The following is a 72,089-nucleotide window of genomic DNA, read 5'->3' as shown; positions in this document are numbered from 1 at the left end:
ATAAAGAGACCAATTGTAAAGGTGAGAGAGGGTTTAGGGAAGTAAGAGCACATCACCTTAGGACTAGCAACAGCAAGGAGCCATTACTGTTCCTAGATCTGAAGGGGCACAGAGAGAGTAATTCACATAATCTGGGAGTAAGAGCTGTAGGAAGAACATGCCAAAAAGGATCTGGAGTCTTTTTTAAAAGGAATACAACCAACCCTTGGCCATTTAATGTAAAATAAATACCCTCTTGCTCTCCTCCCACTCTCTACCTTCTAGTTACCAAATCTAACTGGAAACCAGAAAGCAAGCGATCCCATTGATACAGTACATGCTCCCTGGCCTCCTGAGGCACAAAGCAGAGTGAGGAAGGGAGAACAGATATGGAGGCAGATGAAAATACCCAGGAGAACACCTCACAAATGTACCGAGCCCAACCCCTCTGATGGCTCTCCAGCCTATCGTTCTTCTAATCCAAACTATACCTGAAATCCTATCTTCCATTTCAAGCTTTCAACAGAAAAAGAATTATTACATATGACCTTAATCCTTTCTGAGATCCACATTCAAACCAGTCTCTCTACAATTTGCACATAACCTTGTGCTACTCTGTATTACACATCTCTTGTTCGCCTTTATTCCTACCTACACTATGTAAGTGTTTTAGAATTAACAAACTTTAGAAATAAAATGAAGATAACATTAGATTAGGGATGCCAGCTATCTTCATTCCATAAATAATTACTGAGCTTGGATTTTGTCATCCATGCCAACTCTAAGTGATTGGCAGGGGCTCCCTGGAGCACTGTGTTGACAGAAATCAAAAGCCAGACCCCAACACAACAGGGAATGTGTCTCTTCCAGCTGATGGAGGGAGGGTGACAGCACATATACCTGAAATTAATTTATCTTGTTAACACAAATACAAGCTGACCAGTTAAATTTCAACTAAAGATAAACAATGTATCATTTTAGCTACAAATATGTCCCACTCTGTAGTATTCACTGTTTATCTGAAACTCAAATTAAACTGGGAACCCAGCATTTTTATTTGCCAAATTTGCCAATTCTGACCCTGAACCTGGATGAAATTCTTCACTAAATTTGACATTTGGTAGATGGGGCATCTGAGGCCCATTATTATCAAGAAACTTCCCAATGTTACATGGCCAGTTAAAATAGAATCAGTACTGGAAGAAAAACTTCTACTGTCCCATGCTTTTCATCACTGTCTTACATCATAAACTTCATGAAGATTTAAACGTGTGTAAGCCACCTAGCAAACCATCCCAAGCCACCTAAGTCCCTAATGAGCTCTTTTATATTGAATGAAAATATGACCTGGAAAATGTCATAATGACATTTCATGATAGTGTTGTGTTAGTTTGTAATGTACAGTATATTATACAAATTCATCAAATCCTTATAGAATTAATGGCACCATGCTACCATTCTTATTCAAATTTTAATGGGCGTGAGCATCTGTATTTATACTCAGGAGTTCCAAATCAAGCAGCTATTTGGTTTTCTATAAAGACAGAAAATCAGTGACAATCCAAAAACCTATTACAGCTAAAAAGTGACTTAAAATGTGAAATGAAAATTTTTACCTTTTCAATCACTGAAACTGCTTCTAAAGCTACAATATATTTAAAAGGACAAATATTTTGCTGGAATGTTTCTGATATATAAACAAATCAGTTATCCTTCAAATATGTTCAGGGTTGAAAACATAGAAGAACAACAAGGTTATTGCCTATGACCCCATCTCTCTGAATCACTCCTTCTCGACACATTTATTTGGCCCCAGTAGTCAAGAGAATTCTCTCTCTAGTGTATAGCTACAGCTCCAAAGACAAAAGATAACTCAGGTATGTAAATTTTTTTTTTTTTAATTTTTTTTTTCAACGTTTATTTATTTTCGGGACAGAGAGAGACAGAGCATGAACGGGGGAGGGGCAGAGAGAGAGGGAGACACAGAATCGGAAACAGGCTCCAGGCTCTGAGCCATCAGCCCAGAGCCCGACGCGGGGCTCGAACTCACGGACCGCGAGATCGTGACCTGGCTGAAGTCGGACACTTAACCGACTGCGCCACCCAGGCGCCCCTCAGGTATGTAAATTTTAAAAGTATTACATCATATTGTTCACGAGAATAATGTGCTGAAGGTTTATTTATCATTTATCACTCACTTGTGGTAGGCAGAATAATGGTTCCCAGAATTATGTCCACACCCTAATCCTCAGAAACTGTGAATGTGCTATGTTACCTAGCAAAAGATAACTAAAACTGTAGAAGGAATTAAGGTGGCTAAACAGATGACCTTATGATACAGAGATTATTCCAGATTATTGGGTGTGGACCCAATGTAATCACAAGGGTCCTTGAAAGTGGAAGGGGGAGGCTGAAGAACTAGTGAGAGGTATAATGTTAGAAAGACTAGACCAACTGTTTCTGGCTTTGAAGATGGACTAAGAAACGTGGGCAGCCTCCAGACACTGGAAAAGGCAAGAAAATGGATTCTCCCCTAGACTTTCCGGAATAGAATGATTTTAGCCCAGGGAGAGCCATTTTTGACTTCTGACTTCCAGAACTCTTCAGATAATAAATCTGGAGGCACTTGGGTGGCTCAGTTGGTTAAGCCTCCAACTTCAGCTCAGTTCATGATCTCACTGTTTCTGAGTTCAAGTCAGGGTCTATGCTGACAGCTCACAGCCTGGGGCCTGCTTTAGATTCTGTGTCTCCCTCTCTCTACCCCTCCCCCATTTGCATTCATATTCATTCTCTCTCTCTCTCTCCCCCCCCCTCAAAAATAAATATTTTTTAAAAAATTTTTAAAAGATAATAAATCTGCTTTGCTTTAAGCTGCCGTGTTTGTGATAATTTGCTACAGCAGCCATTGAAGAGTAATGCAACACTTTTCTAGAATTATCAACAATTATGTATTAATAAACTGGATCAAACCAGTTAGATTATAATGTCACTCTCAATCATAAGAATTATACAAAGTAAGTTGATGACACAATCAAAAGAAACAAGAATACTACACTGCTGTCTGCAACCAATCCAAATGGAAAAGGAGAGGAGAACATATGGTTAAGAAACTCACAGGCTGTTGATTAGCCCAAATTCTATACTGACAAAAACTGGGTAAAAGAACAAAATGGTGCAAAATGGAATGGGGCCTTGCTGAAGAGATTCCTGCTGACTACAGTGGAAATGGAAGCCGTCAGAGATCAGGCTTCATGAGAATTGAGATACAACCAATAACAAGTGACGAGTCCCCTTCTGATGATGAATCAGAAAGTAGAGGTAGGTTCTGGCAAGAGGAAAGACAGTGAACAAAGGAAGAGCCAGCAGTGTCCATGAATAAGTACTGGGAGGATTTGCAAATGCTTCATGTGCTGTGGAGGCATCTGAATAAAGCTTTAGTGGCATTTAGCTATACTGATCTTGTACAAAAACTCAACTTCTCAAAGATACATGACTCTGAAAAGGCAAGTCACCTAAATAACAGAGTCTTGATAGCTAGTGGAAACCTCAGTATGTATATACAGCAGATATATCACAGTATAATGGCAGCAACAATGAGAATAATGGAAGCGAATTATTTCCACAGCATAGCCATAAAAAAAAAAATGAACAGGGTGGGGATGTAAATCTCCCAGGGAAAGCCAAGAGAATGAGAAAACCTCAAAGATCAGCAAATATCAGTTTTGCTCAATTCAAGAACACTCAGAGCAGTAAGTGATCGGTACTGATTCCACAATCAAGTTATTTAAATAATTAACCCACATGTACTAATCAGCCAAGTGAACGGAAATGGCCTGAACCAATTGACAGACATACGTATATATTCACACACACACACACACACACACACACACACACACACACACACACACGTAGAAACAGTCAGTAGATATTCAGGACCATCAGAAGCAAGAGTTGGATATATCAAAACCATTTTAGAAAAACCAACAAGTGGGGCGCCTGGGTGGCGCAGTCGGTTAAGCGCCCGACTTCAGCCAGGTCACGATCTCGCGGTCCGGGAGTTCGAGCCCCGCGTCGGGCTCTGGGCTGATGGCTCAGAGCCTGGCGCCTGTTTCCGATTCTGTGTCTCCCTCTCTCTCTGCCCCTCGCCCGTTCATGCTCTGTCTCTCTCTGTCCCAAAAATAAATAAACGTTGAAAAAAAAAATTAAAAAAAAAAAAAAAAGAAAAGAAAAACCAACAAGAAATTAATAAATATTTTCCTGAATAATCAATCTCTAAAAGCCTCCAGGGAGGCTGTGTGTCTCAGTCAGTTAAGTGTCCAACTCTTGGTTTCCGCCCAGGTCATGATCTCACAGGTCATGGGATCGAGCCCTGGCTTTGCACTGACAGAGAGGAGCCTGCTTGGGATTCTCTCTCTGCTCCTCCCCTGCTTGTGTGTCCACAGGCACACGCTCTTTCTCTCTCAAGATAAATAAATAAACTAAAAAAAACCATGCTGCCAACATGAAGAGACCTGGCACTTAGGTGCCATAATTTTCAGGAAAAATGCTTACCAGGAACATAAGCTCATACAGTTAAAACTGTAGAAAGTTACACATACAGGGTTACTCTAGATATATCATGCTCATGCCCTCACAACGGAAGGATGTAGTGAGCTGCTCCAAAGACCACTGTAGTTACCTTCACAAGAAGAAAATGTGAAACTCAGCTTTGTCACTTTGACTCTTGGCAAATTATTTGCAACCATGTTCCCTCTTTTGTAAAATGGAGATAGTAAGGCAAAAATGTATGTGAAGGTTCTTTGCAAATGAGGCATGATTATACACACTATTATTATTTTACCACAAGACACAGTTTATGCTATTTTTTAATTTTAAGACTTAAAAGCCATGCAACAAAGATCACTTTGGGCTTCAAGTGGAATAATTCTCTACTATAAATGTAAATCTAATAATTTGTTTGAAAATGACCACAGCAGGAACACTTGCCTTGAGTCATGGTAGCAAGTGAGAAAATGTTGGTCAAATAACATTAGGTATTTCACAATTTGACAAGATGACTAATGCAAAAGAATCCATTAGACACAATTTCATCATGTAAAATATCATTGAAATGACAGCAAAATGATTCAGTATATTACTTGCCTTATAAACACTGAAGATTAACTTACCCATCTTAGAAACTTATATGACCCCCCATATACTAGTTTGAAATTTTTTGAAGGAAAGAACCTATCAAATTTGGTATCTGTTCAGAAGGCTGTGCTTTTAGATACTTCAGATGTTATTTAGGACATTTAACAGTATATAACTTATTAACATATTTGATAGTATATTATTATTAGGCCCTATGGCTATCATTTAATGGCATCTTCACTTGAACTGTTTAAAAAAAACCCTACTAATGACAATAATGATCTTTACCACAATGGTATCTCCCACTCCTCTCTAGTGTCCAGCTCTGGTAGATTCTTCAAATTCTTAAAAGTGGAAAGTACAGTTGAAAATGTCACATGCAGTAAAAACCTAGGTAGAACACACCGGGGTGGGTGGGGAGGAATGCATTACAGATCCTAGGAGTCGCTTTGTTTCTAAATGGCAACTTCAAGTAAGGAGGACTTTCACAGAGTTAACTGGTGAGGTTTCTACACTTGACTCTGACAACTAGGCATAGGCAGGGACACAAGGCATAAAGAGTGTAATTTGGTGAAAATAAAGAGCCCATCTGGAATATGTCTCCATGTTTATTAGAAGTTTCCTTGCCATCAACAGAAGACAAGGGTTGCAAGGGTCAGAGTTGAAAAGTTCTACTTCCTAAACACCTGCCCACATCATACGACATGGATGAACAGTAGAAATGCTGAGCTGAGTCATCAACAGGCAAAGCAACCTAATGGAAGAAGTTCTACCTTCTGGCACAACTTTCCAGCCAGCTCAGCCTGTAACCCTTGTAGGTTAACAAACATCACTATCACTAACAGCAAACATGTACAGTTATTTAATGAAAGTACAATTATTTAATGAATGTTTATAGAGCATCTACTATGTGCCAGGCATTGTTGTAAGTGCTGGAAATACAACAGGTAACAGAAGAAACTGAAACAAAAGTCAAACCAAAAAAAAAAAAAAAAAAAAAAGCAGAAACAAAAACCTTTCCCTCAGGGAGCTTGCTTTCTGGCAAAGGTGAGACAGACAATACTGCTTAACATGATAAGGACACTGAGCTATGCCCCACCAAAGAGTGGTTCTTGCATGAGCAGGTAAAGAAGGAAGGAAGAAAAGCAATGTGTGCAAATAAATGAGAAAGGACTCCTGATCTCCCCAGCGTCCATGTACAAATAAAAATCACATTAAAAATGCTATTGAGATAGAAGCTTTGGTGAGTCATCCATTTCTACAATTTTCCATGATCTGCCACATGTCCAGAAGTTGACTCACATACTTTCAGGAACAAATGCACTTCTGGTTTTTTCCGTCCATCCTCTCATCAGGGTCTACTGCCACCCTCACTTGAGGGGGCCTGGCCACCATCAAATGCCACAATGATCTTTATAAGAACACATCTACCTCGGTGCTCTGCAGTTGAATGCAAGACAGAGGGAGTTCAAGTCTCCCATGATGGCCACCCTGAGTCCTCCAGTACCAGAGGTCTAGAGCTGGAGTTGAGTGTATTTTTCATGAGTTAATAACATGCGTAATCCTGATCAAGAGGGTGGATTGAAGTAAATTAAATTATTGGTCACAATTTTCACTTCTCTGTTGCAGCAATCTACATCCACACTTTTGCCATGGTCTCGTAGAGGCAGAGTAGATTTTTCCCATCCCACTGATAGTGGGCTAAGCTATATGGTCTGTTTAAGCAATGGGATGCTATCATGTGTAATGCCAGCAAGGGTTTAAAGTGTGCTTCAAAGAACACAGAGAACTTCACAGGTGACTTAAAGAGCTGCAACATGAAGCCACACCCAGAGGGAAAAGCCATGTCATCTGACCCCCACACACATAAAGGACAATAAATGATTCTTTTAAGCCACAGAGTTTTGGGGTGGTTTGTTACACAGCATGTTATAGCAGTAGTTAACTGATACATCAGATGTATCAAACTTCATCACCGCGTCATAATTTGTGCCCCAAGTGCCCTACTGAAATCAGCTTCATCGGCTTCTGTTCTCATTCTTCTCAGGGCTGAGCAGGGAAGAAACCATCTTACTTGACAAACCCCTTCTCTTTCCCCACCCCCATGCCTGTGCTCATCTGTTACCTTGTACACAACCTTCCTTTCTACTCTTAGCCAAGAAAAACTCTTTACCACAAATCAGCTCATGCGAACTCCCTTGGGAAACTGATGATCTCATCTACCCCCCTTCCATTTGGTTCAAAGAGGACCAATTTAGTAAACAGACAAGGCAGACTTAACATTTAGCCTGCCACAATATGACACCACTCTGCCTTTCCCATCATATTTACTACTATTTCATTTCCTTATCCTGAAGTTTCAGGCAATAATAATTACATCGTGTTTCCTGTATACTCCCTAAAGAATCACCATTTTCCTGCTGGGAGGGTTCTTCTCCCTACACTGGAAACTCTTTATCTCCTCTGTCTCTTCTACATTACCAAATGCTACCCATCCTTCAAAGTACAGTTCCAACATCACCTCCTCTATGCTCGACTTAATCCCACCATAAACTTCCTCTGGGTCCCCAGTTATCCAGCAGTATCACTAGGCTCCCTCTGTTTTAATTACATGAATTTATATTGCTGCATTTCATTCTACATCAGTTTATAAAACGTTGGCTATTCATTCCCAATAAAGGTATGTTTACTTCATTTATAAGTTACATATATGCATATATATAACCTAATGTAGCAATATCATTTATATAAAAGAACTTACACAAAACAGACATGTTTCAGAAACAGGGTTCCTAACATTTTCTTTGTATGTCCTCAGTGGATTGCATTGTGTATCCCTTGATATAGGTAACTGTGCTTTGGAGATGGTCATCTTTGAAGCTAGAATCTATGCATGATCCATATTTCAACTCCTCCCCCAACACAGCTGCTGAATCTAACACAGTGCCATATCATCATAAGAGACAATAATTATTTATTGAATGAGAGGACACATCATTCTCTCCTCCTTGCAAGGCAGGACACTGTCACAAAGAAGACAAAGGACTGTGACTCAGGTGCCTGGCTCAGCCCCCAGCTAGCTGTGTGACCTACAGCCATTCACTTGTTATTTCTGGGCTTTGGTTTTCTCACTGTGAAAAATACAAGCAGATGATAGGGTCTCTAACACCCCTTTAGACTCAAATGCGTTAGGATGCTAAGAGACTGGGATGCTAACACCTCAGCGTGATGGGAAGATTACAGAGAACTCAATTTATAAAGTCCTCCAAGGAAAGACAAGGGCAAATATGCAAGCACTTTGAGAATCATGACTAACATAGCCATAGCCTTGCTTCGTCTGCACGGGTCAGGCAGGGCCAGAATTTACCCTGGAAGGTTGCACATGGTGTTGCAGGATCCTCCCCTTCAGGAAGAAACCTGAGGGGCGTTCCCTGACAGCTGGCACCAGGGTCCTTCCCAGCCCAGGTCCCACAGCACAGCTGGTCAGATAAACCAAAAATCCACATGAAGAGGGTGTGGGGCCTATTTAAAGCAATTGCCAGGAGAAACTTTTTCTCATTTACCTTGCTCCAGCATGTCTGGAGAAACACTGCGCGGGGCTTTAACCTTCCTCTGAGGCCTCATGCATGGGCCACGGCCAAAGGCAGATTTCCGGACCTATCAGACCAATTATTTCACAGGACATAATAAGTCCTTAGTCTGATGTTCCTTTTATTTCCATTACTATCTCATTCGATCAGCTTCTGAGTGTAGTGACAGGACTTGGCTTCCTTCCCTTGAGAGCTCTGCCCACTGTCCAGTCCTTAGAGCCTAAAAGAATTTTTTTTTTTTAACTAATGGCTACAATACTTTTTCTTTCTTAGCTTTGGGCCACAACTCCTAGTCCTGACATCCCAGAAAATGGTGACTAATCCCTTTCTCTCATTTATATGGTTACCTTGAAGGTATTTATAGACTGCGGTCAGTTCCTCCATAGAAGCCTTTCTTTCGGGGAGGATATAAATTACTTCTTCAGTCAGACCACTCAAGTTTGCTCTTCCAACATTCTATCATTTTTGTGGCCTTTCTTTGATTTCCTCTACATTTTCTTTCCTTCTTAAAACTGTGGGGATGTGAACCACAGCTGACTTTCCAGATGTGGTTAGAATCTTTTCGGGTGAGCTGGAACAATGCATTTGCCCACCTGGATCCCCTTGTCATACTCCCTGCGTGTGAAAAGAGAATTGGTGTCGCCATGCAAAACCTTACTTAGTTGGTGATTAACTCTTCGTCTTAGGTGTTTTTCAGACACAGCAGCTCTGCAGTTAAGGAGTCTTGCTCTCATTTAGATCATGGCTGTTTGCATCCCTGTGAGTGGGAAACCTTGTATTTATAACAACTGCTTCTCATCCTTCCTGGGCAGCTCCTATTTCTAATTGGTGTAGGTCACCTGGCCTTTTGGTTCTCACCTTTAGGGGTGTATGTGTTTCTAAGTTAAGCAGTCTGGCTAAGGTAAAAAAAAAAAAAATCTAAGAGTTGCTAACTATCAGACACTGTTCTTAGAAATTAGAAAGGTCTTGATTTTGGAGGATCTTAAGGCATAATGAAAAAGAGGCCTCATTTTACACCCTGTCACTATCTGTGGTGATCTCAGGGCATTTTTTTTTTTCTCAAATCAGAAGCACTTAGTTTTGGTCTCAGCTTCAGCACCTGGCTATATCATGCTATCCAAGACAAAGGATTCTGAGTCCCCAGACCTACACTGATCAATGTGGTAACTATTAGCCACATGTGGCTATTTAAAGTTAATTACATTAATCAAATATGTTAACTGAAATAAAAGTAACTAAAATCAAATAACATTTAAAACCCAGCTTCCTGAGTTTCACTAACCTCCAAGGGCTCAATCCACAGTGGCTAATAGCTAGTGGACAACACAAATATGCAACATTTTTTTCATTGAAGAAAGTTCTAGAGGACAGAGCTGCTGTAGACAGTTGGGTCCCAATGCTTCCCTTTCTTTATGTTCTGTTGACCTCACCACCAGGCAGTAATTTTTTCTTTCTCTTGTGCCACATTTTCAGTTCTCCTCAAAGTCTTTCTGTGTCAAGGAAGACAGAGGACAGCTGGTCCCCACCTTCACTCATCCGACTAGCACTCACTGGCCCCTGGATATGGGCAGGCTCTGCGCCTGGATTTTGGGATAAACAATGGATGAGGCAAAGTCCCTGTTAGGAAGTGGTTTCCATTCTAGCGGATGATGATACAACACATAAAGCAAACAATATACCCTCAACAAACAAGTATATGTATAATAATGTGCCACTGGAAAGCTGTAAAGGGAAGAAAGGGGTAGAGCATGCAGGGAGAGGGCCATCAGGGAAGGATTCTCTCAGAAGAAGGTATGTGAGCAGAAACTTGAACAAGAGAGGGAGTGAACCGTGTGACGCTTTAGAAGAAGGGTGAGGGCAAAGGCCACAAGGTAGGAAGAAGCTTGGCATGTGTGAAATGGTAAAGCAGGCTAATAAGACTGGAGAGAAGAAATAAAGAGGGAGAGGGTTACAAGAGGTCAAAACAGATTCCGTGGGGCTTAAATCTTAGGCAGTTTTGGGGACCCTCTATGACAAAGAAACTGCTTAGGGACCCTCCCAAATTTTGGGAAGGGTCTATGCAAGTGAAAGCCCATGAAACTTAAACTTCACTCACTTGAAACTAAAGCCGTTTCTGGTCAAAGAAGACGTCAAAGAGACGGGGGTGGGGGGAAGGCAGAGACTAGATCTTGTACGGTCTTAGACACCATGGTAAGGTGGGTAGCCATAGGATGGGGCTTTGAGGGGAGAAGAACTAGGATCTGATTTACACTGTAAATCATTTTTGATTTCTACTTCCTCTGGCTTCCAAGTAGAAACTGACACAGCAAACAGGACAAAGGTAGAAGGAAGGAGATCAATGAAGCAGGAGGCAAGAGTGCACTTACTCCAGGGTCAAGGGTGTGTAAGCTGGAGGTAGTAAGCAGTGGGTGGGAGGGCATTTTGAGGACAGAACCAGCAGAACGGCTGGCGGCTTTGACGTGGAGGGTAAGAGGACCCTGTGTTTGCAGCTGAAGGAATAGTGGGAAGTTACCAGGATGGTTAAGCACCGACTTTGGGAAAGAAAATCAGGAGTTCAATGTGCCCATGTTTAGTTTAAACTGCTTCTTATGCATTTAAGTAGAAATGCTGAACAGCCACTTGATAATACACATCCAGAACTCAGAAGAAAGAAGGGGCTTAACGTATAAATTTGAGTATTACCTGCCCATGGATTGTATTTAAAGTTATGGCAGTGGATGAAAACACCTAGGGAACCAATGTAGATGGAGAAGAGGGTTTAGAGCTAAGTTCTAGGACACTCTAACGTTCCATGGTACAACCTTCCTAAAAAATGGAAAAGAAACTAAGCTTTAGCTCTCACTTTGATCCTTTATTCTTCATTCCATGGGCCAAAAACTCTGCAAATCCAGTGATGTAACAAGAAAGAGTGGACACTGTGTCTATGTCACTCACTATAAAACCCCACAGCCTTGCACGGGGCTGGCATAAACTCACCAAATATTTAGTGAAATGTGAGCTTGTCCCTCACGCGATTTCCATGCTGCCCTCATCGTCCAAGCTGGCTTTGCAACAGTCACTCCCATGATCTTCCAGTATTCCTGAGTTGGTGGCCCAGAGGTATTCTAACAAAGACCCATACGCTCCGTTCTTCCTAAGCGTAAACATCTGGCTCACCCCATACCGAATCTTCTATCACTCTGTCCACTGTTGATGCTGATTCTAAGCAATGAAGATGCCGTTCTACACATGTCCTCTGGGAAGCAACAGGCACACACTACTGATTTCCACAGTACTGACTGTACAAGGAACACTTGGGAAACATCACCAAGTCACAGATGGTAACTCAGTTCTACTTTAGCGTATCAGAGCCGGGCCCAGGTGCTTTTCTCAGCAGGAATGGCTTTTAGATTTTGTAGCATTTGGAACTCTAAGCAAGAAGTCTGTGTGAGTGGATACAGTGGCTCCAGGATGTCGTTTTCTTGACTTCCTTGTATTCATTGTTCCTCACCATATTCAAAGTCTAAGTAGATCTTGTCGGCTTTGCCTCCAAAATATATCTCATATCCATTTACTTCTCTCTACCTCCACCTTGGTCTAAGTCCAGAGAGCATCTGAAGTGGAATTCTCTGCTAGCCCTATAAACGCACCCCCTCCAGAGACTTCCCTGCTTGCTCTCGTCCCCCATTCCTGTTCTTTGAGTATAGACACAGCCTGGGGACAAACAAGATTTAAAACACCAGATTTCTAAAAGTTCATTTTAAAGGTACTTCTATGGGAAAGGGCAGTTGAATATATCCTTCTCGAGTTTCGCACGGTCCCTTAAGTTAAGCACCTTCAGCCCTGCTTTGCCTGCAAAGAGTTCTTTAAGGATGCTCGAGTGAATCGCCCGCTTTTCCTTCTTCCTATTAAAAATGGCTCTTGGATGCTTTTATTCTTAGGGATGCTATTCTATTGTAGCACCAATACAGTTACATAAGCGCATCGTTTCATGCTCTATTCACCTTCTGAATCTTTTAACCTGACCTCTCTCAGCTGAGAAAAGAAATACTATGGGTTTAAATCTACCGGCTATCAGCCTCAGTAGGGTAATTCTTACCCTAGGGCCCCAAACCCTCATTTCAGATGGACTAATCCAAACCTCTTTTGGTGGCAGTGCTATTTCCTTCACTACCTGGTTTGGCTGTGTGCTGAGCCCCAGTTATATTTAGGCATTGGAGGGGAAAAATAGGGATATTAACCTCTAACACTGATGAAAATAATAGCCACAATAAAATCGGGATGAAAAACGCAGGGGTAGTAATTATTCTCCTCTTACCTTACCCCAGAGGAAATAGTTTTCAGATAGAGCCTTAGGAATTTGTAAAAGGTCCCTCTGTTTGGGGTTTTATAAGGCAGGTGGAGGGGCTATCTGGAGGCAGGGGGGAGTCTGCCAGAGCTGCAGACAATGTGGCATTAAGTGATGGGGCCCGCAGTAGAATCCCGCTCCTCTCCCTCAATTCTTCAAACGTTGAAAAATCTGAGGATGCGGCTCTTGGAACCACTTCCCTCCTCTGTTCTATCTGGCAGCAGCCTAGTGTGGAAAATATACTAGGCTATATTTCAAATAACCTAAACCAACTGGCAAAAAGTACTAAATTCTTGCTTTTGTGTCTGGCTCTTAAATTCCTGCAGACCTGACTTAACAGACAAGAGAGGGCCATAAAACTGACCCTGTGAAACAAAAATAGACCTTTCGGGACTTCTCATACGCACACAGCAGGGGTGCCAAAATCGCTTTCATTTTTTTCATGTTTCCAATTGTGTTGTGCTTCCTGCACATGCTTGTGTGTTTGAGCAGGCAGCTGGGAGTCGGCATCCTTCTAGGCACGGTGTGTCTAGCACTGAAGTACGAGGGACCGTGAGGGTTTCAACTCTTAGGGTCCCATCTTTATGTAAAACAACTCCACCCTGATACAACCTCTCTATCTCCATAATTAATTTCAGGGACCTAAGACAGCACATATTTGGTTCTGTCTGCTCCTCTAAGTGCCGTGGTTTAAAAAGGCTTTATGCTTTGCGGTTTTCTCGTTCAGAAATCAAATAATTTAAATCTGAAACACACACACACACACACACACACACACACACACACACACACGTGCCTCTTGGCTACCGATGACAGAGAGTAGCAATAATAAAAAATGATAATAGTAGAAATATGCAACCACGCTAATGCCAGGGACCTAGGGATGCAATAGACAGAAATGAAATTAGAGGGGAAATCACGATATTGCTGAAGTGCTGGAGTGCCGCTCTCACACTAAGACCAGGGGGATTGGGATAAGGTAAAGTTAATTGCATTTCCAGATGACAAACCTCTCACCTCTGAACTGAATGGCTCTTTATAAAAGCTATCAGTAATAAACTGTAAATCTCAGCCATGATTGCAAATAAAGGTCATCCCTTTCATGCTGCCACTTTCCTGGGCCTTATTACATTCCCGCCTGCACCGTGCTCACTTCTTTAGGTGCGCCAGCTGTCCATAGAAGCAATCAGCGTGGCTCGCTTGCTTTATTTATTTTTTTTTTTAAAGCATGACATTATCGGATTTACATCCTTGCACATTGTGCAACTGAATTGGGCCAATCCCCTTCTCCTGGAAAGGAAGGCAGCATCCGGGGGCAGGATTACTCTTCATCTTTTCCCATGAATGTAAAGGAGGTCCTGCATTGCCAAGATTTGTAAGAAGCAACACATCCCACCAAACCTATCGGTTTTAACTGCTATAGCCCTGCCCCACTTCGCCTTTCTCTTCGTGCACGGCGAGGATTCCTGGATCACTGGGCCTTCTTTAGAAAGCTGAGTTAAGTTTAATGTAATGCAACTAAGGAAAGATTCATCAACGTCTACTCTGCTGATGACATTGTCTCCAAATCCCTTGTTGTCAGCGCATATCTCCAATTCTATCAACAAGAACAACAGCAAATATTTGCTGAGCACTTGCTGTGTGTCGGAGCCAAGCATGTAACTTTAAGTCCCCTCATTCTATCACTTGCTATGGCTCGTGCCATTTCATCTCCATTTTGCAGATACGAAAACTGAGGCTCAAGGAGGTTACTGCCTCAGGTTTCCCACCAGGGCAAGTGACAGAAATGGGATTTTTTTTTTTCTTTAGCTGAAGGGACCCTAAACCATCCTGGAAAAGACTGAGAAAGATTAAATGATACAAAATGGGCAAGCCAACTGCTGCATGCCAAAGTGACCTCAGGAGCTCTCTCCCAGGAAATAGAGCAGATGCTGAAAGTAACCTCTGCTGGGGAAGAAAAACAGGTGCACCAAACACTCCTACCCGACTCTGTTCTAAGAGACAGTGCAATAACCACCACCCTTACCACTGAAAGGAGTAAAGCATTGCCTTCAACTCAAGATCAAACGGTTCCATCTCTGATTCTATACTGACGCCATTTGTCCATTCACCCATTCATTCATTCAACCATCACGTGACAGGCAATATAAGCACTTAGTGAGATTTTAGTTTCTTTGTTAATTTACCTTCCCTGGTCTACAAAAGTTATGTTAAATGAGTGGTGAAAATACTTCTCAAAATAATAAGTACTCTTCAAATGCACATTTAAAGCCTCCATAATCCCCTAAATGGTAGCAGCAATATATATGCTCCTGTTTTAAGCTGGGTTGTAACTGTTTTCAAGAATCAAACAGGGAAAAATCTTAGTACGTGAGAACAATCACTGATGTACCCACTTATTACCTACTCAGAGCTACAATAATCTCCCATGTGTGTACCTTTGCACCATACTAAATGCCACAAGATTTACAAAGACCCACAACACCTTGTCCTTGACTTCCAAGGGCTTAAGTTTCATCTAACTAATGAAAATCAAATGGTAAAGTGCCAATGCAGGATTTAATCAATGGTTCAAAATAAAACTAAGAAACCATGTCAGTACAAAAAATAATGACCAGCCACTTGTACCTGAGCTCAAGGAAAGTCAAGGTCACTTCATACTGAGAACTTCATGGGAAGGAGATCCTTTAGCTCTTCAACAGGAAAAGAGCCTTGATTAACGAACAGAGAACATTCTCATATCAATTAAGTTAAACGCAGTGTACATGGTAAGAAAATCTCTGAAGGAGGGATTCTTCTTCTGTGGAATAGTAATCATGTTTTTTAAATGGAAAATTCACAGATGAATTATAACAGGAAAATAAACAAAGCTGCTAGAAAATTCTGTGGAGATAAGCTAGAGCTTAGTGTTTTCTCTGGACACCATGGAACTCATCTTGTCTGGGCCCCAGAGTAGGGGTCTAGCAGGAGTCACCAGGAGACAGCTAACAGAGGAGGATGCAGTAACCTGTGTCTCCCATTGTGTAGAGAGAAATGGGCACGTAACTGTGGCATTCCCAAGTCTCCCAACATTTGCCAAAGTTTATCTTGGGAATTATGGGGGTCACTTCTTTTCTTTACTGCCTGAGCTCAAATCCATACATTCAAAGACCATGGGAGTAAAATCAGTGAGTCCCCTAATGCCACTTGGAATGACACACGATTCAATTATAGTGACTGTCCAGAAGCTAATTTTTAAGTTAATGATGTGTATGATTCATGTGGAAAGAAGATAACAATGAAGGAAGAGGAAGCGGAGGAGGAAGAGGAAAAAGGCAGGAGTGCTTCATTCGGGGATGTGATTGAAAAGAAAATCCAAAGAATGAGGTTGATTTTACTGGGTCCTAAAACTACACACTGTTCATTCATTCATTTGCTCATTTACTCTGCCATGTCTGCCAAGTGGAAGATGAGAAAACTTAGGTCCTATAAAGATAAATAAGACTCTGGTCTATGAGGATCTGAAGCCAAAATACGGAGGGAAATTGTACAGCAACAAAGGTCACCTCTGAGGAGACAACAGTCCCAAGACTTCCTAAAATGTTACTCTCTTCACCCAACCTAGACCTCCAGGTCATGACTGGGGCCAACAAGGCTCATTTCTGTTGAATTCTGATGTGACTCAACTTCCTCTGTTAATTGCTTTCAATTGTGAATAACTTCTTATTTTGAAAAGTGTATATATGTGCAGACTGCCTCTCCTGAAAGAACAACATAACAGCTAAGTGTTATTACTATTCAAAGGCGGCTTTTTTCCATGCCTATTTGCTATTTACAAGGAAGTCCCTGGGTCCACATGAAAGGTAACATCAGTTACTCACTAACAATAACGAAGACGATGTGTATAAAAGCAACAGCTTTCACCTCTTCCATATTAAAAGCTTTGCCGGTACTTAGAAACAAAACGGAAAGGGATAACTTGCTTGGGAAAATGAGGAGATTAACATCATTTGGGGGCTTTAAAGGAGGCAGAGGTGTTGACCCTTTACAGAAGATTTGCTGACTTCGTCTACAGATTATAACCAGAGCCATAAAAACTTAAGGCTGGAAGGAACCGTCACTAAGTGGATCACCTATTAAACGCATGCAGGAACCTGCCCGTGAAGTCAGAAAAGCTCAGCCTGGGGCCTGGGCGGGCCCCCATAGGCCAATGCAGCGTCCTGGTCACTAAACAAAGACCCCTGTTGGTCAGAAAATGTGCTTCAGGCACTTAGTGTGCGGCTGGCTCAGGGAAAAGGCAAGCCCACATGCTACTCCTGTCTCTGGTTTTCAAATCTCTATCTTGACACCTGTGGAAAGGCACAGCCTAAGCCTCTATTTTGTTGGGTAAGTGAAACCAAGGAGTGACACGGTAAGTAGTGACCTAGTAGCATAATGAATTCTAACCCTTTTGGAGTCACACACTCCTTCAGGAATCTGCTAAAAGTTGTGGACTTTGTACCCCAAGAACAAGTGTAACACATGTAAAATGTTTCAAGCAACATGAAGGGGTTCATTCATTCCCTGGAGCCCACTAATGAGTAGCAATTTAAGGACCCTGATATAGGGTAGGATTAGAGGTAACCATCCAAACCTACTTCCTTTTCTTCTGGTGGCCCATACTCATCTGTTATCATTCTTCTTTAAGAAAGTGAGTATCAGGGCGCCTGGGTGGCGCAGTCGGTTAAGCGTCCGACTTCAGCCAGGTCACGATCTCGCGGTCCGTGAGTTTGAGCCCCGCGTCGGGCTCTGGGCTGATGGCTCAGAGCCTGGAGCCTGTTTCCGATTCTGTGTCTCCCTCTCTCTCTGCCCCTCCCCCGTTCATGCTCTGTCTCTCTCTGTCCCAAAAATAAATAAACGTTGAAAAAAAAAAAAAAAAAAAAAGAAAGAAAGTGAGTATCTCTGAGTGAAGCAGAAGCTTCAGCTGCTCCCTGCATATCAGTGGCTCCTCCACATTTTCCAGCTTTCATGCAGTTAGAGCCAAAAGACTAGGTCTAGGAATTGGTCTTTAAGCAGGAGTGACGTGGACATTTAGAAGCATTAAAAACTGACATGTGACAGTCTGGTTCCCTCCTCAGCAACAAAGGAACCTCTGTGTTTCAGGTTCTAGGTGAACTGCTTCAAGATGATGCACATGAGAGCCTAGGTCTCTCGCCCCACCCCCACCCCCATTCACCACTCAACAAAGTTTAATATGCTAAATATGCCTTGCAAATTAGGAAAAAACCTTTGTCATGTTAAGGCCCCTATAAGTTAGGACTTAATCTGTTACCACAGCAGAACATAACATTTCTGAAATACAGAAGGTAAAAATCTTTAGAATACATAAATCTATAGGACTACCTTCTTCCACAACTTTCAATGCTGAGGCAGCATAAAAATGCTACTTGCCAGAGAGAGAGGCACTGAAATGAAGGCGGTGATGAGTAGCACAGCTCCTACCATCTGTCTGAGATACTTCTGCAGCTGCCAGGAGAGCTGGCTATTGAGGGCTCACAGCTGCATCTCTGGCCGAACAGCAATACTCCAAACCCAGCTCAAGGTATGACTTCAAATGGGGGTGCAAAACCCCAACCCCCTTTCTCTGACTTGAGACAACTCAGATCCTATGCCCCCCCCCCCCATGAAATCAACATCATGATTCCATTCCTTCCTTTGCCCAACCCTGCTTCCTTCCCAAGACCCTTACCAGGGTTGCTCTCAAATGTACTTCCCCCAAATCTCTAGAACACAAATTCCCCTCTTAGATTAGGATAACTCAACCTAAGACTGCCACTTAGGAAAGGAAAGAAATGGGGGCTGAGGGTAACAGGAGACATTCTTTGTTGTTTTATTAACCTGAAGGAAACCCAGTGGGAAAGAAGTTTGTGGCCTACAACATCAAGGACAGTTTCGTGTTTTATTTTAGAAGACTGCTGAATTATTCATTTAGAACCACAAACTTTCTGTCAATTGTTAATCAAGTGTAAACCAGTTCAAAGTATTTATTGCAAATAGTAATAAGAGCTAACACTAACCATGTGCCAGTCCTAGTTTAAGGACTTTACGTGTATTAATTCATTTAATCTTTGCAACAATCCAAAAAAGTCAATACTATTATTATCCCATTTTTCAGACAAGGAAAGTTAGTAAAGTTAGATGATCTTCTCAAGGTCGTGTAGCTAGTAAGAAGTAAGACTATAAATAGGCAGTCCTAGGTACTCTGTTCCACTCTGTCCTGGCCCTCACCTATTCAGCTGGAAGCCTCCCCAACAGGTCAGTGCTGTTCCTCAGAAGAGTAACTTGACAAAGTTGGGCTATGTTTAGGAGGCAAAGAAAGTGGGCAGGTAGACAAAGGAAGAAAGAGTGTTTTCTAGGTAGGAAGGATAGCAAGAGCAAAGCCTCACTAGAAACACGGTGAGGGGAGCAAGTCATAGGAAGAAGATAGTTGGCTGTCCAGGGTGCTGGCAGGTAGAGGAGATGAGACAGGCAAGGATCTGGGCTCTGGAATCATAGACAGCTATGTAACCTGACCTAACTATTTACCTTCTCTGACCTCAAATTCCCTTATCTGTACAAGGGAAACAACATCTCTTTCAAGAAGATTACAATGAGAAAATGCACGTCAACAAGTATTTAACCCAGTGTCTGTCCCCCAGAAAGCAGTAACAATACATATAATCATGAGTCTTTCCCTTAACCGTGAACAAATTAGAAAAACAAATGAAAAAGACAGATTCTTACTTCCAGAATTGTCTTTAAATTTGCTTTTAACAGAATACTACAGGGGCGCCTGGGTGGCGCAGTCGGTTAAGTGTCCGACTTCAGCCAGGTCACGATCTCGTGGTCCGTGAGTTCGAGCCCCGCGTCGGGCTCTGGGCTGATGGCTCAGAGCCTGGAGCCTGTTTCCGATTCTGTGTCTCCCTCTCTCTCTGCCCCTCCCCCGTTCATGCTCTGTCTCTCTCTGTCCCCAAAATAAATAAAAAAACGTTGAAAAAAAAAATTTAAAAAAAAAAAACAGAATACTACATGTAATACAAGGACTTCGGATGAGCAATAAGCACTTCCTTGCTTCACCCTCTTTCCAGTCCTGATTCCTGCTCCCCAGAGGAATCTCCCACTTTGACCTCTTTTAATTGTTTCCTCTCGTGTCTGCCTCCATGTTTCCAACTAATCTGCTTTTCTTTATGTTTCTTGATTTTGTCTGGTTTTGTTTTTCCCCGCTATTATCTATTGGCTTCACACTATGGAAAATAATGATTCAGATCTCTTCCAACCCTAGGGATGTGCACGTGTGCATACACCTACACCATTCTTTTGATACATAACAATGTTTTGTTAATGAAATACTTGTGGTCTAAATTGTGATTGTTATCATATTATTATAATATACATAACATATATATTATGATTATATTATTACCACAGAAACATTATTCACACATAAGCTTTGTGGTTTATTGTACTTACTGTTCTTTTCTGGCACAACTTTTTTGTTTTTCCTGGGAGTTAATGATGTTCTTGGGTTTGAGTTTTCTGTTTTATTTTGCTTTTTTGGTCTGCTTCGTTATCTACATACATATCATTAATTTATCCCCAAACCATCGCCACACTTATTTCTTATGAACGTGTTTAAACACACCAGATTATCTACCCTAATCACTTTTTTTTCCCTCACAGACACCCTAGGACCCTCTTTCTTATTACTCCAAACTAGACGAGGTTTCTATTTTAAGTCTTCTGCCCAGCAGTCTCCTAAAAAGCCTCTTCCTCATCATCCTGAGAATTCCATTTGCTTCCTTGTAGTTTTTGTTAAATCATCTATTTTTTGGATCTGTATGCTTAGTTTTTTCATCTCTATCAGTAGAGTACACACTTTGATAACTTTCTGAGAAAAGGGACAGGAGAGGTAAATTGTACCATCACACTGAAGCGACAATTTGGTTCTTAAGTTCTGCATTGGAAATAATTTTTGCTCAACATGTATTGTTTTCTAGTTTCCAGAACTTCTACTAAGAAAGCTGATGCTGGTGGGGACTATTTTCCTCTCTGAAGTTTTTAACCATTATATTATATTTCTGCCATATTCACTTGTTACCTGGGTATTTGAGGGCAATTTCTCATCTTGAACTATTTTTTAAAAATACCGTCCTACTCTTATTTCCTAGATGTGGCATCTCCCCTAGCCCGAGTATCTTAATTTCATTTTTATATTTTTCACTGATTTCTATACTGTTTCTATCTCTTCTGAGTTCCTTTTTGCTTGTTCCTGTCATGAAGATAAAGTGTTCCTTAAATGTCTGGGGGAACACTGTCTGTTAATTCATATTTTCAAATTAGACACTTTCTAAAAAGCCGTTGGAAGTTCTATGTGGAGTTGATGTCCTCTGTATTCAGGAGGGGAACTGGTTGTTTCCTTGAAATCCCAGCTGACAGTATCTGTAGATCTTTCCTCTTGGAATGGTCAACTCCTCACAAAGGAGTCCTACAGTCTCAAGCCTGGAGATAATGAGCCTGGTCAACAATGTTTGCCAACCAAGTGGCAGACGGAAGCAAGGGTGTGTCACAATTCAGTACACAGACTGCAGTTAATCTCCATGTGCATGGAATAGTATCCCTCACTTGCCTATGACTTATTCCCCAAGTCAGAGCCTACTCCACCATTCCAGAACTCCAAGCTTCTGATAAAGTTGGGCAGAGGGGTCTTCTCTTGAAGGACAGAGTGACTGAATCTAGAAGATCACTTATCTTTTATGCAAACTCCAACCAGTTCTATTCCCAGCCCTACCCATTCCCACACCTGCAGAGACAGCCTGTGCCTCCAAGAGCAGAACTTTTCATGTTCTAGCACCTGAAAGTGACTCAACTCTTGACTTTGCCTTTTGCAGGCATGTAGTTCTACCTCTCTGTTATCCACTAAATCAGTTACCATCAGTCCAGTTATTTTTCAGCCTCCAAAATGTTGTTGACATTTCACATCCGCCATCACTCCCTCTTCTATGTTTGTTGTCCTTATGATTTTATGTTTTATACCTAAACTGTCATTTTAGTAAGGCTGAGAGCACAGAGATAAACCTATGTGTGCAAGCTGCCATGGTTCTGAGTTATGTCTCCTTAGGAGATGCCTTCTGGTGAACCACTTCCATTCTATCATTGGAGTATTTGCTCCCTGAAATGCTAAGGAATGATCACGACTGATTTATCCAATGTAATATCAGAGGAGAAAGCAACCAAATGGTGTAAACCCTTCAATAAAGCACAGAACACGCTATGATTAAAATGCACTCAGGAATCTGTATGGTGGGTGCAAGCAGCCTCGTGTGTCTCATTGTGAATGGCTGGAAAATTGATGCCTACAGTCTAAGCACTGATCAGCTACTCAGGATGTTCCAAGGAGTGGCATGTTCTGTGTCTCCTGGTTGCATCCTCTCTAACATCTTCATGCAAGCATTACCAGTTTGGGAGAGACCTGGGTTCGTTAAGTATTCAAGCAGCATTTGTTTAGTCCTGGGAATAAAAGGGAGTAAGTTTCATGTAGCTTCATCTTAATGAAAGTTTATTATGTTGTAAATCTGATGTAATTTCAGGGGCTTGCCGCCTTGCATGATGGATGCATTATCTGGCCTAGGAATCACAAGAAGTGACTTCATAATGTACTCACCACAAATCCCAACATTGGACAGACCTACTCTATAAATCTTCCACCTAAATACTCTGTTTTCTTAAAGTGTGTGCATGCATGTGTGTGTACACACGTACACGTGCTGTGTATATTTTTGTATCAGGCAGAGGCCTGGCAGGGAGCCATTTGCACACACTCAAATAGGGATACTGACAAGAGTTTAACAAAGGGACTGTTTGTAGAGGCGTGAGTGGGGTTTGGGGAAACCCAGGAGGGATAGTGAAGCGGCACCCTGAGGCTAGCAACAGCAGAGGAGCCATTACCCGCCTAGGCCGGAAGGTGCCAAGGAGGGCAGGGTTGCCAGAACCTGGCAAGAGGGGTGGTTGTACGAAAGGGCTGCAGACAGGAGTTATGGACTTCATTAGAGAAATGCAACCAATTCTGAGACAAGAAGGGAGAGATCCAGAGGAATAAATACTATGACCTCACTTTCCTACCACCTCCCATTCTTCTACTGAGCCCCCCTTTGGACAAACCAAAGTAGAAGCTGCAGGACAAAGGAAGGATATGTTACATCTATAAAGGTCACCATCCTGGGCACATGGACTGTAAAATACCCAGCACAGGGGTACAATAGAGATTTTGTATCCTTGGGCTTCTCTGAGGAAATAGGAATGATGGAGTCAGGATTAGAGGTAGGTGAACAGCCATGTCATAAAGTGACTTTACAACAGGCTTCTGTTGTTGTAATGTTTTACACCATTATTTTTTAAATGTTTATTTATTTTTGAGAGAGAGAGTGCGTACAAGCGGGGCAGGGGCAGACAGAGGGGAGGACAGAGGATCTAAAGCAAGTTCTGCTCTGACAGTAGAAAGCCCAATGCACGGCTCAAACTCACAAACCACCGGATCATGACCTGACCCAAAGTCAAATGCTTTATCGACTGAGCCACCCTGGCATCCCTACACCATTATTTTTTGTTTGTTATATGTTTGCTTTGCCCATTAGGCTCTAAGTTCCAAGAGATAAGGAGCCATGTTTTTTTTGTATCCCAGTCCAATGCTTAGCACACAGAGACCTAGTAAGGCTTGAACTGAATTTAGAGAAATCACACCAGCAATCAAAGACTTCAGCTTCCCCATCCACAAAATAGGAATGCAGCAAATGGGGCCAAGATACTAGGCTACATGACATAATTGACTCCAAAGGCTGTAATCTGTATGCTCAAAATACTCTGATGTCTGGAATTAAAAGAGCTAGAAGGCATTTCAAATATTATTGTTACCTTTACTGCTACTCTTGTGGAAATGTCCAAACAGGATCATATGTTCAGGGCACTTCTGGATCATACATAGCGGAGTAGCTGATGCCTTCCACAACAAATGCATTCCAGGCAGCAACTACATAGTCAAAACGTAATCAGTCAACAGAATATGCTTCCTAGGCCTCAAAAATTTCTCTCTCTCTCTTTTTCTCTTTCTCCCTTTCTAAAATGGACACTCAAGCCCTAGGCAACATAACCAAGGAGGTTTTATTATAAAATACATTTCAAAATAATGGTTGCAAGTCTTGGAAGCAGAGAAGAAGATGAAAAAGAAGTAAACAAGGCCCTTTTCTTCTACTAAATGATAAATTAAAAGCAGCACTTTGCTGTTCTGCCTCATTTATTATTACATTGCACTCTCGCTGCTAGAGTTAAGGTTGTGTCAGCGTTTCCATTATAAACCCCTATTTTCAAGGGTTTATAATTCAGCCATAAAAATTTGCTCCAGGCTTAAACTTGCCATGCAAAAGGTCTCATTGTAGGACCAAACTTAGGGACAAATTCAAAGGAGAGAGAAATGAGTTGGCTGGTCTGAGGTTAAAAACGGGAACAAAACATTGTCCTAATTGTTGGCCCTTCTCTCAGATTCTGAATGCATCCTGAATCATAGGGAAACCTGAAACACCAAATGGAGATGAGAAAGGGAGTATAATTTTTCATTTCTTTAGGGAAAAAGTCATTATAGGCACAACGCAGCACTAGATAGAGATACATACTTAAAGTCAACCTACAGCATCAACTCCCCCGTTCACGATTTACACGTTGCTACTAATTTACAAAACCGACCACCTATCCAGGTGTCCAATCTGTGGTTAGTTTTTATTTTACAACAGCTCCTACAAAACATGAAAGACGGACATGTGGGACTCCCCCAAAGAAAGCACAGCATTTCTAACCATGGACACAATTTTCTTCCCTTTCCTCTCTCTTTCTGCTTCAAAGGGTACAGTCTGCAAAGTAACTATCTTCGTGTTCGTGTCCCAACTCCAGAGAAGTTCTAGATGCCTCCTAAGGCATCATTCTGCCTCTGTGTACATTTGAGTCCCAAATCTAAGCCCAATGGCTTTCCTCTGGTGGTTGGTGTCAATCTTCATCATAAATTTGTTTTTCCTGGCAGGTTAAACTGTATCCAAAATGCCATGAGACAGACACCAGCTTGCCTTGGGGACTGTGGAGTTTAGTATACCAATAATCCTAAGCAAAATTATAAAACTCACTTCAAAACCAGAAAAAAAAAAACAATTTTTGTGTCGGCATTGTCCACAAATCAGGACTAGAGAGGACATGTATTCTTTACAGGTCTGGATGGCTTTCAGGTCACACATTTCAACCCTTGTAGAGTTGAGCCTCCACCACAACATTTGGGCAGAGAGAGCTTTGTGGGTTTAACTCCTGGATTTGAAGTCAACTGTATTGATCCACGGTTCTCAAACTTCAGTGTGCATCAGAATTCCCCCACCACAGAGTTTCCGACTCAGTAGGTACATGGGCCAAGAATTTGCAATGCTAACAAGTTCCCAGGTGATACTGGTGCTGATGGTCTAGGGACAATACTTGCAAATCACTGGTGTATATCCTTCACATACGTATTAATAAAACTAAAGGGATGTTAGAGTATTCCAAATGGTATATTCCAAAGTATTGTCTTCTCAGGGCTTCAGAGTGTCTTAAGATGAAATCATTTGAGCTCACAGAACCCTTGTAATAGTATAATGATCCATAGTTTACAGATGCAAGAATTAAGGGCGGGAGCTTTGTCTCATACCAGGAGATAAATCAACAGCAGAGCCAGATGAAGAATCACAACTCCAGACCCCTAATTCCACAGTCCAGGTGTGTTGTGACCTATGCTGGCCAATTGGCCATTCTTCATAATATTAAGTAACAGCATGTGCAAGCCCCATAGGATTTTAAATAGAATCATGATGGATTCAATATGCAGCATGAAAACTGGCCATTTTTATAGCCACACATTATCAAGATCTACTTTATGCCTTCACCCACTTTTATTTCAGGAATTGTAAAGGATACCTTAAGAAATTCAGCATGAATATGAGGAAATGGGTTCTCCTGTCAAGGGCTGTGACCATGTGAGTCCACCAATGCCATCGCAAGAAAGCATACCAAGAAAAGTTCTCTCCAAAGAGCTAGGCAGCAATAAGCATCATCTGATCTCACTTCAGCAACCAAGAATGGAGCTGGCAATACTAAATCACAGAAATAATGTGAGGAGAGAAAGAAAAAGACAACTGGGGACAAAACAAGAAGGGAAAGTTTTATTAATTCTAAATACGCTTTCCCCATTGGGTTTACACTAGCATTTGTCCTAATAGGTTCCAGATGTTCAGCCGTCCTGTAAGTAGCTACCTAGGATAAAACAGTAGCTTTCCTCCTTTAAGAAGGTGAAATCGTGGACCCCGGGGCTGATTTACAGGTTAGTTAAATCAGAGCCACAGCATGAACCAACAGCAGTCAGCAAGCAGTGGGTGAAGGTGAAAATGGTTGTCAGAAAAGACTGGCATCTCAAGGGTTAACACCAACCTTTTCTTTGAATGCAGCCTTCTGTAGTAGCTAATGAAGGTAATGAAATATGACATGTAGTTTGGCCCTTGACCATGGAGTGCACCCCCCGCCCCTCTGTGCTGCGAACAAAGCCAAAACAGATGTAGCGACTTCTGTATGGTTTGGGGTTGACGTTTGTTACACAGAGCAGGTCACCATGTACATTCCCAGAACGTTCGCTTCTGACACACGCGGCATTATCTGAGAAAGATGCTGCCTTTGTTTGTGAGGTGCAGAGAGAAGGGAGGGACAGAGAGAGCAGACAGGGGGACTTGAGCCTCTAAGAAAATCAAGCCAAATTCCCCTCCCCTTCTTTGCTCTGGTTCTCAGCCATCATGCGTCTGCCTATTGCCTCCTCCTGACCCTTTGGAAAATGGAAAAACAAAAAAGCATTCTGTCCTTTAGGGGGGAATAAAGAGGCAGCTTTGCTTCAGCAAAAGAGCTTTCTTTCAACAAGGCTGGATTTTGTAGAAAAATCTCCCTGTCCATTTACTGCTGACCAATCTTTGAAGACTCAGAGAAGCAATGATATTGGGTATGTTGGACCCAAGGATGGTTTGGATTCTTATTTCTAAAAGCCCCCGATGTTGGTCAGAATCAGTAACGAAAGGCAAATAACATCAATATTTTCGGTCTTCTGACTAATGTCCGTATCTACGCATGGTATCTCCATACAAGTGGACAGGTTTCAAATAAATAGACGTTTCTTACAATGAAAAGTATTTGGCTATGCTGGCAATATTCATTGCAGCCACACCATATCTAGCACCTTCACTCTGGAGGGCCGCTGGACTATCAGACTGTGTGATTTCTGACTCCCCCCAACCCCCGCCTCCCGTCAGGGATCTCAAGTGGTTTTCTTTCAAGAAAATTTCATCAAGTGTTGGCCTAATATAGTGTCTATTCTTTCCAAAGCATCACACCTAACCAGCAAAGTTAGGTTAAAAAAAGAAGAGGAAGAGCAGGCAGAGAGGGAGGAGGAAGGGTCTTGACAATTGATAGCCTGTTTCAAATGTTATTTATCATTCTCAGCAGAAACACTGACATGTGCCTTTTGAAAGGGGACACTGTACCTTTAACCTTGAATCTGAACGCATTCTTAATTTGGGATGCAAGCTGAGGTTCAAAAACGAATAGCCTTTGGGTGGTGGTTGGGGGGAGGGGTGTGGCTGGATTTATTTATGAGACGTGTGGAAAATTTTGACATCACATGCTAGAGCCATTACTCACATGTTACATGACATAAGATTGGCCCATTTAATGCAGCAACATCACATAAAAATTTGATTTTGTCCTCTGCCAGTAGGCTGGTCCTCTGCGGCTCACCCTCCTCCAGCCCCCACCCGTGAAATGTAATCTTTTTAGGTTAAAGGTCACAGGGAAATGATTTGGGTAGGCTATGGCTTTCCTCAGACCCTGGAAAACTGGGTTTGGACTGAGCTCCCTCATTAACAACAAGCTGTAAGAGGGTGAGAATCTAGGGCTTGTTGGGAAGGGGCATCTCCTGTAATTGTGGGCCCCAGCCTGCCCCAAACACCTGTGAGCCCCTCACCACCACAGCTGCTTCCCAATGGGTGAGAAACCGGTAGGGACTCAGAGTTGCTCATCAATTTTAGGAAAAAATCCACTTGTAAGATATATAAGCCCTCCCTTTTGTCTAAATATGCAAAGACATCTGAGGCCTAATAAGAATCAGACCTGGAGAGTAAAAGACACCCAATACCTTTAGGTTGTATAGGCCTTTATTGAAAGCATTGTTGTTCCCACAATTGTATTTTATGCCCATGAGACAATCCTGAGAGGTGCAGGCCCCCACCCTTTTGCAAATGGGAATGGAGGCTGTGAAAGAGTGCCCTGAGGTCAGACACATCCAAGTGGCCAATACATAACCTGAACCTAAGCCTTCTGACTCAAAAGCCTCTTCTCTATCCTCTTTAGCTAAGTATTCTATACCTTTTTGGCATCTGGCAGGAGTCTGTGAAGACCAAGGACTATATTGGGTGTTTTTATCTCTCTTAAACGGAGTTTACATATTGCACAAAAATTTCTATCATACAGCCCGCATCCAAGCCTGTGTCTTTTGTGTTGGGATAATGTCATGGTGTATGAAGGCTCTGAGTTCAGCTCCTCAGCAAACGAATAGAGGCTGCATTCGTCCCCTTCGCTGCAAAAATTCTAGTACCTCAAACTCATGCTAAAATGAACACACCTAGGATTGTGTGGCTATGTGTTTAATGGCAACAAAAGAATAAGTCCATGTTATGACCAATGCTTGGAATAGGTACTGGCTTCAGTGAACATGTACCCTGAGAAGAAACCTCTGGGTGTCATGAACTGCTGGCCAAGGGCCAGTGGGAGTGTAGACAAGTTGCAGGCTCTGACTACGGTGAGGAGTGTTAGGGGGAAGGGCACACACTCCGAACATCTGGCTTTGATACATGTGCTGGGAAAACTACCCAGAGTCCAGAGCCTATCACCATGACTTTGCTTTGTCTGGAAATCTCATTGCTTGAGTAAAGCAGATGCAATCTCTTCATCTAGAAGACCCACCTCCTAAGGTAGCCAACAAGCTGCTTAACAACTTCTATTTTTACGTTCAAGGCTAAGATCTGAGACACAATCTCAAGCAAGTCACAAATAAGAGCCAGGCTTCATTGGTTTTGGATGAACATGGAAACGCATAGTTGGTTGGCAAGAGGTGAAAAGACCAGAGAATCATTCTATGTGGCTAAAATCTTAACTGAATATACCCAAAGGAAATGAAAGCACTAACTTGAAAAGATATCTGCACCCCCAAGTTCACAAAATTATTTATGATAGCCAAGATGTGGAAACAACCCAAGTGTCCATAGATGAATGGATTAAAAAATTTGGAACACACACACACACTCCATGGAATATTATTCAGCCATAAAAAGGTGACGAAATCCTAACATTTGCAGTAACACGAGCCAAACTTGAGGGCATTATACTAAGTGAAGTCAGAGAAAGACAAATACTGTGTGATCTTACTTATATGTGGAATCAAAAGAAAATGAGAACTCATAGAAAAAAGAGATCAGATTTGTGGTTACCAGAAGTGAGAGTAGGGGAAGGGGGAATTGGAGAAAAGTGGTCAGAAAGTACAAACGTGCAATTATAAGATAAGTAAGAACCAGGGATGTAATGGACAACATGACGACTATGGCTAACGCTGCTCTATGATATACAGGAAAGTTGTTAACAGAATAGATCCAGATTTCTCATCCCAAGGAAAAAGGAATTATTTTTTTGCTTGCTTTTTTTTATTTTATCTACACGAGATGGCGGCTGCTAATGACAGTAATCCTTTCACAATATATTCAAGTCAAGTCATTGTGCTGTACACCTTCAATGTATATGGTGATGTGTATCAATTCAATCAACTAGAAAAAAACATTTTTAATCTAACTTTAAAAAAGGAAATACACCCCAATTTAACATTTGTTTAAAAAAAACCTACAAAAATAAAACCCCAGCCATGCCTACCAAGACAGACATAAGGTGTGAGGTGTCCTGTAAGGTCTTAAAGAGCAGACATACCTGCAACTTATGCTGAGCTTTTGGAACAACCCATTCCCTACTTTAATAGTGACATGAATCCCTTAACTAACCCAGAACGGTAACAGGGACTTATATTCGTGGACAAAAAATGTTCAAAAGGGTGAGTTATGAGATTTTTCAGAGTTATGACTGAAATGCAGTCCTGCCAGGAGAAAGGGGGATGCATTAGACGGTCTCTCGTGCTTCCCATCAGGCTTTGCCAAATGCTGCTGATACAGGTTGGACCCTGGAAAACTGTCTGTATTTTAATGCTTTTGATCTACAAAATCAGCAAATTCATAGGGTTCAACCTAATACATTTCTGAGTTTGGTAAATAGACCAGTTTAACATTCAACACTTAAATGAATCACAGCAAATAGAGAACAAAACAGCTTGGAGCATTATTTCCAGTGGAAACACTTATATAATGCTGTGAGCATATTATATAACAGATATCTCATTTTCTTTTGCTTCTAAAATGCAGAGCATAGTGACATTTTTTCTTTATTACCCATGCTCAGAAAAAAAGATTAACAAATATACTACAAAATGCTACCAAAACCATTAAACCTTTTGCACAGCTATGGTCAATTTAGGCATGAAGATGAAGCTTGAAAGATAAGCAGAGAGACTTAGGAACCCCAAGTCAACACAACTCTAGACGCCCCCGCCCCCCGACAATATAAAAAAGTAATGTTGCTGGTAGCAAAGAAATTAACCAATTTCCTCATATTCTCACTGTTCCTTCTTACAGCCCATCATCCAAGAAAAACAGGCCCAGCAGTGGAAAATTACAGTTTTCCAATAAGAGGGACCAACCACAGCTGTGTAGTTTTCATTTCAGAATGAGCACACATGTCACCGGAAAAGAGAACTGCCAGCAGGATCTAGAAGTCACCCAATGCCACTGAAAAGAAGTAAGGACCTGACAAAGCTATAAGTTCCTGAGGGTCTCAGAAGGCTGTAGCCACCTCTACATAGTCTAGTAATTGGTGTGCATGGCAGGGCATCAGCAGGCCAAGGTCAGCCAGAGGTCATGGCCCCTCCACTGATGGGTTCCATAATGGTCCAGATAATGCATACTTGGGAGAGAAAGTGGGGACAACTGTATAAAGAAATGGTGAAGAGAACCAAAAACTGGCTCACAGCTGGTTCATGAAATCCTATGGGTGAAATCATTTTAACCCCTGACTGACTGGGGTTATAACATATCCTTGATCCATGTGATACAGTATTCCCAGATTGAAGAAATGTTAACACAGAAAAAAAAAAACTGAAGACTGTCCATGCAGGCTGGTTGTAGCAGCCAATGGAGAGAGAGAAATAGTGCATAAATTTTAAAGAACCAGGTTACACATTTGACATGGCTTCATGACCTACTCCTATTAGGCACAACATTCACTGCACAGTGTTTCTGGAACTCTGGAAAGTGACAAAAGGCTAGGGACCTAAGGGTGCACCTGGGACTCCTGGTTGAAAGTTTAGGGTTGTCAAAAACCAGAAAGTCAATTTCTCAGAGCTTAAGGTCCAGGGAGGCCAGTGGCAAATAAAAATCAGAGATGGCTGAAATGTTCAAGTTTGATTCACTGTGTGACAATGAAACACAGAAGCCAACCAGCACAGTGGTATGGACTGGAATAGAATGAGACATGCATTGATATGGTGGAGAAAGAGCTCTACAAGTGCCAGGGAGCCTGCACTCTATTCCTGGCTCTGTATTACTCTCAGTTTCTTTATCTGAAAATCACGATCATAGGAATTGCTGCAGGGATAAAATGCACTAATATATAGGCAAAGCATGCTGACAACATGAAAACTTTCAATACCTGTGAGGTATTAGTATCATTGCTATCACTGTTATAATGTACCTCCAAGACTGAGTTCTTTTGTTTGTTGTTTGACTATTTATTTAGGTAGTACTTTGGAAAGCAGGACCTCAGGTGGCATCAGAATTCCTCTCAGGGAGTAAAGAGTCTTTTTGAGAAAAATATCCCTGTTAAGTTGATTGCAGGGCAGGTTGCGGGGGGGGGGGGGGGGAGTCATGTGAGCCCCTTAGGGCATGTGTCAAAAGGAAACTAAGAAGGTAGCATTCAAGAAATGCATTCAAGACAGACAGGAATTTGCAGGCGGGGGACAAGTGAGGAAGGAAGGGCAGGAGTATAGGGAGTCTTGGAAATAGATAGGAAATGGGAACTGAGTTGAAGAAAGAGCCAAACGCTGATGTGTAAATGCTCTTATCCTACCAAAACACCCGTAGTCTTCTATATACCACACACACACACACACACACACACACACACACCCCTCTTATGTGAGTGGTTTGTCTGAAAGAAATTAAGGAAGATGGCCAAGGTCCTCGGCCATATCATACATCCCAGATCATACATCCCAGACAACAGAGGGGCATCAGGACAATTTCCAAGACTAACTGGTTCAGCAGAAGCAGGAACTTGTGGGCCAAAAGTAACCACAAGGATGCTTAAGCCCTTTGAAAATCTCAGAAGCACTGTAAAGGGCACTATATTTGCATGGAACACATCTGGAAGGGGTAGGAGTTTAGCCATCTTATCTAGAAATTTTAGGACGCAAAACCCTGCCCAATGTCTAAGTTAAAATGGTCTAATATTAAGTCATTGGAAACATACTCCCAGAACATAGCAAAGCCTCCCTGTTGCCCGTGTCCCCTAAGGGAAGCCTCTCCAAACACCAAGAGTCTTCAGAGCTTCCACTGAGTCTGACGTGTCTACTGCAACTCTGTGGTGGACAGTAAAAGCAAGCCCGTGTCTACACCGCTGGTGAATGCTGTGCTATTCCAGAGGCACAAACCAGGGCAGGTAGAGATACTCCTTTTTTCTTTGAGGAAACTTGGATCTGCACCCTTGAGAAACATAACCTCCTTCCTGACCCCCAGTCTCCTGACCCAAAAATGGCAAGGACGAATAGGCACGTCCAAGCGTTGACATAATGATTCAATGAGAAATATCAATAAAAATGTTTTTGAAAATGGTAGGATACAGGGTGCCTGGGTGGCTCAGTCAGTTAAGGGTCTGACTTCAGCTCAGGTCATGATCTTGTGGTTCGCAAGTTTGAGCCCTGCATCGTGTTCTGTGCTGACAGCTCAGAGCCTGGAGATGCTTCCGATTCTGTGTCTCCCTCTCTTTCTGTCCCTCCCCTGCTTGTGCTCTCTCTCTCACACACAAAAATAAATAAACATTAAAAAAAATTTTTTTAAGAAAATGCTAAGATACTATTTAAGTGTACATGATGTATGTCCTATTTAAAAGCCCACAGCTGAATTCCCAAGTAGGCCCACATTGTGGGAGCAAACAACATTTAGGTATGCCTGTAAAGCATCGAGTTGGACACCGAAAGTGCAATGGGTTTCTTCAACCTTCCCTTTAGGGCAGGTTCTCATGCACAAAAGTGGACAAAAAAGGAGAGATGCTCAATTTGCCTAGAAGTTGGTACAGGCTCCCTATGCACCTGTTGCTTCTTTGGATCCCCTTGAGATAGCTAAGTCTCCACACAGAGCTTCCCAGGGGAAGAAAATAGCCTCTCCCTTCCTCTCAGAAGAAAGAAGAATACAGGAAAGTGATTTGATTTGACTATAGTTCTGCCTTGAAACCTCCCCAGCAGGTTAGGAAAAGCAAAGGATAAATCCCAAAACCAATCTTCTATCTTCCAGTTTTGAAACAGTTTCTAGTTAAGGGGTGAAGGATGTGAGAGGGGAAGAGAATTTTATTTTCCTTATTAAAAGAACCAAAACACCCAATGTTGATTTTTGCCCTTCACTACCAAACATGCACAATAATACTAACAGCAACAACTTAATGCAAAAATCATCAGGAGGAGGATTATTACAGCCTCATAAGTCACAGGAACGTATTTATTAGGGGCTGAGATCATGGCGCAAGTGTGATCGAGGTTTGCCCATAAATTACCGTTGTAATTTACAGTCTGCCTTTTTTCTTCTTCTTTCTCTTGGCCCCCGTCCTGAAGCCCATCCACAAATTCTACTCATGCCAGTTTGAATCAGAATAATGAAAAGTCAGGATCCCGCAGGACCACAGACCCTGGTGGTTTTGCAGCTGGCTTCACGGGGCACATGACCACAACCGTGTCAGTATCCCAGCTGCCCGCCTCCAGCTGCCCCTGGGCACCTGATTGGGAATCAGGCAGCATCTTCAAGGCTGAGAACCGTAGTACATCTACAGCCCAAGGAGAAAAGCGCCCATCCTCCCCCGGGAGAGCAGGCCACCGGGAGGGGACACTTTGCTTCCTGAAGATGATTTCTGACACACTGACTCTATAAAAGGCCCATCAGCTAGTGCGTCTCATTCTTCGGCCACTTGCCAGGCCTGGCGGTTATAAGCCCAGGGCTTCTCCCTTCACAGTGCAATAACTACAATATCCAATAATGAACAAAGCCAACATCAGTGACACTGCCTGGAAATGAATGTTACCACTTAGATTCTAATAAAAGAGAAGTTGGAACAAGCTGTACCAGGTGCCTTTTATTTGTACTTCTATTCAATTATATAACACACGTTTTTAACGAAGTTGTTAAAAAGGGATTTGTTTATTTTCAGTGCGCTGCATCTTTTATCCTAACCGGTAAAATGAAATCTTGGGCACTTGCTCAGGCGCCTACCTCTGGTGACTTAACAGTGCGCATCAGTTCAATATAACTCCACAAATATTTATTAAGCCTCTAGCATAAGAAATGACCAATACAGGGGCGCCTGGGTGGCGCAGTCGGTTAAGCGTCCGACTTCAGCCAGGTCACGATCTCGCGGTCCGGGAGTTCGAGCCACGCGTCGGGCTCTGGGCTGATGGCTCAGAGCCTGGAGCCTGTTTCCGATTCTGTGTCTCCCTCTCTCTCTGCCCCTCCCCCGTTCATGCTCTGTCTCTCTCTGTCCCAAAAATAAACAAACGTTGAAAAAAAAAATTAAAAAAAAAAAAAAAAGAAATGACCAGTACATATTTTCTGAATAAAGAAACAAGCCAACATAATCCTCCTTGGCTGGAAGGCAGCCAAGGCAATATATCTTGCCCCCCAACAGATAATGGTCCCCCAAAAGAGCTGATGTTCAAACTTTACTATTCACGGGAAAAAATGACTCCTATAAGTAAGTACATCAACTAGGTGGACCATAAGGCAGTAGAGAGAGGACTAAGACCAGAAACCAGGGCGCATGGATCTAAGTTTTGACAACGCGGCTATTGCACTAATTTGGGGCACGCCACTTTATTTCCCCGTGTTTCCATTTCCACAGCTGTAAAATGGGTGGAAAGGTCCAGATGGTCTTGTTGCTCTGAACGGTGGTCTGAGTTACTCTTAACAATTCTAGAAGTGGTCCCACTGAGATGATGAGACATACGTGGATGTGTAGCTATCGGATGCTATTTCTATTTACCAGAATCCAGATGTAAATCCCGTTATTATGCATGGTGTCTGTGGCTGTCCCAGTCCTCAGAGACTACTAGTGTGTATTAATGTGCTATGAGACTTGAGTGCATCCATTTTACTTCTCTCTGCCTCAGTTTTCTTGCCTGAGCTTTCTGGTAGCTCTAACATTCTAGCTTTCTCTAACAGCGTAGTCATAAGGACAGGGAAAACGTTCATTAAAATCTATACATCCCTAACTATCCTCATCATTCGAGAAACTTACCTAACAACCTGCCCCTTTCAGAAGTCACCCTTGATTATAAATTTTAAGGACAGCACATTAGTCCTGTTAAGAGGAACAAATGACTCAGTTACCAAGGTGATGTGCTGGAGTCCTCAAAGCCCAGGATTGTGGAAACTATGCCCTAACAATGTGTTTGATGCAAAATAAATGGCATAATTTCATTAAATTGATTCTGTATAAAATCCAACTCCCAGAATGAAGTACCAAAGCGTTAGAGGTCGTAGGCAATTTTGATGACCCCTTCAGAGAAGAGGGGGAAAGAAAAAGTAATGGCGATCAGAGATGCGGTTCCACAGGAAAGGGGCGAGCTAGTATGTTTCATGCCAAACTCCGCGTATTTTGCTATTGATGTTTCCCAGAGTGAGACATGGCATTAAGATGTTAGGAAATGCTACAATGTCTTCTAATGGCTGTGACTTTCAGTAGTCTTACTTTGTGTTTCAGAGCATCGCAAACGTTTTCCAGTAGAAGTATCCCAGGTATTGATGACAAGACACAAGGTCTGTGGCTACCAAGTAAACACCCTCTAAAATTAGGGAGAAGAGGGGGAAGGAAAAGGCTAATGCAGGTGGTATCTTCGTCAGGAGGTACCAACAGATCCTGAAACGTTACACTGTAGCCACAAGACACCCTAAATGGATATGAGTCTAACTCAAAGATTCTGGCTTAGCCAGGTCATGTTTATGATGACTACCATATCCAAAAGGTTGATGAGGGATGTTTTCTAAGCAAAACAGAGAAAGAAATCATAAAAATAAGCAGATATATACAGATACTTAGGAACTCTATATAATAGAAATAATAAGGCTTCACCGGTCACATATTTTAAGTATATAAGATAATTTATCTTTATGTACTTTATATACTTACAATATGCGACCAGAGAAGCCTTTATTTCTATTATATACAGTTCCTACATACCTAGAAGAAAAAACTCAATAGAAAAACATGCAAAGGGATATGAATGGGCATTGATAATATATGAAATGCAAATGCCCAAAATATGTGTGAACAATGCCCAATCCCAGGGATAGTCAGGTAAATGAAATTAAAGCAATAATGAGCTATCATTACTGAGGTACCATTATCATCATTCTTGACAAAACTTACAAGTATTGATGACATCCAGGGCTGGGGATAATATCAGGGATAAGAGCACTTCTGTACATTTCTGAAGAAAATATAAATTGCTGCAGTGTTTCAGGAAGGTCATCAGGCTGCACTTGTTAAAAGATTAAAAATTCATTTACCCATTGACATGACCATCACATCAGAATCCACTCAACAGAAATAAAAGCACCAATACAAAAAAAATATGTATGAGGGGGGCACCTGGGTGGTTCAGTCAGTTAAGCGTCTGACTCTTGATCTTGGCTCAGGTCCTAATCTCACGGTTGGTGACATGGAGTCCCACGGGGGGCTCTGCAATGACTCCATGGAGCCTGCTTGGGATCTCTTTCTTCCTCTCTCTCTGCCCCTCCTCCACTCGTGCTCATGCTGTCTCTCGAAATAAATAAACATTTAAAAAAAAAAGGAAATATGGGGCACCTGGGTGGCTCAGTTGGTTAAGTATCGTACTCTTGGTTTCAGCTCAGGTCACGATCCCACAGTTTGTGAGATCAAGCCCCACATCGGGCTCTGTGCTCATGGTGCGGAGCCTGCCTGGGACTCTCTCTCCCCTACTCTTGCTCTCTCTTTCTAAATAAATAAACTTTAAAAAATGTTTGAAAATGAAAATATGAGGATGTTTACTTAAAACGTGAATCTTATAGAAAAAAATACGACTTCCCTAAAAATCTAAGAAAAGAAAAATGGGTAGCTGCATTATGTTATACCAATTCTACAGAAAATTATGAACTTACTAAAAATAATAAGACCTAGAAAGATGTTCATTTTACATATGTTTTTGAAAGTACATTTTAGGGTGATATGTATTATATGATTTCATTTTTATAATAGAATTTTTAAAAAGCAAAGACTATATTGTGTGTGTGTGTGTGTGTGTGTGTGCACTAACATAATGGAATAGAAAGAGATCCATCAAATTACTGGAAAGATTAATTACAAGGGGAGGTAGGAATGAGGAGGAAGAGAAGAACATTACTTATTTTTCCTTTATACGTATTTCTATACCTCTGTATTATCTGACTACAATAAAGATGTAATAAAACAACAACGAAATGGAAATGCTAAAACAAACAACAAAAAGCTACACCAAATTCTAGCAGTTATCCAGAAAAGATCTACAGATTTTAACCCGCCAACAATGGCCCCATCATCCAGTATGGCACCTCTCACATAGTTGATACCCAGTAAATGTTTGTTGAATGAATGAACATTCAAAAAGATTTATTGAATATGGTTGAAAGAAGGTATAATTTCAGGGTCCAAAGAAAGATTTATCTTCACCCCCTCCTATCTCCATCCTTTAAAAAACAACAGCTTAGTATCTGGAAAATTATTTGATATAATTTACAACCCTCAGAGGCCCATTAGAAGCTTCTAGCATCACAGCAAATGTGAGTCTCTTATTGAAAAATATGTGGGTCTTGTACAATGCCTGGGCCCACCTGGGAAAAATGCAGTAGCTTCTATTTCATTTGGGGGGAAAGAGAGTGAATTCTTCACCATTTTGACATACTGCAACAGCACTACAAAACCATTTTGAGCCCTTCTCTAAACTCTGTGAAATCTAATATGGTCAAACCATTAAACACACACACACACGCACACACACACACACACGCACACACATACTATGCTTATGTGTGACTTCAATTCTTAAGTGAGTATACTTAATGGCAGCATATTATCTGTTGCTTCTGTGACATTGTATTTGACAAAATATCCTTTTTTAAAGTTTACTTATTTTGAGAGAGAGAGCATGCGTGCATGGGAGGAGCAGAGAGAGGGAAAAGAGAGAATCCTAAACAGGCTCTGTGCTGACATTGCAGCCCAAGGCAGGGCTCGAACTCAAGAACTGTGAGATCATGACCTGAGCCAAAATAAACAGTTGGACGCTTAAATGACTGAGCCACCCAGGCACCCCAAGAAAATGTCGTTTTTTACAGCTCTATCATTGCACCTGCAGAACTTGTTGACAAATGCCTGTTCGTGTATCTGAATCTGTTTATGTATCAATCTCCCCATCATGACTGCCACCTCCTAGAAAGAACCATGACATCTCCATCTTTGCATACTGTTGATACTCAATGTCGACTCATTTAGTCACCATGCAATGAACGGATGTATGATTAGATGGGTGAGTGGAAATCACTCACTATTCCTTTCTGCAACAAATGTATTATGCACCTATGAGGTACAGGGTACTGGTCTAGCAGTGGGATATAGCAATGGAAAAAACACTCAACGTCCCTACCATCACGGAACTTACATTCTAGTGGGGATCAGACAACAATCCGATGCAGGTGTAGTATGCTGCCCAGAGGTGTGTGAAGACAGTTGTAACACAGAGAAAAGGCAATGACAGGGGAAGCTCTTTAGCTCAGGTGGTCAGAGAAGGCCTCTCTGAGAAGGTGACACTTGATAAGAGACTCAAATGAAATGAGGGAGTGTGTCAGCCATGTAAACATTGTGGAATAGAACATTCCAAGCAAAGGAACAAAAGTGAAGAGGCCCTGAAACAGGAATATGATGAGCACATTTGAGGAAGAGCATGGAAGTCCATATGGCCACAGCACAGTGAGAGAGAAAGAGATCAGAGTCAAAGGCCGGGCTATACCCTGAAGGGTCCTGAGGCCATGGCTTTAGTTCAGCTAGGTACTGCGGGAGCTTCCGGGGCAATCTGGGGAGAAGTGGGTTGGCCCTCATACAGATGCAGTGAGGTTTTCACAAGAAGGGCAACTATGGGGGCGAGAGGTGGGTGGTTCTCAGCCTGTAACACTGGCTGGTGTGGGGGTGGGAACGGAGGAGGGCATAGAAAAGGGGCCACGCTGTGATATCCTGCTGTGAGGTCTCCAGGCTTCACCCTAACTCTTTGCCCACACTGACTTTCGCTTACTCACTGCTTCCTCTTTTCATCGTCATCTTGACAACTTTCAAGTAGAATGTTGTACCTTTTAAAAACTGATGAAAGATGCCACTTTTGGAAAATGAGACCAAGGGGAGCAACTGTTCCCAATCCCTCTCTGTAATACCCCTCCAGCTTTGGCACTGCCCTAACCCTTGTTAGGGTTTTACTGGCTCTGGACTGGAAGGAATCCATCATCCTGTCAGCAGATTTGAGCCTCGCCCGAGTTCATGGCAGCATTCCGTCTAATTCCATGCACCATATGATGGGGCAAAGAGGCACTGGGCTTCTACAAAATACAAAATAGTGGAATGGAAACAAGGATGTGAAAAAAAAAATTAAGGGATGTAAATAAACACTCTGAATTGAGAAAAGAAGGTGGTCACATCCAGTGGGCACTTCCCAGCGAGCCATAAGGGACCACCGGCATTCAAGATGTGGGTACCTATGTTATCACAGCAGTTGCCTCGAATGTTGAGTTATGTACACATAGAATCTTTCATTATACAAACCTGTCCTGCCCAATGTGAGACAGTCCATCTGACAACCAACACCCTTTGATTGATCTCTCCCTCCCTCCCACCTTTCCTTCGTCCCTTTCTTTCTTTCCTCAGTCCAAGAGCCTTCAGATCCATTGATATCCCAATTTAGGAAAAATCCAAATACATGTTTCATAAATATCTGTAACCACCAAATTATGTACATCAATATAATCTGTTAAGTGCTGCTAAGAATGAACCATTTTTAAATGTAAGATACCTTACTCACCCACTTAGGATTCTAACATCTCTTTTCTCTCCAACATACCTTTGAAGAAGGCATTATGTCAGGGACTGTGCTAGATATATGTATTCACTCATTCCATACAATCCCTATGAACTTGGTACTATTATTATGCCACCATTTTACATTCAAGGACTAGATCTTGCCCCAAATCACATACTTAAGCAATGGAACATGCAGGGTTTAATGTCCATGGTTGAGAGCACACATTCAGTCACTCCACCTCTCAATGTAAACCTCCTATTAGGAATAGGGCAGAGGCAGAAAAGGATGTGCCCACTGAAAGCAGTCCAATTTCCTTCTTGAGAATACTCCATGATGGAAACATTGGAAAAAGAAGGGGGAAAACAGTTAAACCCATATCTTGGATTATGAGTATATCTGCATTGTAAGAATGAAACAAATGCTTCTTTTGGAAAATAATCAAAAAGGGAATATTATAAGGAAACCTGTTGAATTTCATTCATCCCATTTTGGTAGAGAAAGTAATGCTAGATGGTTAAGATTCTTGTTGTATCACCGTTACTGTTGTTGAATAGTTTTAACTATCAGAAAGAAGAAAAGTTAGGGCATGTTAAGAGACCAATCTATAAGTTTCAGTAAGCAGGGACTCCTTCTATCTTATATCTCAGGTAAATAGAATATGGATGAATAGCTGGAAAGTGACAAACAGGGCACACACACACACACACAGCCCAGGCATCTAGTCTAGGGCTTTAGAACTGGTGTTCATCCAATAAATGTCAGTTGAATTTGACTGAACTGAATCTATCTGAAGGTACTAAACTTAGATGGTAGTGGTATGAGTTAAGAGATTTAAGAAGAGCCTGAAGTGCATGCCCTTGCTTATATGACATGCAACCATTTGAACATAAGACTTTAGGGGGATGGAAAGGATACACTGGTTTCAGAAAGTCATGGGAACAGCTTAGAAGAGAAAGAAGAATCAAGAGCCCAAAAGGAGTATATAGTGTTCAGAATACAACCCACGAGGGCAACAACCCAGCATTCTAAGCAGCCTTAGAGAAGAACCTGCTGGAAAAGCATTTCCAAAGAAGACACAGAAATGGCCAACAGGTACATACAGAGGTGCTCGGCATCACTAATGACCAGAGAAATGGCTATCAAAACCCCAATGAGGTATCACCTCCTACCTGTTAGAATGGCTACTATAAAAAAGATAAGAAATAGCAGGATGAGGATAGAGAGAAAAAGAAACCCTCTACTGCACTGCTGGTAGGAGTGTAAATTGGGGCAGCCACTGTGGAAAACAGTATGGAGGTCCCTCAAAAAATTAAAAATAGAACTACCATATGAGCCAGTAATTCCACTTCCGGGTATTTATCTTAGGAAGGCAAAATTACCATCTCAAAAAACTGTCTGCATCCCCAAGTTCACTGCAGCATTATTTACAATATTCAAGACATGGAAATAACCTAATTGTTGAATGTATAAAGACACACACACACACACACACACACACACAGAGAGAGAGAGAGAGAGAGAGAGAGAGAGAGAGAGAGAAGAGAGACAGAGAAAGACAAACACCGTGTGATATCATTTATATGTAGAATCTAAACAAATAAACAAAACCACCACAACAAAAAACTAAGAGATAGAAAACAAGTTAGTGATTTCCAGAGTCAGGGGATGGGGGGGAGGGCTGGGCAAAATGGATGGAGGTGTAAGACAATTTGCTGTCAAAGAAGCGAGGCCCTTGGTTAACGACAAAGTGCTGGACAGATTTTGCTCTATCATAGTTTCCTGACTTGGGTGTGCTTTTCTGTTATGTTGTTTGTTGCGTTTTCAGAAGGCATTCATTCGTACTAAGCAATAGTGTGGTGTTTCCTTAAGAGCAAAGGGTTGAGGAAGACAGGAGGAAGAACCAAATGGCAGATTCCTGCTCTCCTCAGCTGTCAGAACGGAGGTGACCCTGCTGCAATCCCGAGGTGCAGATAGAGTTCCCAGGAGGAATTAAAAGGCCTCTTTAAGGCTATTCCCGAGGCTGAAACCGCTCTTCAGTGACAAGCATCATCAAAGCTGTAATGCAGGTCAGCTGCACAGGGCAGATGCTGCAGGCAGCGCTACAGCAACCTCCCCAAAGAGGCAGTGAACATGAACCTGACCCAGGGAGGTGCCTTCCTCGGTGGAGGATAGGCGGCCTGGCCTGCAGCGTCATTCAAGGGTGCCCGCGTCCCCTCACCTGGGCCACAGTGGGCGGCCACTGTCCTCTCAAATGCTCTGAAAACCAGGCTCGAGTTGTCACGGATTTATGAACTCTGGTCCACAGGGCACTGTGTTTCCTGGTGCTCTTCTCACTGAGCCGGCTTCAACACTCGAATTGTTCACAGTGGGCGTGCAAACACGCTGGGGGTGGAGCCAGCGGAAGGCAGGATCTTAAGAGGGTGGGCAGCACAGGAAAGCAGTTCCACCCTCTTAAAGATGTTACCCTTCCCAGCTCTGATCTGTGGTGCCCAACATGCACAGGAACCAGGGAGGGGATTATAAAGTGATTTTTCTCTTCCTGCTCTGGTCATTAAAAAAAAAAAAAATTATCTCCGTGACATAACCTCACCTTCCAATAGTTTTCAAAAATCACCAGACCCTCAAAACCCTACTTAGCCTGGCGAAAATGTCAGCCCTGCCCCGCTTTCCCTGTGCCACCTGCTCTCCCTCCTACCGATCTGGACTTTGTGTGCTTTGCTTAGTAGCAGTGCAAGGGAAGAAAGGCGTTTTCTTACAGCCCACACATTGCAGTGTCAGCCTCCAAGCTTCTTGTAACCAAGTAAGGAGCAAATCTAGAAAGGAGAACTTGGTTATGGGCACTTTGGCCTTCGCATGTCCTGGTTGTTGGATGCTAGATCGGAAGCTAAGTTTTTTCCTGCCCCAAATCCTGCTGTGTAGCCTCTCCTCCATTTAGTCCCATTTACCCCTGAAAAGTGGGACCATATGACTCACACCCAGCCCCAAAAAATTGAAGCCAGACAGTTCAATCAAACTGGTGCCATTCTTAATAAGTTAGATTGTAGATCCGTCTTGGGAGTGTCCGGGCCCCTGATAGGAAAGTCCTTTTCAGAGATGATCAAAATGTTCCTATCTGCATAGGAAGTCAGTTTACAAGTACACACTTTAAAAGATCCTTTGATTGATTAACAAGACATGTAACGATGTCTTCAATTACTTAGTTATTCACCTAGATAGCCTCCAAGGGTCCTTTCCAACTGTAAAACTCCAGCGACTTCCTTGAGTTAAATGTGTCAACTTCCTACTATTATGCCGAATTACTTCACACAATATTATACCTAAAGTTTGTATAGCATTTTATAGTGTTCATAAAATGCTTTCCCATTCATTATCCTAGTTGATTCTTCATGCAACCCTGTGAATTATGGTATCTATGATTACTACCTCCGTTTATAAAATAAAAAAGAAATCAAATCTCAAGGAGGTTAAAGATTTAGCCAAGATCTTTCAACTAAAAACTGGAAGAACTTGAATATAAACTATGAGGGAATTTGTAGGACTGATTCAAGTCCAGATTTTTCGGACTAAACGGTTGAATGGTCTTATGTAAATCATTTGCTATTCTGAGCTCCATTGTCTCAATCTGTAAAATGGGTTGACTAGATGTTATCATGGTTTGAAAACCTAAAATTCTACCATCCTATTTATTCTAAATCTGTGACCTTGTACCTCTGTCCAAAAATAAATGGGTATTATCAACCACTCAGGAGAATTGAGATTAAAAACAGGGTGGGGGGGTGCCTGGGTAGCTCAGTCGGTTAAGCATCCAATTTTGGCTCAGGTCATGATCTCGTAGTTCGTGGGTTCCAGCCCCACATCAGGCTCTGTGCTGACAGCTCGGAACCTGGAATCTGCTTCAGATTCTACGTCTCCTTCTCTCTCTGTACGTTCCCCACTTGCTCACTTGCTCTCTCTCTCTCAAAAAGACAAACATTAAAAAATTAAAAAAAAAAAAAAACAGGGTGGCACACTCAGGAACTTTGCAAATACAAATATACCAGATTTTTAAAAAATTGACTTTAGCATAGAAAGCTCAGAGCATAGGCACCTAATATCCCTGTTATGGTGTAAAGGTATCAGAACTCTCAACTTTCAATGACATTTAATTAATATCTTTGTCCCTTTGATATGATGAAAACAAATCTAGAATGTGCTTTTAGCTCTTGCCTTTCTCCTGAATTGGAGCCCTCAGTTGGAGAGACCTGAGTGTACCTTGGGCTCATCTCTTCTATGAGGTCAGTGACAGGCACAGCCCAAGTGTTCCCAGGGCACACCAAAGCAATATAGCATGCAGTACACCCATGAAACATCACAGATGATCTTCAGTCCCTTCCCTTGCTAACAGGCAGGAGACTACTTATTTTATAATGACTCTGTTCACTGTGGATGTTGGTCCTTTCGGGGGCTCGGTGTTTTATCACCATTTGGAGAACCCTGCCCAATTCTCAAGTCCCGCTTGGCCCCGGCTGTGTTGGAACAACTCTGCCAGGGTATTCCTATGTGTGGAAACTGTGCTGAGATTGTGTCTGCGTTGTGTCCTTGCAACAAATTCTCTTATTACCACCATTTACAGATGAGTAAATTGAGGCACAAAGAGGTTAAATAACTTCCCCAAGGTTATCTGGCTAATAAGTGGTGGAGTTCAGGATTCAAACCCAGACAAGTTGATTCCAAGCCTGTAGTGGTCTTCACCAACACACTGCTGCCAACTTACCCTTAACCAAGCAGTGGAGTGTTCATTCAAGGTACTGAACTCCACATCACTGGAGGCATCCAAGTATAGGCTAGACCTCCACTTGGCTTCACACTCTAGGATCTTATGGTCATAAATCTGTCTTGAAAGCCCTCTTACCTCCCTCTTGGGGTGCTCTTGTGTCTACTGCTAACACCCTTCCTCTGTCTCTTTGTCATAATCAATAGCTCTCCTGACTTTCCATTGTATTACATCGACTCTGATGAAAGTATTCACCACACTGCCCTGGAACATAGTATATTCCTCCTCCAAAAAGTCTTGCAAACTGGCTGCCTTTGTTGAATCCTCATCACAGACATGTATGTTTGAGACAGCTGTCCTGTTATAATAGAGAGATAGGGAGGCACCTCCAGCTTGCCACAACCCTCCTCACTCCCTGCTGTCCTATCCCTACCAGGTCAGCATCTGCATTACCTGCCTGGCTCCCTGATGGGATTTAAGATTTAACCCCTCTAAGATGATCCCTTTGAGTATAGACTACACCTTATTCATTTTAGCTTCCTCCATGCATCTACCAGAAAAGCAGCCCAATAGATGTTCGATGAATGAATAAGTAAAATGAACAGATGAACACATGAAGACTGGCAGGCAGCTGAAAGATCTACTGAGCACAGAGGCGGCAGATAAGGCAGCAACTCAATGGGCAAACCCGAAAAACGGGGAGCTGCCTTAATCTCCTTAGGCCTGTTAACTCAATTTATAAAGCAGATGTGCTAATACTTACCTACTTCTCGCTAGGGTGCCACATGAAATAATTAGTTAATGTCTGTAAGGCATTATCTGTACTAAGATTATTAGTCCTACTGTGAATGCTCAGCTCTGGGCCTTCAACGAATCCACTTTAAATAGAGCTGGAATTCTGTGTCTCCCTCTCTCTCTGCTCCTCCCCCGGTCTCGCTCTCTTTCTCTCTCAAAAATGAATAAACGTTAAAAAAAATTAAAAATTAAAGCTGGCAAACTAAACACCATGATTTATCCAATCTCTTTCCTTCTGGCTCTACCAACACATCAGCTTCCAAACTAGGAATTTGTAGCACCTTTCCCAGAGCAAACAAACCCCTCTCTACTCTCTCTGTTGCCATTCTCTCTCTTCTTCCCTCCCTCTCCCTCCCCACCTCTCTATTTCTCCCATTATAAGTTAACATTTTGGGTGGGAGGTGGAATGCACTGCTTAAGTGAGCCAAGATTCTCAGTAACATAGTTATCCTTGGGGGTAGTGGCCAGGGGTAGTGGGGGTGCCGCTGATTCTAGTGACGTTCCCTTTCTTGATCTGGAAGTTGGCTGCACAGGTAAACACAGATTACATTGCACACTCACCAAGTGTGCACTTTTTTTATATGTATATTTCAATAAAAGATTTTTTGAAAAAGGAAAAAAGGCAAATCATGCAGTCCAAAAAAAAAAAAAAAAATGTGGGCATGGACCTCCCTCTAAAAATCTAAAGCCTTTTTCCCACTCATTTTAGGATTTTCACCAACCTCAAGCTCTTTGAGGCAAACTCCCCACAAGCCCCTCCTGTGGTGGTCATTGTGGTCATTATGTAGGGATGGCTCTTTGCACTGAAACACAAGTCTGCTTTGTTAGCAGTGACAATGGTTATTAGTGCAACTTCCTTCCTTTTCCTGCACCCCAGCCCCAATAAGGAGTCAAGGCCTGCATCCCTGAGCAAAGGCACACATCATGGCTATCAGATGGGTCTGTCGGCAGCTCAGCTCCAGGCAAGATTTGTTCCCTTGTTTGTCTGGAGCTTCGGTTTTAATTTGTAATGTTTGCTTAATCTACTATTAGTTGTGCTGAATTTAATTTAACTCATTGTAGCAATTCATTTCTCTCAATCTTCTATTATTGGGTATCACTCTAAAGTTGTAAGTGATTTCGCCTTCTCTAATCATCACGTTGGAGTCTGTTGGCCCAGCTATTCCTCCTTGCAAGGAATAGCTGCAGTTTTATGTACAGAATTGCAGGGAGGACAGGGTGGTGGGAAAGCTGAGTGGGATCTGTATCCGCAATTTTTTGCATTAGCTTCTGTGTTCTAAATGAAATCAGGCAAACGGTTACAAGTTACTTCTCCCCCACCACCAGTGTCAACCAGCAGATGCACAAACAGCAGTAGCCAGACAGGCCCTCTGTATTAGCATAAAGCTACAAAACCCAAACCAAACACACAGTAATGATTTTCAAAAATTAAAACAAAAAAATAAATGACACCTAAAGCTTAACTAGATCATTTGGATGGTTGTGATTATTCTGGATCTCTATGAAGAAGTAATCTTGGGGGATCTTCATGATTCGATGAAAAAATTGCTCAGCAGGTGGACTTTGTGTAAAGATGCCTTTCTATCCAAGTTTTAAAATTGATAATAGGTGTGTTTTTCAAAGGAAGCTTAACAGGTCTTCTGACCTTATATAATTCACAAATTCTTAAAAGTAAGATCTCAGCCCACATATACCAACACACCAGTATTTATCATGTTGCAATCAATTAGGCTTATTCCAAAATCCTTAAAGAAATCATTTGAAAATCACCGTACGTAAAGGTAGGAGATAGTCACCAGTTTTAGGGAACATTTCTCTAATACAGACATACCTTGCTTCATTGTGTTTCACTTTATTATGCTTCAGAGATACTGGGTTTGTTTTTTGTTTTTTGTTTTTTACAAATTGAAGGTTTGCGGCAACTCTAAATAGAGCAAGTCTTTCAGCATCATTTTTCAGCATTTGCTCACTTAGTGTCTCTGTGTCACATTTTGGTATTACTTGCAATATTTCAAACTTTTTCATTATTATTCCGTTTGTTATGGTGATGTGTGATTAGTGATATTTACTATCACTATTGTAATTGTTTGGGGGCACCACAAACCATGCCCCTATAAGATGGCAAACATAACTGATAAATGTTGCCTGTTGACTGTGTTCTGACTGTTCCATCAACCAGACATTCCCGCCTCTCTCCCTCTTCTCAAGCCTCCTTATTCCCTGAGACACAACAATATTGAAATTAGGCCAATCAATACCCCAGAATGGATCTAAGTGTCCAAGTCAAAGAGTAGCATATCTCTCATTTTAAGTCAAAAGCTAGAAATGATTTAGCTTAGTGAGGAAGGCAAGTCAAAAGTCATTAGGTCTCTCGCACCAGTTGGCCAAGTTGTGAAGGCAAAGGAAAAGTCTCGAAGGAAATTGAAAGTGCTACTGGCACCAAACACAGGAATAAGAAAGTAAAGCAGTCTTAGTGTTGATATGGAGGACATTTTTGTGATCTGGAAAGAAGATGAAACCAGTCACAATATTCCCTTAAGCCAAACCCTAATCCAGAGCAAGGTCCTAACTCTCTTCAATTCTATGAAGGCTGAAAGAAGAGAAGCAGCTGCAGAAGAAAAGTTTGAAGCTAGCAGAAGTTTATAGAAAGAAGCCCTCTCTGTATCAGAAAAGTCCAAGCGGAAGCAGCAAGTGCTGATGGAGACTATGTAGCAAGTCTAAAAGATCTAGCTAAGATCATTAATGAAGATGGCTATGTTAACAGATTTTTTAAAATAAAGCTTATTTTGGGGGGCGGGGAGGAGCACGCATGAGTGGGGTCTCAAGGGGCATAGAGAAAGGGAGAGGGAGAATCCCAAGCAGGATCCGAGCTGTCAGTGCAGAGCCCGACACAGGGCTTGAGCTCATGAACCATGAAATCATGACCTGAGCCAAAATCAAGAGTTGAATGCTTAACTAACTGAGCTACCCAGGCACCCCCAGCAACAGATTCTCAATGTAGATGAAACAGCCTTCTATCGGAAGAAGATGCCATCTGGGAGTTTCATAGCTAGACTGAGGCAAGGCCCTTTACCAGCAAAAGGATTACAACTTACTGAAAGCTCAGATGATCGTAAGCATTTTTTTTTTTTTAGCAATCAAGTGCTTTTAAATTATGTGCCTTTTTAAAGACACAATGCTATTACACATTTCATAGACTACAGTGTAAACATAACTTTTTAAATGTTTTAATGTTTATTTATTATTGAGAGACAGAGAGAAAAAGAGCATGAGCATGGGAGGGGCAGAGAGAGGGAGACACAGAATCTGAAGCAGGCTCCAGGCTCTGAGCTGTCAGCACTGAGCCCGACACGGGGATTGAACTCACAAACCGTGAGATCATGACGCGAGCTGAAGTCAGACGCTTAACCGACTGAGCCACCCAGGTGCCCCAGCATCTCAAGTATTTTTAATTTTTTTTTAATGTTTATTTATTTTTGAGACAGAGAGAGACAGAGCATGAATGGGGGAGGGTCAGAGAGAGAGGGAGACACAGAAGCCGAAGCAGGCTCCAGGCTCTGAGGTGTCAGCACAGAGCCCGACTCAGGGCTCGAACCCACAGACTGTGAGATCATGACCTGAGCCAAAGTCGGATGCCCAACCGGCTGAGCCACCCAGGCACCTCTAGTGTAAACCTAACTTTTATACGCACTGAGATACCAAATACTTCATTGGACTTACTTTATTACAATATGTACTTTACTGCAGTGGTTTGGAACCAAACCTGCACTATCTCTGAGATGTGCCTGTATAATTAGAGAAGGCCAGATAGTTCTTAACATGCAGATACAAACACATGCAAAGCACATAGCCCAGTGCCTGATCTATATAGCAAGCACTCAGCAAAGAGCAGAAGAATAAGAAAAATATGAACTATAATAGAATACATTATTACCACCTACAATAGCCCATCCAGCTTGACTTCCTTATCTCTGAGGTAAAATATGCCATCAGCATCCATCTTTCTGAAGCTCATAATTCCAAGTAGAGTAGCTGATCCTTCTGATACACATATACCAGAATGCATTACACCACAGGTGGTGGCATCTAGAGACAAAGCCACCGTCAGCATAAACTTGAACTTAGCTGCAGAAACCCCATGTAGGAAATGGTCTCTAGGAAAACTTTAAAAGTGGCCCTGAAACACCCAAGCTGCAGAGGAAATCTTTCACCTCATTCTCTCTAACCAGAACATCCCACGTTGTGTCAATTTTGCAGAATTTATCTGCAAGGACCTATGAGGACCCAAATCTCATCTACTGATTATTCATCTTCTAGTCCCCAATGAAGCTAACCTCATAAAGACTGTGGCATTTCTTCCAAGGCACTATGCTGAGGCTTACGTGTGTCAGGGGACCTGGGGAAAGCTACTACTTTTCAAGTAGTTGACCCTAGCCTTTCATGGACTCAGTATCTATGTCTTCATCTGTGAAAATAAAATGGTAGAGAATGGGTTGGGCAGGAGAGACCCAGAATCTGGAACTACAAGACCAGTTAGCTGAAAAACGAACAAGCAAACAAACAACATATATATATATATATATACACACACACACACACACACACACACACATATATATATGCACACACACACACACATATATATATATACACACATATATATATATATGTAGGGATATAGATAGATAGAGATAAATTGTTATATATAAACATAGGTGATACAGAATGATAGAGATATCAGTATAGATATAGATACAAAGGGGTAGGACTAGACCCTCAGCTCTATTATTCTACTTTAAACTATCTGAACGATATGTGTGCAGGAGATATTTAAAATCTAATTATGGAGATAATATAGTCATGAAACATTCAATAACCTGACATAATCTTGTAGAAGCTATCGAGCAAACTATATCAGAAAGGTTAAATTTGTCATGTGAGTTCTTGGAAGGTGACCATGTATGTAAGTCAGAAGTCAAAGATCATACTCTGGGCCCACGAGCAGAGTCCAGCCCATGACCTATTTGTGTCCAGTTGTGCTGGAACACAGCCGCCTATTTATGCACAGTCTGTGGCTGCTTTCACTATACAGTGGCAGAGTTGAGAAGGTGCAGGTGAGACTACATGGCCCAGAAAGCTGAAAATACTTACTATCTGGCCTTGATCCATCAACAGGCTTCACAAAGGGAGTTTAAAACAAAGAACCAAAAAAGGCCTGTCTTCAGCTATGGGTAGGGACTGAATGGGCACAGGGCTCTCCCAAGGAGAAGTAACTGATACTTGAGCAGAGACGGGCCTGGGCATTGCAGGACCTGCGAGGTGGGTCAGTCAGAGAGAGTATGAAAGATGCCCTGGGTGATACTGCACAAGCCAGAGAACCACAGACATCTAGGCCAAGAAGACTGGACGTGACTCTGCAGAGACCTGGCCATTAGTGCGGGCTTCAGAGCAGAGAGTTGACAAAATAAAAGTGAATATTTAGAGAAACCCAAGCAGGTAGTGGTTTTCTGGATGGTAGGAGATTCTTGGCACACGACACTGAGGTCTGGAGCAGCTCCACAAGCTGCGGGGCTGGGCTTAAAGGTACGAACAAGGGAGACAGCAGGAAAGACTGAACACCCTGACTTCGTAGCCACTGGGTTTGGAGAAGAGGAAAGAGGAGCGGAGTTCCAATCCGGTTAAGCACAGAGCTGACCACTTTGCACGCAGCCACATGCAGTGGCACATGCGATTTCTTAAGCTGACAGATGGAGGTGTGCCTGAAAGTTTCACGCTATGAATCAAGTCCAAAGCAATTCTCAAGTACAGGGTCAATGATTTCAGTGATTTTTTTTTCTCCCCCCACTCCTTCTAATCAATGTAATACATTGACTCATTCGCCTTATTCCAGGGAAGGAGAAAAGCAGTGGTTTGCTGCTTCTCAAAGTTACCCTGACAGGTCAATACCCTGTCATCACTAATCCTGCAAACCACAACAGACTCCTTTTTAAAGACTTCAAGCAAATAGGTGGCTATTATCATCTTTCGGGGAGTTTCTCAGGCTATTCTCCTTTTCATGTTTCAGACACCCTAACAGTAAGTCTTAAAATCACAATTTTGACAGGCAGATTGTGAAGTTCAAGTCAATTCCTCATTTTCCTGCTCAGGCTGCAAGGGAGGAGTTCTAACAGCTCAGGAACATCCATTTGGTTCCCTTGAAAACAGACAGACCTGCTCCCCATGACTCCTATGTTACAAGGCTCTTGTCTCCCTCATGACAAGCAGCATCTCTCGTTGCAAAGTGCTGGACATCGTTCTGGGAACCCTTTGCCCAGATACTCATTAGTACTGCATTAGTCTGTAAACTCAGAGCGAAACGCCTAGTTCAACTCGCTCTTACTTGATGTACTTGAAAGGTCTGGTGAATTTATGGCAGGATAATGTGGAGCCCAGCACCTATTTATGAGTTGATCATTTGTACCGAACCCCCCCAAAGTGCCGAAGGTTACCATTCAACCAGGGCCTGCACTAAAGCCACTCGAAGGCCAACAAAGCCAAGTGTATGAAAGTTAAAAGCATTAATAAAAGTGTGACTTATAAATTACTTCATCTTTGTCACCCTTTTTGAAATGGGGTGAGAGAGGCCAGGGTAAATTTATTTTTTAAGTGCTTTCTGAGACCCGAACGGGTCAGGCTTGAAATGCTGTAGTCTATAAATCATTCTTTGCAGATCTGGGGGATGCTGCTGCATCATAACATTAACAAATATTGATTTATTTTATCATTTGCAACTGTTTACAGAAAAACAGAGATCCTACTGAATGTTGGGGGGGGGTGGGAAGCAAATACTTATTTCGGGGCAATGTAGCCAATTAACACCCCTTGCCACAAGGGAGAAAAAGGAAAATGTCAATGAATTTTCAGCTTATAAAGGAGTTCATGGCAAGGTGATTTTCATCAGGTTAGATGACATTAACTCAGCCCCTCCCCCAATACCACAGAGGAGGATGGATTTCGTGCTAAGCGATTTTATGAACAAATGGCACGTTTAAGAAGCACTTGCACCAACACAGCATCATTATACGATACCAGCCAAAGCTCTTATGAAGCTCAGACCCCCTGCTCTTTCAAGAAAGGTTCAGTAGGGGTTTCAGACGTCTGGCAACTCTGCTAAACTTCCTATCCGAGCATTAAAGAAACAGACATCCACACTCAATTCCACAACAGGTTCTAAAGAGATTCTTCTGGGTCCCTGCTGGTGCAGTGAAGGATGATTAACACCAAATGCATCCAAGAAAAGGGAGATGAAAATGCACACTGGAGAATGGTCATGGCTCTGCAGCATTTTCTCACCTTGAACCCTGGATTTGTTCTCAAACTTTAATTGCTCACAATTTGGGCACTGAAGAGCCAGAGAATGATGATTCAGAGAAGTTCAGGAAGCTTCAGAGTTTCCTTGAGACAAACAATGACAACACACACAATGACTAAGAAAAGCTGACTAGACACAGTGACTAATGCGTACGAACCTTGCAGAAACGGACTCTGAAATAATCAACTGCTATACTTGCTTTGGGAATCGATGCGGTAAAGTTGATGCCGAAGTAACTCTTCAGGTCTCCCAAGAAATTAGTGCTCCTTCCATCTAGCAACAAGACCAAGCGTAATGGAGCCAATACGCGGTGAAACACCAGTGGCCCAGCGATAACTAGGATACTCTCTTAATAGCGTGACCTGCGAAAATGTTCTCCCAAAGACAACCAGAGCTGAGGTCAGATGGGGGCAGAAAGTCTGTCAAATGCCACTCAAGGAATCCTATCAGAGAACTCCATCCTGTGATCACAGATTCCCAGAGTAATATACTCAGCCATCATTCTTCCCCATGGATTGGCATAGAGGTCTCTTCTTTGGAAGACAACTATTGAGAAATGTAGCCAGCAGCACACTTGGAAGGTGCAGAGATCAGGTGCTATCTTTGGTAGCATTTGCAAAGGGGCAATGGGACTGGAAAACCCCGTACGATGTTTTAAGGAATTGATCCTTATCCTTTCCGCTATCTTTGTAGCTTATCTCTATCTATTACTTGTTGGGTGGCCATAGGCATTTCACAAATCCTCTGAGCCTCAGAGACCTCACTATAAAATGGAAGTTACCTACCCGTCAGAGTTGCTATCACAACTTGAGGCAGACTATTCAAGTGCCCGGCATACTGCTGCCACATGAGGGATACTCGAAAGCAGTAACCTACCTAGGACATATGTCTGGCCCATGCAGTCTGAGGCATGAGGAGGTCAGATTACAATGTTAACACCTAGCTTAAATTAATGCCTGGAAATTTAGAGCCATACTGGGCTGCCCACGTAGACACACAACAGAGAGAAGACAGTTGTCAGAGTGTGGGCTCAGTGGCAAGTCCAAGACACTCTAGTCTAAAATGCACATACATGAGCAGCCCTTTGCCAACACACTGCTCACCCACTTCTGAGATACCCATGTATCCAATGTTGTGTGTGTTAGAATGGATGCAGCCCAAAGATCCCATGCCTGAAAATTCCTGACGCTTGGAGTCCCATTCCAAAGGGATCTACCCTCTACATTTATCTTTGAGCCCAGCTGATATGCTGCCTTCTTTTTTCTTTAAGTTTTATTTATTATTTTGAGAGAGAGAGAGCGTGCGCGCAAGTGAGAGCAGGAGAGGGGCAAAGAGAGAGGAAGAGAGAATCCCAAGCAGGCTCTGCACTGACAGTGCAGGGGCTCGAACTCACCAACTGTGAGATGACAGGCTGAGCCAAATTCAAGAGTCTGATGCTTAACCAACTGAGCCACCAACGCACCCCTGATGTGCTGCCTTCTGAGAGGACTTCACACCTGGACCATCGTGCAATCTTTAATCAGGTGGAAAGACACTTCCATTGGCATCTTCACTGATCAGCACAAACAAGTGGAATCAAAATTTTCCAACAGGACCCAATGCCAGCCCAGGTGAGATTTTTCTTTCCTGTCAGTGCCCCTCAAGCATGTTTTCTCTTTCTCTTTGGAGCTTGTTCACATCAGGGGAGGGGCTGGGAATGAGAACCTAGGACTGGGGCTATGATCTCCATTCACAGTTCCACCCCCGGCTGGAGGCTTTCTTCTCCAGGAAATGCACTATAGTTCAGTCACATTAAGTTTCTACCGGCTAAGAAGCCCAAGTTTCAAAGGAAAAGCAACTATTCATCCCAAATTCACCATGTTATGACTCTTGCAAACGACCCTAAAACACAATTAAAAACACAATTGCATCTTAACTCAGAATTTTCCAGGTGCTGGCTTTTCTTAGGTCAGCTGTCATTGACAAGGCACGATTTGCTGTCTTTTTTTTTTTTTTTCCTTCATTAAAAAAAAAACAAAGGACGTTGTAACATTTTACTCTTAGGTGCTAATGTCCAGTTGAGTTATGCTCAGCATGGATACTGAAGGTTCCTAAAGTAGAAAAGGATCATTCTCTGTCATTTATTGTAAAGCTTGTGCCTGGCAGTTGTTGCTGAGTTCAATTTGAAAAGAAATCTAATATTTGGATGAAAGTGCCAAAATGTAGCATGAGGCATAACTTATAAATTCCTAACTGATGTCAAAGGGAGTCCCTTGTATATATTGAGGGTAACAAAAGTCATTAATTTTTATTCCTTAAAATATCTATTAAGCACACCTGTGCAAGTTTTTAGACAAAACAATGAGCCAGGGGTAAGCGAATGACTGAATGAGTCCAACCATTCAAGCATTAGTTCATGCATCCATTCTCTCAAAAAAAATTTTATTGAGCATTTACTATATGCCAGGCACAAGGCCACATGTGAGGGATGTAAAAGAGAGCAATACAATGTCAGATTCCCGTACTTAGGGAGTGCAGAGCCTAGAGAAAAAGACAGCTATGAATTATCTAATCTTAAAAATAAACAGGAAATGTCATTTGAGCCAAGGTCTATGAGATGCACAAAGCTTTGAGTTCTTACCATGGGGGAGTTTGAACAAATCCATGAGTTCAGGAAAAGCTTGAGGAGGCTAAGACCTTATGCCAAAGTAGGAACTAATTGGGCAGGGAGAAATGGGGGGGGGGGGAAGGGCTGCAGGCAGAGGGAACAGCAGGCTCAAAGAGACAAAGCACGGCATGTTTGAGAATCAAAGGACGGCCAGAAAGGCCATGGTACAGGGAGGAAGGAAACGACTGCTGAGAGAGAGGAGATGCAGACACAATGCCATCCCTGGGTCCCTCTGTCCCTCATAATAATGTCAATGACAGGTGACAGATACCACAGCCAGAAAGAATAAAGTGAGTGCTTAGCAAAAGTTCATGCTAACATGGGAACAGTGGCTGGAACCTCAAAAAAGTCTTCAAGAACGGGATCACCTCTGAAGAGTCTGGAACGGTGGTTGATTAAATTCTGCCACTGCCTGTTTATGCCAGTAAAGTTGTCCTGGGACACAGTCACACGCATTCATTTGCAGTGTCTGTGGCTGTTTTCACACTGTAACGGCAGAATTCTGCGGCTGCTACCAAGACCATTAGGCTGGCAGGATGAAAATATTCACTATCTGGCCCTTAGCACAAAAAGTTTGCTGAGCCCTGGTCTAAAAGGATAAGCAGAATGTGAAATCATGAGACCAGAGGAAAAGTATGCCAGTACCTACTGTCTGGGGTACCTGGAAGAAGAAAGCTTAAGCGTGGATGCTCTGAATGACTGAAAGAATCCTAAGAGGGAAAGCGCACATCATAGAGATTATTGATGACACCTCCAAAATCACACTAGACAGGTTTCAAGCATTTAGGCATATTTTGCCTCACAGAGTGATTATATTCCAGGAAACTTAATTATACACTGGCATCTCCCAAAGTTTGTTCCCTGAGAAGAATCACACACAGATGTGATCCAGAAAATACACACGCAAAAATACTATACTCCTATAAATTTGAGAACACTGGATAACCAAAGGTGGACCAGTGCATTTACTGCAAGACTTATCAGAGCCTTGCTTTACGACACGTTTTGTAAATCTCCAGGAAAAAAAAAAAAAAAAAAAAAAATACACATGCTGCGCAGCTCAAATTTAGTTGATCACACACTCCTTTTCCAACATCTTATCAGCCCAGAGTTGCTTCAAGCATACTCTGGGAAATACTACTCTGAACTTTATAAAGCCAATCTCCTTTTCTTAATTTTCTCCACAACAGTATCCTTTCAAAATATCTTCAGAACTGCCAGAAGAGGAAAGGGTTAGCTGTGGCAAACTAGAAACCTGTAGATACACAAGAAGTAAATCTCTTCTGTTCTCAACCTTTCCAATTCCTCCCACACAAACCCTGATATTTTGTTCCCATTTCCCATAAAAACTCCAGTGTCTGGGATTCCCTGACTCGGTTTTTAAAGCTTCAGGCATTTGCCCCCCTTCTATCTTCCACAAAGTGTCAACATCAACAAATTGCATGTGGCTCAAAAATTCCAAATTCAAAGCATCAGTTTATGAGAAATGAGCGTTTTTAACTTCTTGAATTGACTGTCCCACTGCATCCCAAATCCTGTATGCCAAATTCCTTTTAAATATTGCAAAAGACACTTTCTCATCCCATCATTTAATATGCAAATGAACTGTAGCCTGCAAGCCTCCAAATCTAAAAGAAATCAGTCATGGACAAACCAGCCACCTTGCACTCACAGCTCTCAGGTCCACCATCTCAATGTGCTGAAGAAACAGATCTGGGCATCTGGCCAACCAGTAACCAGCTCAAAGACGGACACTCTCCTCAAGAATGCAAATGTTATAGGTTTCTTTTTTCTTTCCGTTACCTCCAGAAGACGCCATAGGAGTCTAATAAACATTTTCAAAACCAAACCATAAATATCTACAAACATTCTAGACTCTCTATAGACCAGCAAACTCCCAGGGTAGTCACAGCCCTGGAGAAATGGGCCAAATTTTCCATTCTCAAGGCTAAAGGGATTTGAAAAGGGCAATGGAAAAATCACACCATTGATGGTGAGCATCCCTGAAGGCAAAGTCCTGTTTCAGAGTCTGGTACTGACGTCCAGAAGCAGCGGGCTGTGTGTCCACTCCGAGGTCGTCACACATTGGCAGAGAATCCCTGCAGGGTCGGAGCAGCCCTGGGGGCTCTGATGAGAGGTGCTAAATAAATTAGTGCAATCGTTTATTAGAGCATAAGAAACAGATGGGAATGGGCAAAATGACAGCTGGAAGGGTGAGGTTTCCGCAGACGAGTGTGTGCGGCACTCGCAGATTCGTCTACATGAGCCTGTTAACAGTAACACGAACTGCTTTCCTAGCACCGCGGTACAGACTCTGCAGCTCCTTGAAAATTCATTCCTCGGCCTTCTCTCCTTCACAAAGACAGTTCATCTGATACCTAATTATAAAATAAATGGCAATCCCACAACTTTCTCTTATGAAACTCTCCCACCAAGAGTGACTGTTTTCAACTCACTGCTCCTTGCACCCCTGGGAGAGGGGGAAGGTAGAAAGACAAGGGGGCCAAGGGGAAATTGGTTGGGAAGTGGGGAGGGGGGGGAGGGAGGAAGTTTGTTTATTGTAGACCTTGCTTCGGGGACAGGGACAAGCAGTTGGACGTCCATTTTCTCCATCTGGCCAGGACTGACCCTCCGTGACTACAGTGTCATATGCTTTTGCAGCATCTGTGAAGCCATTCGTTTTCATTCCAGATGGTACCAACCCGCTGGGTCCCTGATACATGGTGACATTACCCACAGTCCCTAAACAGACTTCCAGTTTACTTAGGGCTGTTTGGACATAAGCATCTATGCTTACAGTATAAAGAACGTTAACCTAAGAGTTTAAGAAATGGCAAAAAGAGCCCACAGTTGCCCATTCCTTAAGACTATGAAAAGAAGTAGATTGAAGTGAGTGTATGACATACAATATATTCAAGAAGCATATTTTGAGATCAAACTTCTAATAAATGGCAATATGTTAAGCAAGGTCCTTTTAAGCTTTTAGCTAGGGTTTTTTTTTTTCTTTACTGTTTTTCTTTAAAAAAAATTTTTTTTAATATTTATTTTTGAGACAGAGAGAAAGAGACAAGGCATGAGCAGGAAACGGGCAGAGAGAGAGGGAGACACAGAATCCGAAGCAAGCTCCAGGCCCTGAGCTGTTAGCACAGAACCCGACGTGCCCTCAGACCCACGAACCACGAGATCACGACCTAAGCTGAAGTCAGATGCTTAACTGAGTCACCCAGGCACCCCTTTTCTTTACTGTTTGATCACATACTAGCATTACATGTGAAAAAGACATAGACAAATCCGTCTTTTCTTTGAGAAATACTGCTACTTTTTCTCATAAATTCTCTTCAGTACAGTGTCAGATGTAAGTGTTAGAGACTTAGCGAGAATTTTGAAGGAAGAAAGCAAAGTGTTTGACAGCAAAACTTAGTATTCTGTTACCTAATACAGACTTATACCAAGAAAATATAATGGAACAGAGTTATTTCCTGCCCAAACTAGACTTTCAGAAGTTCTCAAAAATAAGTTTAGATCAGCTTTATATAGCCTTCTAGAAAGTCTTGCAATACTTTATCCAAAAGTGGTTACCAAGTCCTTGAAAGATGGGAAAAAGAAATATAAAGCATAGGCCCTGCCCTTAAGAAGCTCAGGATCTTAATTAAAACACATCAACTTATGCAAAATCACAAAGATTTTTAAGAATAGTAACTGTGTAATGAGCATCTAGTATGTGTGTTGTGTAGCTACTGTATGTGATTATCTGTGTGTGTGTGTATGTGTGTGTGTGTGTAATTTTAATTATTCTCCACCCCCCCCCCAAATAAACAGTCAGAAAGTATTATCATCTAAAATGGATGAAGAAAATAAGACTCCGGGAAATTAAGCAAATCACACTATAATGTGCTATATAGTCTACTGTTCTAGAAAGGAGGAGAAAGGAGAGATGAGTGGGGAGTGGGGAGTCTGAGTCACTAGAGAAGTTTTTCTGGAAGAACTGGCCAAGGTGAGCCTCTCGAGGATTAAGGGAATGGGGTTGATTCTGGATTGTCTGGATTACTCTACTCACTACCCAGGGTACTACCTATCTGGCCTTTTGTTATGAAATGAATTTTTAAAATGTCCTGGTATGATTTAAGTTCAATAAATAATACCCCTCCTTCTCGCTCAGCTTCTGAATCAATGGAAAAATAAGAGGGATAGACAAAAGTCCAGATATCACCTTTACTGGTGAAAAAAGGCAAATTGGAGGACACAGAGCCAAGAGTCTGATAAGTGAACCCTGGAATTAGGTGGACTTTTCCCTACAGAGTCAGAGCATATCAAGTGCTTTCAAAGGCAAGGTGGGTCCCAAGAGGAAGAGGCACAGAGTACAGCAGATGTCTTGTGTTTTCTTCCCAAATTTACCGCTCAGTCAAATCTGTGTTTATGGGTCAAAGTGAAGCCAGAAGTTATACTAGCAAACACCTCTTCTCAGAGAAGGAAACATCAGCTGGTTTTTCCATCAGTTGGCTGATACTTCCTTTCCCAACAGAGTTGGCCAGAGATACTACATTCAACAATGAATAAACATGACCTGTGCTAAATTTTGCAGACTACTTGTAAACTGGGAAAGACTTGAAGACAGAACAGTAGAGTAAGATTACACTCGGAAATGATGGGAAAAGGTATTCCAGTCACAAATGGTGCAACTCTGTTATGGCTTCCCTGCTATCAAAAACAAAATAAAACAGGGGCACCTGGGTGGCTCAGGTGGTTAAGCCTCTGACTTCAGCTTGGGTCATGATATCATGGTTCTTGATTTGAGCCCTGCATCAGGCTCTGTGCTGACAGCTCAAAGCCTGAAGCCTGCTTCGGATTCTGTGTCTCCCTCCCTCTTTGCCCCATACCTCCCTCCCTCCCTCTCTCTCTCTCTCTCTCTCTCTCTCTCCCCCGCCTCTCAAAAATAGGCAAACATTAAAAAAATTAAAAACAAACAAACGAAAACAAAACAAACAAACCCAATATCTGAAGCAACGTCTGCAGTGCTGGAGAAGCCGTAAGGCAAAGTACTCCCCAGAGAGGATTCCAATGAGATAGGGATGTGAAATGGGCTAGAGTTTCCTTTGTCTTGTTTGCTTGAGGGATCTAGGAGGAAATCAAAAGAATAAAAGGAAGACCCTCTCTAGCTCTGGGGCATCTTCAGTTCTAATATGCGTGAGAACTCACTCCCTCCAGGTAGTCAAGAAAACTAGGCTTAATTTCCCATTTTCCCTTGAAGTAGTCAAGGGTGTTTTCCAGAAGCTCAGTCTTTGACCAAATGTGCATTACTTATTGTGCTCTACCATAACTTTATCCACATCTATGTTGGGAGCAAGTTAGGGTTCTAAAGGGCCACAAAGGAAAAGAAAATCGATCCATGGAAATGAATCACACTCACTTTGCATGGAAAAAGATGGAGGAAAGTAGAATAGTATTAATTTCAAGGATGTGAAAGCTTTTCACTCAGATACAACAACAATGTTCAGGCCAAAACAAGAAAGAAGAGGAGAGCAGCATGAGAAACTTTCTTTCAACCAAAGTAGACTGCCTCGAGTGTCCCCAACAGACTTAAAAGCACCTTCTCCACTACTTTCATGAACCCATCTGCAGACGAACGGTCATCTTAGTATACTGCTAGCATTTGTCTGTAAACTCCAGCCCCTAATGAGACAGTAAGCAATTTGAGGATGGCATTTAATATAATGCCTACAACAGAAAAAACTGAACAAATATACTAGGCCCAATCAATTCAATGTGAGGTTCTTAAAAATACAAAAGCCCGAGGCGCCTGGGTGGCTCAGTCGGTTGGGCGTCCGACTTCAGCCCAGGTCATGATCTCACAGTCCGTGAGTTCGAGCCCCACGTCGGGCTCTGTGCTGACAGCTCAGGGCCTGGAGCCTATTTCAGATTCTGTGTCTCCCTCTCTCTCTGGCCTTCCCCCGTTCATGCTCTGTCCCTGTCTCAAAAATAAAAAAAATAACAAATAAAAAGCACAAAAGCCGTTATTCAGCTTTTGTAAAGGGAAAATTATACTTCAAATAGGATGGACTCAGGATTCAAGAAGGCAAGAGAGAATAAAAAACAAATGATCTTTAATTGTATCTGTGGTAGTCACTGACGCAATTGACCAATATCCAGTACACATTCTCAGTGGTGTGGCAAGATCACATTTCTCCATCTACTTGAACTCTGGTGTGGCAGCACAACTCGCTTAACAAATGAGGTGTGAACAGCATTGACTCGTCACAATGAAGTGTAAATTTTAAGCATTCATGGCTTAACACAGTCTCTCTCTTCCCTGATGCTGGGATTGTTGATGCTCATGTCAAAACGGAGCTTGCAACAGAGCAGGTCTAGGAGTGACAACGTACAGAAGCTCGTTGCCCACAGGTAACGAGCTGTATGACTGCTACAGACTGGATGTTTGTGCTCTTCCTCTTCTTCATGTGTTGAAACCCTAATGTCCAATGTGATATTTGGAGATGGGGCCTTTGGAGGTAATTAGATCATGAGAATGAAGCCCTCATGAATGGGACTAGTGTCCTCCTAAGAAAACAAACGAGAGATGCTTTCTCCTTATGTCGTGTGAGGAACACAGCAAGAAGACAGCTATCTGTCTGCAAACCAGGAAGAAGGCTCCCATCAGAACCTGACCATACTGGCACCTTGATCATGGACTTCCAACCTTAAAAACCATGAGAAAATAAATTCCTGTTGTTTAAGCTAGCCTATAAATGATACTTCTGTTGTTGCCGCTTGAGCTGGTGAAGACAATGGGTAAGCAGGAGTTACGATCGATGTGTTGGGATCAATGGATTGGTGGTTTGATCTAGCCCAACCTGCCTGGTACAATATCTCCGTAAACCTGAATTTCTTCTACTCAATTTCAGTTCTTTGACGTTCATCAAAGCAACATGATGACTGCCTTTTTTTAAAGTCAGCTCTATCCCCAATGTGGTGCTTACACTTAGGACCCCAAGCTCAAGAATCACATACTCTACTGAATGAGTCAGCCACATACCCCTTGATGATGATTACCTTTTGACCAACATGTTGCGATGTTCCATTCCATGGCCAAGACCCCATTCAACTACTTAGGTTAAAAAAAAATTCTGGAATTCCTGGAAAAAAGGTGTTTGGGTAAAGACACAAACCATTTGATATATTTTAATAGTGTTTTGCTTTTCAAATCTCTTCAACTTTCTTCAAGCAGCAATCTATGCCCATGCTCTAAAGTCACAATGGGTACAAGAATTCTTGAAAACATGCACACACTGGCTGAATTATATTTCTATTTCCCCACTTCTGCTATTCTCAAAAAAATTTTATTGCTCTTTCAACAATGGTGTAGGGATTAAAAAAAAAAAAAAAACTGTCCTTAAAGCCCCAGTGTCAATGTTACATGCACTTGAACATGACATGGGTGGCTATTTGTTAGCATTTCCCGATCTCCATTTCAATTTGACCACTTGACACTGGGTGTTTGTTCCACTAGAAATGTGTGAGTGTTGTCAGATTTTTACTGAATGTAGTCAATTGCTAATGCATGTGCAGTACTCCAAATTAGCCCAGAGAGCCTTTCTTCCATTAGGACTTACACCATGCTTTTCCTGTTTTGGGTTGATCTGTCCAGAGCTGTAGCCAATATAAGCCATAGCTTTGTTGTGCAGTTCTCTCTGTTCTCTTGGGGAAAAAATGGCAGAGAAAATATTATTTATATAAGCCTATCTGCTGTCATTTTTAATGGATTTTAACAAAATTAGATATGGGTGCAAATAGAGAAAATGTTTCCCACACTTGCCAGCTCAAAAAAATTAAAAAACACATGTTGCCAATTTAATTTACATCACATAAAAATCACATACATGCAGTTTGATGAAGGTCCACAGCTCAGTCTACTCCAATGGATTCTAATATAGCTTCTAGATAACTAAGAGACATAATAAGTTTGAAAGAGTTATACAAAGTGTAAAGTGCTTCTTAAATGGGGACATTCCCATTTGAGTGTCAGATGTCAACAACAAAGGGCCTTGTCTAGTCTCACTGAAGATGTTTCCAAACATCAAAGTGTACAGAAGGGAGGCAAGAACAGTGTGTGCTTTAGTAAAGTCCTACAGCTTGACTTTTATTACTATGTATGCACAAATTTGTGTATGTGTGTGGTATATGCCTGTGTGTGTGTGTGTGTGTGTGTGTGTGTGTGTGTGTTGTGGGAAAAGTGAGTTCATGGGTGTTATTGTACAGGTAGTTGTGTGTTTGTGTTCTTGTGCATGGTGTACATTGATAGGTCAGGAATGGGCTAGAGTTCTCTGAAGCCAGAGGTTTAACAAAAAGCTTCTTACAATGTTTCACTGACTTTAAAGAGTGGTCCATGTTGAAGTCCATAGGGAAAATCTAAAGCTCAAATCCCAAAGCTGGAAGACTAAGGAAGGATCAGTGTCTCAGAGACAGGTAAGAAAGGCACAAGAACAAAATCCTATGAAGAATAGGCATGGGAGACATCACTACTCAAGGACAACTGCTTCTAATTAATATTGGCAGATAGACTGTAGCTTCCTGGCTACACTGTCTGGGGTGGGCTCTCCTGGCTTTGCTTTATGAAAGCAAAGAAAAAGTTAGGACTGCATGGACAATGAACTGAAAATATGCTCTGGAGTACTCTGAGTACATTTTTAGAACCTTTCAAGGGGCACAAGAATATATGAGAAGTTGACAGCTTAGAAGGTAATCCTTGCATGAACCTACCTAAGAAAATTCTATGAATGAAAAAAATCAAATTATCTTGCTAAAAATTCAGCCAAATAGAATACATATATAGTTAAATGGAATGAAATGTTCAAGGGCATGTTTAATGTCCACTATTGTGACTCTATCTTGAGTCCATCAAGATAAATTTATAGGATTAAAGCTCTCCCCACTTCTCTGAGTCAAGGATAAGAGGAAGTATGCAGCCATAGCTTTGAAATGGCCCATCAGCACCCAAGAACCTTACGACCCTCTCCCAGTGGGCTAGTCCCAAGGAGACATGCTGCCTACCCTGTAATATGACACATGAGTTCATAATTGCAGCCATGTCCATTACCCTAACCCTAATCTTGGAAACTGTGGCCCAAACTAATCTCTGAGGGAGATGCTCAGTGTACCAGGCAGTTCTTGCTAGTCTTGCTAGCAACTTTTTCCCTAGCCCTTCTCTTCCTCATATCCCATCTCTGTAGACATGGCCCTTCTCTTCCCTATATCCCATCTCCACAGACCCTCCCACTCTTCTCCATTCCCCCAAGACATCTTCCTCCATTGTTCAACAACTTCCTCAAATCCCATTCCACACAAGTCAGTTTTCTTATCCAAGCATCAGAGTCGAACAGGGACTTAATCTTGGTCTCTCCACCACCGAACCCAGCATCTGGCACACAGTAGGCACTCAATACATGTTGAATGAATGAAAGACTGTGTAATCTGCGCACTACAGTAAGGCTACTATTAAGGCTGTAGGGAGTAGAGATGGAAATGGCAGGACGTGGAAGACAGGGAGAAGAGGAGAAAATGCAGGAGGAGACAAGAGTCCACTCATGTCCTCTTGCTGCTGCTAAAAGTCTTCCCCCAGTCCCAAAAGCCCCCACCACCACATGAAAGAACGGCAGTGGGGCTGCCTGACAAACAGGCTACAGATACTCAGCTGAAAGTAATGTGACTCTCTTTCCTTTAAAGATGACCTGGGTATTCATTGCAACCCAATTTCACTTGGGCACACAATGTAATTTTCCCTGGCCTGATACCACTTTTTCTCAACAACAACAATTTCCTTTGATATAGGAACCTTCTAGTAACATCATATGACAGTAGAGGATTTCATGTTCCCTAGGTCCCAGAAAGTGTTGGGCCCTACGTCTCATTCAAGGACAGAAACATTTTGTGCCCTCAGCACCTAATGAACCTAAAGGGTACACGATGGTGTGGTTCTCAACCATTCCATGTAAATTCCCATATACCCTGAGGTGTCCCACATTATACAATGTAACTCTGAACTGCTTTTCATATCATAACCTGAGGCTTAAAACTAAGACAATATTTTAAAAATTGTAAAACAATGTGAATTCCATTCCTTCTCCCCATAAATCATGTCCTGTGGCAGCCATTTCACTCTTACAGCTTTAAGGGGTAGGGATAGGCTGGAGGAAGGGAGTAACAGTTTGGGGAGCAGGAGGCTGGATGAAGAAAAATATTCCAAACGGGAGGAAAACGAGAGAATGCTTATCCCTTCCACCCCAGGGGAACTGACAGAATATGAGGACAAGCAACATGAAAGCAGGTGGTAATAACTGTATGTCCTGACTCTATTCTCTAGGCTAGAATCCTCAAGGGGGAAAGGCGTGTGACATACATTCAAGGCACAGAACAGAAAAAGGACTTCCTTGCACTAGGTGCGAGTTGACTCCTCCTACCCCATACCAACCTGGGATGTCCATGGCAGAGTCAAATTTGGGGGGTGGCAAGACTGGCAGAGGACAGCCTGAGTTTAGTTCTCCAGCAAACCCTTCAGCTTCTATGTGACACAGCAAGTATCTACTACTTGCTGGGCACCAGATGGAAAGACCCAAAAGGTAGATGATGGGCTTGCAGGGAGAGGAGGCTCACAGCAGGGACTGAGTAATCCTGATAGCCAAGGACTGCAAGGGAGATGCCCCACCTCATGAATGATGTGGCTCACGGCCGGCCGGGACTCAGGAGGGGTCAAACTGGCTGGGAGGGTTCCTGGCTTCCCCAAGCTAAGAGAGAAGGCACTGAGATTTCAGAGCTGTAACCAGCAGCACCCGGGCCAGCACCTCACAAGTGCACAGATTTAGGACATGGCTGGGCCACAGGAGGATCCAGTGGGTAATACCTGCCTGCATGAGCCACACCCCTACCATGACTTGAAATTCCTCTAACACCCACTCAAGGGCTCTCTTGGAGAACAACAGAAGCAGAGGAAGAAATACGAAAGACCAATCTTTACCCAAAAGACAACTTTACCCAAGGTACCTGTTCAAATTGTCAAATCAAACCCAATTTTATTTTTCAGTTTGGGGGGTCACCGGGGAAGAGTAGGTATGTTACAAAATGTTTTTAAAAAGTTCATTTTCTTTGTACATCAGTATATAGTGTATAACTTGGTGATCCAGTTCAATGACCTTTTGTGATTTATACAGAGAACAATGAATTGAAGCCACCCCATAACTGTACTGCCTGAAGACTGCTGTCACCAACAGAAAAGGTGACTGAGTAAAGGCAGATCCTTGGAGAGCTAAACCAGTGCCTGTACAGGACCTTGGCAGGGAGGAAGCATCCCGCCAACCTTAGACTCCAAGAGCTGCTGTAGCAATGGGCTGACTCAGCAGGTAGACCACATGTGGCTGGAAGCTAGTCACCTGGAGTCAGCATTTTTGATGGGGGGGCAGTCTCCAACCTGTGTCCCATCCCTGTCTCAACACATCAGTCCCCTCCTAGTTTACAATGGTTCTCCCTTTGTAAACAGGTAGGTGATAGCTACGTGTGTGTGTGTGTGTGTGTTTGTGTGTGTACAGGAGGGGGCTGGATAAGAATCCATGTTACTAGTAACAGGGTAGAAGAATTAAGAAAAACAACAACCCACGTTTCCCCGTACTTTTATTCCAGACACCTAACACATCTTTCTGTAGAGACTCCAGATTAGGGGCTGTCTGACCATCAACCACACTTAGGGTAGAAGCCTGGTTCAATTTCCCTAAGATCTAGCATGTGCTGTCATCTCCCTAACCCACTGCCACCAATCATGACCCGGCTCTGAGGATCCCAGGCAGACACAGTCTGCCCAGATCTGAATGAGGCCTTTTGTGACTTTTTTTTTATTTCTCTGTAAACGGAACCCCCACTTTTAACAATGCGGGCGTCGATTGTTCCACTCTTGGACAAGTTTTCAGGAACACATTATGTACAAAATAAAGGACTGCCTGATTTCTTTTTTTCCCCCATTTTGTTATTTGGATTTCTTTCTTTGTTTTTGCAGAATTTTTCCAGAATAGGTGTCAATTTACATTGTAAACATTGCACTTAATTGTTTGCAAGACTGCAGAAAAACTGGCACCAACAAGCGATGTTAGGCAAGAACAAACAATTTGAATATGGCAGTTAGTAGGGAACTGAGAACAAAGGCTGTGGTTTTATTTAAAGAACAAGTCAATCACCCCAATAGAAAGACAATGCGTAGGCTCCTTCCGTGTGCACAGCTGAAAAGCCCCGATGTTGCACTGTTTTAAAACGTGTGAAGATATTCGACACAAAAGGCCCGGTGTTGAACATCAATGAAAGAGATTCAGGAAGAGCTACCACAGTTCACAAAGAAACAAAGCCTTCGCCATTGAGGAAAGCGATTTTGTCCTGAGAAACCCAGTTCTCAAAGATGATGGGGTCTTTTACCGGCGGGCACAGCATCAGGAAACTGACTTGATGTGAAAGTTTTATGCAAACAGACTTAACACACACGCCATCAAGTATGTTAAGGGCATAATACAAGGAATAGGAAATCCCAAAAAGGGGAAACAACAGCTCCACAAAGGCAACTCTCCTTAAAATAATCTGCTTTCAATCTCCTACCTTTCCTATCCGGATACTCCCTGTTTTTAAAATCGTTGGGTTTACTTAGAACAAGACTCCAAGTCAGCAAACATTTTCTGTAAAGAGGCAGACAGTAAATATTTTAGGCTTTTCAAGCCACTCTGTCTCTGTCCCAACTAGTCCACTCTGCCATTACAATGTGTGACAGTGGCCATAGGCAATTTGTAAACAAATGGGCAGAGCTGTGTTCTAATAAAACTTTATGGACACCAAAATTTTAATTTTACACAATCATCATGTTATGAAATATTATTCTTTTTTATTTTCTTCCAACCATTTAAAAATGTAAAAACCATCCTTAGCTGACAGGCCATGTGAAATTAGGAGGCGGGCAGGAGAGCTCTCCTTCTGCTGCATAAGCTACAAACTCTTCAATGACCTAAACACTGAGAATCATACTTCTGAACACATGTCCAAGAATGCAGAAACTGAGCTGGTCACCACACAAAACTACAGCAGAAAGAAAGGGGTGGGAGGTGCATAAATGAGCAAACCACAAATAGAAAAGACAGCTATAAAAATGTGCTGATACTTATTTGTATCAGTCCTGATGATGAAGTGAGTGTGCGAAAAAGGGGTGAAAATAACAGCTGTTTTGCCACCAACCCTTGGACTTGATTGAAGGTAGGGTTTGAGGAAAGTCCCAAATGAGAAAGCGAGGCCCTACTCTTGTGAATGGAATATGGGAGAGAAGGAAAGAGAAAAGGAGGTCCTGAAAATAATTAGGACATGGAAGGCTCATAGGATAGAGCCTTCCTATGTGATAGGAATGCGTCTAAATGCTGTATATGTTATATCATCTCATCCTCGTAACACCCCTGGAGGCATTATTGTTCACCTCATTTTACAGATGAGGAAACTGAGACCTTGAGAGGATAAATAAGATGCCCAAGGTGTGGATGGATAAAGAAAGAGCTAGGTAGATGATGGAGAGAAAAACAGATGATAGATGAGGAAATGCTAGAGATGATACAGAAATGGCTGATAGATGATAGATAATAGAGATGATAAATAGATAGGTACAAATTAATGATAGAGATGATGGATGGATTGATGGATGGACGGATGCTTGGTTAGATAGATAGGCAGACAGATAAATAGATAGTAGCACCACTCTAAAAACGGAGCTCTGGCCCCTACACTATGCTCCCCCTGCTGGGCTCTGGGGACAGGAAGTGAAAGGCTGCTGGAACACACACCAGGAACTGAGGAAATGGAGGCACTAGAGGAACTTCTCTTTCTTACAAGCAGCCTTGCACTGACACCTTCTACTCTTCACAAGGTGAGTTTGGATAAACATTTCCTCAAGGAGGTGAATTTGAAGGTGTTTCAAAATTACTAAAGGAATTCAGTCTTGAAGCAAGCCCATGACCATAGGAAGTGCATCCATGGAGTGAGGAAAACAATGATTCAGAGGGGATTTGAAAAGGAGAAGATAATTAGAAGAGCTAGATGGCTTTTTTCCCCCTCAGTTCTAACACAGGGACAGATTTTTCAAAACCACAGGGTCTACAAAGTGCCTCCCTTTGATACCCAGGAGTGGCTCATCAGGAACGCAAAGGATTCCTGGGCAAGAAGCAATCTTCCTCCATGGTGGATCCAGCCTCAAGTGCATCTTTTAAATATACGGAGGACCACTCCCAACCCTTCAGAGAATGATATTAACTCACACCAAGCCACAACAGCAGAAAACGTTATCCTTGTTTTATACACAAGGAGAAGGAGAGGGAGGGAGGGAGGGAGGGAGAAAAAAAAGCTTTGGAAAACTAGATAACTCATCCTAAATCAATTATGAGTCAGCAGAACGATTGACTCCCTTCTGATGACGTATCACTCCACTGAGACAGGCTGGCTCCGTCAGGATTTCCCCAAAATGGCCCCTGCAACCATCCTGCGCTGTCATGGATCCAAACCTTCCCACCACAGACCCTTCTTTCTGAAAATAGCATCTTTTCCTGCTCCAGGTAGTAAGGCATGTCCACATCAGATCTATTCAAATGATCGTGAACAAGATAAAACGCAACCACTCTTTACTTTTCAAACACATGGAAATTGTTCTGTGCCCTGGTTGTGGTGACAGTTACAGGGCTATATGTGTTTATCAACATTCACAGCTCCATATGGTAAAAAGTGAATTCAAGTGTAAGCAAATTATATGTCAATTTGAGTAAGAGTTGCTTAAAAAAGAAAAAAAGGAAATACTGAAATTTCTGCCTGGTAGTCAAAGTCTTGAAAAACAGAAACTTCCTGAGCATCTGCCTGACTTTTGGAAGGGAAATGTGAATAAGCCAATTCAACGCCTCATTTCAGGGTGACTGACAAGCTACATTTGATTACTAAACTAGTTCTGGTTTTGGGGCTGGTGGGTTCCACTAAATCCAGCTGTGACTCTGTTTAACCCAAGTGTTCCCCGGAGGCCTGCCTTGGCTGTCTCTCTCCTCCGCATTGAGAGGCTTTGCGAGTGGCCCTATAAACACACTAATGAATGAATGGACAACTAATTACCTTGTAAATATGCATGAATAAGCACAGATTCCTCAGCAGCAAGCCAAATGTCTGGGCGCCCTCTTGCTACCTACTTGCGCATGAGAAAATATGTGACCGTGAAGTTCCTACAGTAGAAGCTGGGGCTTCTCATCCACAGAGGCAAACCTTTCAACATGGACAGAAAACTAATCCTCCAGAGTCAGATACTTTAAAAGACACATTTTAACCCCCCAAAAAGGACAAATTCAGCCTTGAAGGGGGAGCTACCATGAGTTTTTGGATCCCAAAAAATAGTAAACTGACTTCTTGGTAGAAACTTTCCCATCAGGTGCTTTTTTATTTTTGAAATGTTTTTAACTTATTTCTCTCTCTGTCCCTCCCTCTCTCCCTCTCCCTGGCTCCCTCTCCCTCTCTCTCTTTTCCCATTATGAGCCATACCCATCTCTTTGGTTTTCCAAGATTCTAGGGTTTTAAAAGCCCTTAAGTATTGATCCCAATCTGGTAATGTCAGTATCACACTACAACCCCAGTGTCAAAGGGGGATTTGCTTGGTCCCCGGGAAAAGTATTCCTGTCAGAACCATGCCAGGAGAGGACTCCCTCAGAAGGCATCTATAGACTCACCTTGGGCCTGATGAAGTCATACAGCATGGTGAGTTGAGTCTCTCCAGAGTGTGACTGGACTCAGGTAGAGTGAAATCCTGGATCCATCCTTTGGTAACTGAGTGACATAAGGCAAGTCTGTTACCCTCCTGGGTCCTCAGTTTACACATCTGTCTCATAAAATGAATAAAAGCTACCTTGCGTGGCTGTCGTGAAGATTA

The 72,089-nt window shown here is 42.3% G+C and overlaps 1 long non-coding RNA gene across 1 annotated transcript; it reads right to left on the bottom strand.

Annotated features, from left to right (window-relative positions):
- Positions 1-31,721: 31,721 nt before the first annotated feature.
- Positions 31,722-48,913, bottom strand: LOC123579387. Its single transcript, XR_006702733.1, has 3 exons — positions 48,659-48,913; positions 40,743-40,747; positions 31,722-31,732 (listed from the first exon to the last, which is right to left on the bottom strand). It is a non-coding gene; the product is annotated as an uncharacterized LOC123579387 (long non-coding RNA).
- Positions 48,914-72,089: the final 23,176 nt, after the last annotated feature.

This window comes from Leopardus geoffroyi, chromosome E2 (assembly GCF_018350155.1).
Source record: "Leopardus geoffroyi isolate Oge1 chromosome E2, O.geoffroyi_Oge1_pat1.0, whole genome shotgun sequence".
NCBI lineage: Eukaryota > Metazoa > Chordata > Mammalia > Carnivora > Felidae > Leopardus > Leopardus geoffroyi.
This window is presented reverse-complemented; position numbering and strand designations above follow the sequence as displayed.